The sequence below is a fragment of the Rattus norvegicus genome, chromosome 3 (assembly GCF_036323735.1).
Source record: "Rattus norvegicus strain BN/NHsdMcwi chromosome 3, GRCr8, whole genome shotgun sequence".
In the NCBI taxonomy this organism is placed as follows: domain Eukaryota; kingdom Metazoa; phylum Chordata; class Mammalia; order Rodentia; family Muridae; genus Rattus; species Rattus norvegicus.
Genome location: NC_086021.1, coordinates 107,578,640 through 107,650,728, shown reverse-complemented (window position 1 = coordinate 107,650,728; position 72,089 = coordinate 107,578,640). Strand labels below are relative to the sequence as shown.

General features: G+C 37.6%; 1 long non-coding RNA gene across 2 annotated transcripts; it reads left to right on the top strand.

The window, feature by feature from the left end:
- Positions 1 to 11,531: 11,531 nt before the first annotated feature.
- LOC134486295 (uncharacterized) lies at positions 11,532 to 38,278 on the top strand. Of its 2 annotated transcripts, XR_010065106.1 has the most exons (5): positions 11,532 to 11,770; positions 20,872 to 20,956; positions 25,312 to 25,421; positions 35,801 to 35,967; positions 37,684 to 38,278. It is a non-coding gene; the product is annotated as an uncharacterized LOC134486295 (long non-coding RNA). The 2 variants fall into 2 exon arrangements; XR_010065105.1 differs by lacking the exons at positions 35,801 to 35,967; positions 37,684 to 38,278 and having other exon boundaries at positions 11,532 to 11,643; positions 25,312 to 25,740.
- Positions 38,279 to 72,089: the final 33,811 nt, after the last annotated feature.

The following is a 72,089-nucleotide window of genomic DNA, read 5'->3' as shown; positions in this document are numbered from 1 at the left end:
CTGATTAAAAGCATTTTTGTAATATTCCACCAGCTCATGAAATAGAAGATCTCTTAATAATTAGGATAGTTTTTAAAATTTGAATGTCTTCTATAGTGAAGAATAAATATTTTGAACTCATTCAGGTATCTTCTTGTTTTTGAGTGGCTTCTCTGCTGATCCTCACATCTTCTGAAGCATAGGTACCCCAGAGCTCTAGTCCTAACTGTTATTAAAACAAAACAAATCCTTCTCTGTCTGCTTTTTTTGGGGGGCGTCTTTTCCTCTGGATTTCCTTTTCTTTCTTTTTAGTTATTTTTGTTGGTGATTTTATTTATTTACATTTCAAATGTTATCCCCCTTCCAAGTTTCCTCTCCCAAAGCCCCATATCACCTACTTTCTCCCCAGCCTCTATGATTGTTCCCCAACCCACCCACCCATTCCTGCCTCAGCGCCCTAGCATTTCCCTACACTGAATCATTAAGCCTCCACAAGACCAAGGGGGTCTCCTCCCTGTGATGCTCTATTAGGCTATCCTCTGCTACATATCCAGCTGGAGCCTTTGGTCTCTCTCTCAGCTCCCCATGTATTCTTTGCTTAGTGATTTAGTCCCTGGGAGCTTTTGGGGGTCTAGTTAGTTGATATTGTTGTTTTCCTATGGGGTTGCAAAACCTTTCAGCTCCTGCAGTGCTTGTCCGAACTCCAACATTGGAGTATCTGCGCTCAGTCCAATATTTGGCTTCATGCATCCACATCTGTATTGGTGAGTTCTGCAGAAGCCTCTCAAGGGACATTTATACCACGATCATGTCAGCAAGAGCGTCTTGGCGTCAGCAATAGTGTCTGAGTTTGGTGTCTGCATATGGGATGAATCCCTAGATGGGGCAGTTCACTCTTTGTCCCTCATTTTCTTTTGACCGGAGGAATTTTGGATTAATATTTTTGAGGTGGATGGGTATTCCTGTCCCTCAACAGGGGCCATGATTATCCATTGGATATGCTCTCTACAAGTTCTATTTGCCTTTGTTGTATATTTCAGCTAATGTTGGGTCCTGTGAGCCTCTTGGGTCCCAGGCATTTGGGACTTCATAGTATCTACCCCTAACTCCCCCTCCCCCAATGCTACACATTTCTGTTCAAATTCCTGACCCTCTACTTCTCCCTCATCTCTCCTCATATCTGAACCACCCCTTTGCCCCTGCCCTTTCTCTCTCCCTCCCATGGTCCTCTAGCCCTCTACTTCCAAAGATTATTTAATTCCTCCTTCTGAGTAGGACCGTAGCATCCACACCTTGGTGTGATTTTTCTTCTTGGGTTTCATATGGTCTTTGAATTGTATCATGTGAATTCTGAGCTTCTTTTTGGCTAATACCCACTTAGCAGTGAGTGCATATCATGTGTCTTCTTTTGTGACTGGGTTACCCCACTCAGGATGATGTTTTCAACTTTGTATCCATTTGCCAGCAAATTTCATGAAGTCATTGTTTTTAATAGCTGAGTAGTACTCCATTGTGTAAATGTACCACATTTTTTTTCTGTATCCATTCCTCTGTTGAGGGACATCTGGGTTCTTTCCAGCTTCTGGCTACTATAAATAAGGCTGCGCTGAACGTAGTGGAACACATGTCTTGTTATATGCTGGAGCATCTTTTGGGTATTGGTATTAGGTCTTCCTTGAAGGTCTGACAGAATTCTGCACTAAAAGCATCTGATCTTGGGAATGTGTTTGGTTGGGAGACTTTTAATGACTGCTTCTATGATGTTAGGGTTTATGGGACCCTTTAGATGGTTTATCTGATCCTGATTTAACTTTGGTACCTGGTATCTGTCTAGAAAATCATTTATTTCATCTCGATTTTCCAGTTTTGTTAAGTATAGGCTTTTGTAGTAGGATCTGATGATATTTTGAATTTCTTCAGTTCCTGTTGTTATGTCTCCATTTTCATTTCTGATTTTCTTTAATTTGGATACTGACTCTGTGCCCTCTGATTAGTCAGGCTATCTATTTTGTTGATTTTCTCCAAGAACCAACTCCTGGTTTTGCTGATTCTTTGTACAGTTCTCTTTGTTTCTACTTGGTTGATTTCAGCCCTGAGTTTTATTACTTTTGCTCTCTACTTCTCTTGTTATATTTGCTTCTTTTTGTTCTAGAGTTTTCAGATGTGTTGTTAAGATACTAGTGTATGCTCCCTCCAATTTCTCTGTGGAAGCACTCAGAACTGTGAGTTTTCTTCTTAGCACTGCTTTCATTGTGTTCCATAAGTTTGGAAATGTTGTGTCTTCATTTTCAATAAATTCTAAATTAAATTCTAAGTTAAATTCTAGATTATTTATTTTTTCCCTGACTAAGTTTTCATTGAGTAGGGAGTTGTTCTGCTTCCATGTATATGTGGGCTTTCTCTTGTTTTGTTTTGTTGCAGACCAGATCTAATCCATGATGATCTGGTAGGAAGCTTGGGATTACTCCAGTCTTCTGGTATTGGTTGAGGCTTGTTTTGTGCCCAATTATATGGTCAGTTTTGGAGAAGGCACCGTGAGGTTTCTTTTACAAATGTGGGTGTCTTTGCATTTGGGGAATAGAATTTCGCAATTCCTCTTGGCTTCCTCTTGGCAGATTTTTTGTTTGATGGATACATAGTGTCCATCTGTATTTTTTTTGATAATTTTTGGTTGATATTATTAGATACTAGAATTGCTACTCCAGCTTGTTTCTTAGGACCATTTGGAAAAATTTTTCCATTCTGTTATTTTGAGGTTTTGTCTGTTTTTGTCACTGAGGTGTGTTTGCTCTATGTGGCAATATGCAGGGTCCTGTTTATGTGTCCAACCTGTTGGTCTATGTCTTTTTATTGGGGGAATTGAGTCCATTGATGTTGAGGGATATTAAGGACCATTTTTTATTGCTTCTTGTTCTTTCCATTGTTAGAGGTGGAATTACACTTAATTTTTTCTTTGGTTTTGGATTTCTTGTGAACTTAATTTCTTGCTTTGTCTTGAGTGTTCTTTCCCTCCTTATATTGCAGTTTTCCTACTTTTAACATCTGTAGGGCTGCATTGGTGAAAAGAAATTGTTTATACTTGGTTTTGTAATAGAATATCTTGTTTTCTTCCTCTATGGTAATTTGAATTTTTCTGGGTATAATAACCTGGAATGGCATTTTTTTTTCATTTTAGTGTCTGTATGACATCTGTCCAAGGTCTTCTGGCTTTTAGAGCCTCTGTTGTGAAGTCTGGTTTAATTCTGATGGGTCTCTCTTCATATGTTACCTGACCTTTTCCTCTTTTTACTTTCAATATTCTTTGTTCTGTGCAGTTGGTATTTTAATTATTATGTGAATGGAGGAATTTCGTTTCTGGTCCCATGTGTTTGGTGTTCTGTAGACTTCTTGTATGCTTACGGACATTTCTTTCTTTAGGTTAGGGAAGTTTTTTCTGTAATTTTGTTGAAGATATTTGCTGGCCCTATGAGTTGGGAATCTTCACTCTCTTATTATTCTTTTCATTGTGTCCTGGCTTTCTTGAATGTTTCAAGTTAGGAGCTTCTTGCTTTTTGTATTTTCTTTGTCTCTGTGTCAATGTCTTCTATGGTATCTTCTATGCCTGTGATACTCTCTTCTATCTCTTGTATTCTGTTGGTAATGCTTGCATTTGTGACTCCTGATATTTTTTCTAGGTTTCTATCTCTAGGGTTGTCTCCCTTTGTGTTTTCTTTAATGTTTCTACATTCATTTTTATATTCTAGATGGTTTTGTTTAACTCTGTCCTCTTTTTGTTTGTGTTTTCTTGTATTTTTTTTAAAAAGATTTATGTGTTTCTTTTTTAAGGGCTTTTACCCATTTACCTGTGTTATCCTGTATTTCCTTGAGGGAGCTATTTATGTCTTTCTTAAAGTCCTCTATCTTATTCGTGATATGGGATTTTTAGATCTGAATCTTGCTTTTCAGATGCGCTGTGGTAACCAGGGCTTAGTGTGGTGGGAGAACTGGGTCCTCAAGTAGTACTGGTTTCTGTTGTTTATGGTCTTGCATTTGGCTCTTGTCATCTGATTATCTCTAGTGCTAACTGCCCTTTCTGTCTCTGACTGGATCCTTTCCCTCCTCTAAGCCTGGTTGTATCAAGACTCCTGGGAGCCCAACTGTCTGTGTGAATCTGTTATTCTGGGATCCTGGGATCCTGAGATCCTGATGTGACCAAACTCCAGAATTCCTGTTTTCTCAGCACTCCTGGGAATCAAGCTTTCTCTGAGAGTTGCAGGAGTGATTAAGGACCCAGAGCCTTTGGTCTGCTCAGTGCACTGGTGCAAATCAGAAAGTACCCATGTCTCTGGCTGGGTGCCTAGATCCCTGGATCTTGGGGGTCCCACTTATGCCGGGTGTTGGGGCAGATATTGTGGCCTCACCTGTGATCCTGTGTGTGTCAGAGCATCTGGGAGTTGAATTTCCTCTGGGTGTTATAGGAGTGGTTGGGGAGCCAGTGCTCTGGTTTGCTCTGGGTATAGGTTTGAACTGGAATGGCATCTGTCTGCTTTTCCTCTTGTCCTAGCATTGTTCTACTTTTGTGGGTCTCAATATAAAGCAGAATCAAATGGGAGAAATGTCCAAGGAATGATGGCAATTATTGATGAAATCTGATCACAATAAGACCATGCATGCCATTGGAAAGAAGAGAGCACAGAAAGGGGATAGCAACAGGAATTTGGTTTATCTATTTCTCAGAGAGGTTCTCATTATTTAGCCAGGCTGGCACCAGATCATGTCTCAACTTCTGGAAGCTGGATCGTATAAGCCTGTGCTTTCTTGCCTTCATCAAGTGGAAGTTTTTCAAGGAAAGAAAGAATGATCCGTCATTATGATTTAGCTGTAGTGGTTCACTGCTGTGGTGGCTTGAATACAGGGTTTAAATATTACTGAGCTGATATGCTTATAGAAATCTAATGCAATTTTTACAATGCTGTGGTGACTTTCTGGTACCAGCATAATGACATCTACTGTTGAGCCATTATATGGAGAGGCCCTTCTGCATAACTTCTTGGCTTAACTCTTTTTTTTCTTTTTTTCCGGAGATAACAAATTTCACTAGCATGATTCTGAAAGCTTTCAGTTTACTTTTCCTGGCACAGACAGACTACTTCTTTGTGGTTTCTTTTGTTCTACCATATGATGTAGAATATAACTTTATTATAAAGGGCCTCAAACATAGAATTGTAACTGTTTTGACACAGCCTATGCATTCTTTATTGTTATGCTATATTTTGAATCTCTAATAATACTTTTTGTTAAAAAGCATATATGCTCAACAATCCATGAATGTGAATTTCAGCATTGATTTTTACAGAACTTAGAAGCATAACAGTTGTGTACAGCACACATGCTTGTTAAAAAGAGCAAGGTAACTATACTGGGGACAAGTTTTATCTAACACTTTCCGGACTGAGTTTCTCTTAAGTACACTACGTGTTTTCTTCATATTTCTCTGTATTTTTATCAATCTTCTGCTTTACATTTCCTGGATTTTGATTCTGCTTACCTGTGTTTTACCTAACCTTTTGGCATTTTCACAACTTCATATCCTTTTGACAAAAATCAACTTAAATGAGTAAGGAAACAAAGTAGTTCCACCTAGGGGTGATTGTGTCAGACTTGGAATTCCAGTAATGATTAAATAAGGGGGGATGTTCTGATATTTTTGTATCTTTGAAAGGATGTAGTTACCCTCTCATCCAGAGGATTAGATACAAATGTCATTTAGAATACACATACTGCTCAAATGGAGTTTCATTTTTTCCTGGGTAAAATGCACAGCCACATTCGCAGGAGAGGAAGAAAGGACGAGAGAGAGAGAGAGAGAGAGAGAGAGAGAGAGAGAGAGAGAGAGAGAGAGAGAGAGAGAAATACAGAAAGACAGAGGGATTAAGAGTGCATTCTTCAGACAAAATGATGATTAAAGCAATTTAATGTTTTGCACTGTCTTTCTTAGTGATGACAGGTCTTTGCAAGGAGATCTTTAGGCTTATAACAAAAGTGAGAGGGCTCAGATATATCCACATCTTCTTCATACCAGAGAAAGAGGGACAAAAATGCTGTAGGGAGAGGAAGCTTAAGAAGTGATCTGAGAAAGGAAGAAGCCCATTCCAAGTTGAGCCAAGCTGTAGAAGAGGCTTAGGCTATCCTGGTCACATACCCTATGCTCTTTCTATTGTGACCTTCTCCAGATACATAAATTCCCTTCTCAGCCATTCAGGGTGAGTTTTCCTTCAATTATAAATGAGGTTCACTCACTAATATATGTATTAACATATATATGATATTTAAATATATATGGCTTAATATATATTGAAGTGTTAGAATATATAAATACATATTTATATGATTTCAAATGTTAGTTTAAACATGCAAATACATACTTAACAACTATATTTAATCATGTTTGAACACTAATATAAAGATACACTGTATATGATGCATACATTTATCATAAACTTTGCCTATTAATATATTTTTGGTAATTCATATGTCTATCATATATTGTATATCTTCAAAAAAACATAGAATTTTTAAAGAAAAGTTTATTTCTTTATTGGTTTACTTATTTTCTGTATTGGTATATGTGTGGGCACATGCATGCCAGTGGCATGCTGGGAAGGTTACAGGATATCTTGTGGGAGTCAGTTCTCTCCTCTTCTCTCACCCCTAAATATTTTCTCTTTAACTCCATTCCAGTCTCTCCCTTTTTACTATTATAACCTGTGTTTTCACAACACACACACGCACACACACACACACACACACACACACACACACACACACCTTAAAGTCTAGAGACTATATATGTGAGAAAATATAAAGTATTTCTCTTCTGAATCTGCCATATTTTACCTAACATAATATTTGCTCATATGACTACTTTCCAGCAAATGATGTAATTTCTTCTAAGTAAAAATGTCTGTCTCTGTCTCTCTCTGTTTTTCTCTGTCTTTCTGTATCTCTGTCTCTGTCTCTGTCTGTCTTTGTCTGTCTCTGTCTGTCTGTCTCTGTCTGTTTCTCTCTCTCTCTTTCTCTCTCTCTCTCTCTCTCTCTCTCTCTCTCTCTCTCTGTGTGTGTGTGTGTGTGTGTGTGTATGTTTGTTCATAACGTAAGATGAACCACTTTACTTGATGTCCATTAAAACTTTGCACAGTTGGGCATTTTCCTGGTTGTGATTCTAACCTGAGACTCTAGTAGTAAGACTCCTACATTCGTGCTGCTGGATTACTACTGGCTTTGAGGTACTACCTATCTACATTTCCTATTCCTGCATGCATGTCTGAATAAGCCTATAAAATAGACAAATCAAGTTGTTTAACTACTTACCCACAAGCAAGACTCTCCATTCTATTAACCAACAGAAAAACCAAGGCCACCTGCCATCCTTTACTTGAAGCCTCTGCCAAGCAGCTGAGCTGTCTACTCAGGTGTATTTTTTTTAAAAAATTCAAGTCTATTTAATTCATTAACAAGTATTTTTATAACCCTTGATGACGCATAAGATCAGCAGGCTCGTTTTGTGATAATTCTTTTCTTTGTGTGCAGGGCACTAATAAAACAAAGTTTCTAAAAAAAAAAATAGAAAGGCAACCTCTAGAATTTCTTCACTACTTCATATCTCAACAGCCGTGGTGGGGCACTGTGCCTTTATCCACACTGCCATGCCAGATAACAAACAGTACTCAAGCCAAATGATGATGAATACAAACTTTATTACAAGAAAACTACAGTTTAAAGCCTGTTCCTAACTTTCTCCTCTTTCAAACATTGTGATTTCTTTTATAAAAAAAGCCTGAGCCTATTGCTGATGTTGGAAGACAAATGATATGTTGCAATAGTAAAGTCAGAGTATCTCATACATCTTGTGAAAGATTTAGTCAAAGAATTATCCCTTTGGGTAGGAAGCATCTGTTTTATTCAACTTTCCTTCTTCCAATTCTTTTTTTAACGGAACCAATTTTTCTCTGAGGAATATATTCCATATGTTTCAACATCACTAAGTCCTTTAAGCTGCATAAAATTTGTCCCAGACACTGGAGTGGTCATGAAGCCCTGGCTTAGAATTTGAGAATATTTTATCCCATTGAATCTAAAGATATACTTATAAATGTGCCTACGATACAATTCTAACCCCCAATTTTTTCCAGTCTTACATCGCATATTGAAGTTCCTATATGGACAGGTATGTGTCCTTGAAATATTATTATTATATGTCCTTGAAATAATGTGACTTGAAATATTATTTCACTTACACAAGAAATAGAATTCTTTCTTCGATAGGTTAGTTTGCATTGATTTGAGATTCTATGGCTGTCATCAAAAGCCTAGTCTATGTCAGACATGATGGTGCATGAGAAATAGCACTTTGTAGCAAATAAGGGCTATATATGGAGTTCATGGCCCTCTTGGCTACATAGCTAGCTCTTTTCTCAAAATCAAATACGTAAACAGCATGTGTACTGGTGTTGAGACATTCTGTCATTGTAACAATATACCAGAGCAAGGCAATATACATGCAGAAACTATTCACTTTGGCCCACAGGTTTGGCAATTTCCATCATCAAGGAGGAGGGGGGACTGACAAAGCAAAGTAATTCACATCACAGCAGCCAGTAGTAAAAGCAAAATATGTCTTAACTAGAGGTATTTCTTGATTTTCCACTTTTATGTTATCCAGGATCTCAGCCCCTGACATTTGGGGTGAATCTTCTCCACTCAATCAATCTTCTCTGGAATGCTGCCATATGCCCAACCCTACCATGTACTATACTCATTTTGATTATTAATCATCAAAAGTAACCTTCACAGTGCTAAGTCATGGTACCATGAGAGAAATACTTGATAAAGTGGTTCATGATTTAAAGTCTAAATCAGGAAACTAAACCAGGTCACATGGTAACTTGAGCAATTTGGATTGTGCCAAGCCATATTGAATGATTTCTAAATTCCATGAAAGGGTTTTTCATGGCCACAGATATTTTAGTGTATACTTTGTGTCTAAAGAAACAATTTATGAAAAGAACAACCAGAAAAGAATGTGTTTGTTTTAGCTCCCTAAATAGAGATACATAATGGTACATAATACCATATGTAATAGTATAGAACAGGTATGTATGTATGTATGTATGTATGTATGTATGTATGTATGTATGTGTCTCAAGTTCCACATCAGGTTATCAGGTTCATGTTAGAATCTAAATAAGTAGTTGTTTGATTTGGTACTGGAAACATAACTAACTACCTAAGACTAGTGAAATCATGGATCTTTGAATAGAACCTATAACCATAACTTTTAAGAAACCACCATAATCTTTAACTACATGTAAATATTTGTTCTTACACACCCATATAAGTGTAGTCCTCACCTCTCATGAAAAAAACTTTTCTTTGCAATAAAGGAAGACTGTCACAGATAACCTTAACTAATCAAAATGCAGAGATGTGGAGCCATTTCAAAATGGAATCATCTTCAGTACAATTCCAGTTCAGGAATAGCTTTGGAAGAAATGATAAAAACAGTGTAACAGCCAGAATAGGTAATTTGCTGTGACATTGTGTTTCATAAGAATGTCAGAAGCTATACCCATTACCCATAAAGTCTCACCAATATGACTATCTAAATGTAACCTAAACAAGCATGCTGAAATAGACATGCCAAAGTAGATGGGGGAAAGCTCATGATGCTTCAACTGTACACAAAAAATATAGGCAGCTGAGAGGTGCTGGGGCAAGCAAAGGTGGTCTTTCCCAGGGAAAGACATACCAATTGTTTATCCAATACAAAATGGTGAGCCCTGGAAACCTATACCTATAAGTCAATACAGATTGAGCCTATTACATTCATGCATTTAGGAATATATATGCATATCCATATCCATATGTATTTATAACAAGAACTAATTAAAACAGAAAGTGTTCATTTGAAAGATAGCACAGAAAAGTATGTGGAATAGAGTAAAAGGATGGTGAAAATGATGTAATTATTTTTTAACTTCAAAATATAAGAGAATGCTTAAAAAATTAAACATCAAAATATAAGAGAATGTTTAAAATACAAATTAAACTAATTGAAGGACATAGCAATGACAGCAGCATATCCTTACTTGTGTGTGTCTGCCTATAACTAGGCACAAAGCAAGTGTTCACCACTTCTTTTTCTTTTCTTTTTTTTTTTTTCTTTTTTTCGGAGCTGGGGACCGAACCCAGGGCCTTGCACTTGCTAGGCAAGCGCTCTACCACTGAGCCAAATCCCCAACCCAACTTCTGGTGGTTAAACTGAATTGCTAGAGAAGTTGCCCCACACACTCCAGTTGCAAACTTCTTCTTTTCATCTTCAAACAAAATGCCACATCTCCCTGACATTTTATTTATGGCAATGACATGAAGATTTCTTTTTAAGTTTCCATGGTAAACAATTTTGGACAGCTCTATATCCATCCTATTGTTTTTATTTCTGGTTTAAATAAATAAAATCATGAAAAATAAATATAAATGCCGCACTATAAATATAGTTTTCACAAAAACCACTAATTAACAGAAAGGCTGTTTTCATATGCATTTGGAATTATTTTTGTATGTTTTAATGGTTTTCTCTATAATAATATGACAGACTAATATTAATAAACTAAAGAAATCAAGCTCTTGCTCACTGATAGCTGTCACCTTTCCTCACCAATGTTTATGTTGCTGGAACTTACTTGGAATGTTGCTTGGAATGTTAATCATCCCTATCTCCCACTTACAAACCTTACAACAACACAGTGACCTGCCTGCAGGTTAGACTGGTACAAGAGCAGCACAAATGTCATTGGAGTAACTAACCACTTTTTACAATTGGATTTAATGTTTACTCCACGATATAGAATCTACGCCTAACACTGCTAATGTAGCCATGAACCTGAGACTTGAGCCTACAGGAAAAAAACTCATGCATTGTTATCTGAATAAAATATGATTTCCATTGATTTTTCTTTTAACAAATAATTCTATGGGAAAAAATCTTTGCAAATTTAGGGGGAAGCACACATATCTATGTTTGTGACATTAAGTTAATATCTTGCATAAACTGAGATTGATGTAGTACTAGTAAGAATGAAAATCAAGAATAATTTATTACTTTGCATTTATAAATACTTACATAGACCTTACAGTCTAAGGCACTCTTCTGTCTCTGCTAAGTTGATTGCAAAGTTCAGGGAATTGAGTTTATCATAACCTTCTGCCTGCACCCTTCCATTTCTAAGCATACATTTATGGGGCCATTGACACTGATGAACTGAGAATGACCAACATTATAGTCCCCAGATTGGTGCTTTAATACTGGCAAAATCCACCACCCAAGGAAGGTATGTAGTCCTTGAGTAAACACTAGTTTTACAGTCTGTAGAATAATCAGCTTGGAGAAAATTTACAATTCTAAAGTTCTACCCTTAGAATTAAAAATAAACGTTTATCTCAGGAAGGAGCGTCATAGTCCAGCTCCATTGTTATGTAGAATTTCGAAAGTGGTGCAAAGAAGTGTGTGCATTCGTGGACATCCCCAAGCACATCCAAAACATAAGCCCTGGAATTGGAGAAAACTTCCTTTCATCATAAAACTGCTGTTCAAGTGACTTAGAATGATCACATCGGAAGAGTAAAGTGAGTTCGCTGTGTAGGCACTGAGTATAGTTGACAGGTTTCTTACCGGACATAGGAAGACTTGTGTATGGAAGAGAAGGTGGTCATGTGACCGCATTGCTAACTTTTGACAAAGGGAGAACAGACGGTGAGTGAGAGCTGTAAGGAATGTCATCTTTAAGCAAAGGAAATGGAATTTGCTTAGAAACTTCCATGTGGAGCAGAGAATTACCAATACTTTGTTTTTAGACGTCTTGTGATGGTTTAAGAATGATAAATTTGTACTGCCTTCAGCCACTTAGTGTATGGCAATTTGTGACGGCGGTTGAGGCAAATCATTGTAGAATGGTAAAAACCACATTGACTTTAACCAAGTTGTCAGCTACACCTGCGACAGCCCCTTCAGAAGGCAAGTGAGTAGCAAAGATTGCGTTACTGGCATCTGTTTTACACTAGAAAATGACTTGTTTGAATATAGAGAATTAGCGTTGTCTTCTGAGTCTATCTGCATGTTATACTCCTGTGCAGAGCCTTTGACAGGTGTAAATTGCTCCTTCTTTCCAAACAGGTCTCTGCACCCATTTCAGATGCAGCCTGGAGCAGATCTGATATGCCCTATTTACACAAAGCCTCTTCAGCACCTACCTCATTTATCGTATCTATTTACTTATTTTCTTATTTTGGAGAATGAAGACTATAGTGTACTCTGCGCTGGCCTTGAACACACTACGTAGTTTGTAGTGCATCTTGGCCTTGAGCTCTCAATTCTCTGCTTAAGCTTTCCAAATGTTAGAATTACAGTTGTGAATAACCTCACCTAATGACTTTGTCAGTCTTTACTATGGTAGCATCTAATCTATGACTTGCATCAAAATCAGGCTATTATGAAAATGCTGACCAGGATTTAATTTCAGGGGACCCAATTAGAACTTCTTTCACTTGTCTGGTTTTAATTCCTTTATACAGATTACAAATACACAACACTAAAAAAATTAGACTTTTCATCTTGGTTCTGTTATAATTTGAAACCCTTGAAACTCTAAAATTCTGCTTTTTGTGCAATGTATGAGTCATATTGTGGTCATGGTGTCATGTTACTCTTTGATATATATATTCATCCCCACAAAGGCTCAGACTTTCTTTCTCTCTGTCTGTCTGTCTGTCTGTCTGTCTGTCTGTCTGTCTGTCTTCCTTCCTTCCTTCCTTCCTTCCTTCCTTTCTTTCTTTCTTTCTTTCTTCCTTTCTCTTCCTTCCTTCCTACCATTCTTTCCTTCCTCCCGTTCACTTTTTCTTTCATGTATGTGTTATGTGGTGTGTGTGTGTGTGTGTGTGTGTGTGTGTGTGTGTGTGTGTGTGTGTGTAAGGTTATGTTCAGGGGCTTGTACGTGTAAAGGCCAGACAATGTCATTGGGATGTCTTCCTTTATCTTTTCTACTTCAAATATTCTCATGGATTCTGGAACTTACCTAAGTAAATAAATGAATTAGTGGTCAACAAGGCCCTATGATCTACTTGTCTTTTTTCCCCACAGCATGTATTATACACATTCACTGCTGCCTCTGACTTTAACATGGGTGTCAGGGTTCTGAGCCCAAGTCCTCTTGATTCTGAGTACAAAGTATTTCCTATTCAAGTATGTTTGTAATATTTATCTTTCAATGAGCTAATGGATCCATTGATGTCATGGGCAAAATGGACACTGCATTACAGGTTCCACAGCAAAGATATTACAAATAGTTCAGCTTTATTACAGTTATTATTATCCTCTCATTTTATTTATGTTATATTTTAAAAGCATTTCTTCTGCCATAAAATTACTTAATGAGTATAGCTGGTATTATGGGTAGGGATGCACTTCCATATTTTTAGTTTATCACTTATTTGTTATTTTCTCATTAACATTTCTCCTCTAACAGATGAACAGGCATGGGAATAGATGTTTTGGATACCTGTGGTCATCGTCTAGAAGCAGAAGAGAAGATTATGAAGAGGCCTTGAGAACACAAGGGTCTGGGAAGGTAGCTCTTCCCAGAGGACTGAGCCTTTGATTTGACCCTTGAATGATGAGCTGATGCAATCTCTAGAACAAGGGAGAGTGGTTTTGACCACAGCAGTGTGAGGGTGCACCACAGGTAGTAGAGAGCAGTAACACACAGCAGTTGAAGAGAGAGCCAAGGAGTAAAATAGCACAAAAGTGGATTTAGAGTCACCAGCTTAATGTCTCTAGATATAAAAAAGGTTAGATAGGCAAGGAGAAAAGAGAAGCTGTCCCTGTGGTTCCTCTTAGAACAAGAACATCAATTAATGTGACATAGTTACATGCCTACCACCTCCTTTAATCTCCTTGCAGTGGGGCAGGCCATGCTTTTCCTGGGTTTGCAGGAGAAAAAAAATGCCTGGTCTTACTCTGCTCTTTCTCACCTAGGACCGGTGCAGCTCATTAGCAGGGCAGACTTGTTTTCTATACTGTGTTTTTAGAATTAAATTAAAAAGGGTTTGGGCAGTAAAAAATATTAAAAGTAATTTTAGGAAAGAATTTAATTAATTTAAGTAACATGTATATCAGGACATATATCCAATTAAAGACATATTTGAGGATGAAAACATATACTTGGAAGTCAACTTGGCGTCCATTTCTCCTTATTTTAGGGATAAGACTCCACATTTTGTTAATTTGGATACATTATAATTTTAACACTTTGTTAGTCCAAGCAAAATTTATCTCTATTCAGGTACGTTCATAATTTGTCCAGTTTCTAAATTAACTGTTAATTCTTCATAGTCAGAGAAGTACTTTGGTTTTTGACTTTCGTTATTTTGATCTTGTTGGATGATCTCACAGGCACTCGAGTAGAAGAAGCTTACTGTATTCAGGACAGTGGGGGGGATGCCTCAATAGGCACCTGATTCTTTATCCAGAAGAGGATAACCATAGTCTATAGATGTTGAAGAGTCTAATCAGATGAGACAATTAGAGTTGAGAATAATTTTCTTCATTTTGTCTATTTCTATGTCACTTTGGTTTCTACATGGGGAAGGCAGAATGGGCAACTGTAGACTATCCTACTTTTCTTTTATTGGGAATAGCAACATTCTCCACTTTGTGAGGTAAACGTTTCTGCACTGGTTCAGGGTTGTCACACGAATTCTACGTCCTATACTTAGGAATACTTTTACAAAAGTAAAGCCATGCTTTACAGTCTAATCACATGTCCAATTTACTTTAGCACAGTGTATACACATCTTTGTCAGTAGTAAGATGTTGTGTTTACAAGTAGCCATCATGTAGGGTCATGTTTCAGAATTCAGGCTGAAGAGAAGTGCATCACTCAAATTCCACACATGTGGATAAAACAAGGACATGAGGTTCTTGGTTGTATTCATCTGAAGTGACAGACTAGTTTTCCCCTTTAAGATGAGGTTTCACTAAGGTGCTCTGGCTGGCCTTCAACTTACTATGTAGACAGGTGAGCTTAAACTCACGGGGTTCCGCCTTCTTCTGGCTCCTGAGGGCTAGGATTGAAGGCATGCATCATCAAGCACAGATTGAAGCAACCATCTTATTGGAGATACCATATTCTCAGACAACTTGGATTCATGCAACAAGGCAAAGGAAAAAAATAGAATGAAAAACCTTAGCTTTCTGTCTAAGCTTATCCCCGGTGCTGAGATCCCACCGAGGAAGGCATAAGTTTTGTCTGAACATGTCTTTATAAGAATTAAGACTCCCTGAGAAATTCACTCTGGAGACAATGCCAATTTCCAGAACTCCCCTCAATACACTAGAGTAGCTGTGGTGTTTGAGCAGATTTTGGTGACCGAGGCCATTCCCATGAATATAGATTTTATCATTTAATTCATATCATTTTGACTGCTCAGTGAGTTGGGCACAATGACAAAAGAAATACAGCAGCATTTTAAATATATTACAGGGCTGAAACCTAGTTCTTGGGCTGAAGTTATACTGTGAACTGGTGAAAATAAATTGGAGAATTTGGGACAACAAGTACAAAAACTGACAGGTTCATTATATCTTGAATTTTATACACAGGCTATGAATACTTTTCAAGTTAAAATTTTAACTGCAGAAGTATGAGTCACAACTCCAGTTTAAACTTTTCTCATTAAATTTTTATTCTAAAATGTCATTCTTAGAACAATTAATTATTTCTTAAATTAATGTAATTATGAAATATGCATGTAAGATAATAAAATAACAATGTAATAATCATTATCTACCTTTTCCTACCATCTAGTTGAAGAACTCTACTATTAATATTATAGCATCAACATTATTATAGTTTATAAAATTGACGTTCATAAATAAAAATAACACATCTAGATTTTACATTCATTAAAAAGTTAATCTATGTTCAAAAGTGTTTAAAGATATGTGTAGAAGTGTTGATCATGACCATTGGCCACTAGAAAAATGTTGATCAATATGTCTTTTTAAATTATTTGATAAATATTAGTTACTGATGTTTTAAAATTTCTCATATATATGTTTATATTTGTATCCTGGTAGAATGTCCCAAACGTGCTTTCTTTACACTGATTCTGTTTTCTAAAGGTCAATTCTGCTTTACTTAGAATCCAACGCATACTTTTCTTTCTGGATGAAAGTAAAGTTTTCTTTCAGTATTTGGTTTTAATTCGACCTTGCCACCATACCTCATAATTGTTCTATAAAAAGATAAGACTTCCGTAACACATGAGCAAAAGTAGTCCCTTTGAAAAATAAATAACTTTAATATAACTTTTAAAATTGCCTCTCAAATGAAATGGAACTGTATTGTACTTACAATAGTCTGCCAAACATCTGCTTATGATCACCTTCATTGTTGTATTAAATTCTCAATGTTGGTCTATACTCCAAGTAAACATATTGAGTGATATATCAATTAAACTATGAAACAAAGCACCCTGAAACAATACTATTGATTAATATTACTAATCAGTCAGAAATTGGGGCAGGGCTCACCGGTATGTGATATACTTGTTTGCACTCATTTATGGAGCCACAGTCAGTGCCAAGTTGGCAAGGGTTATCTACTTGAGATAGCCTTTCCTGCCTCAGCTCTCCTCCATGCTGTACATGGTCTCTCATCCCCTCATGCTGTCATGAGCCTGTCCACATGGAAGAAAAGCAAGCAGCTGGGAGAATGCAGAAGTACATGGACAAGGACAGCTTTTGAGCCCACAATTTCAAACTGACATGGCACGTTATTGATCAAAGCAATTCATAGGCCAGCGGCCACATAGCAAATCCAGGGCAGCAGGTAGCAGTGAAGGACTGAATTGCCTTTTGCGTTTTAGCACAGACAATACCCGTTACTTAGTCTTGAGATACATATCGAGATGTTTCTATGTTGTTTTTTGTTTATTTCCAAGCAAAGGAAGGCCTAGGGAGAAGTGTTGGGACTATAAAAGGATGTTTAAACTGCCATTTCCTTTGTTGGCAGCTTTCTCAACATTTAAATGCTAAGAGGCCTTAAATTTCTTCACAGTAATCTTTGCTTGAGAAGCTTGACATTCTTGTGCTACAATCTAAAAGGGAAAACTAATATTTGCACAGGGGCTTGTTTTCAGTTGCCAGATGTCTACACTTAAATTTTTATTTTCAAGATAGACTCTTGCCACGTTGACTTGGTTCAAGCCGTCTTCTTGCCTCAGACATCTAGAATCCTGGGAGTAGAGGCATGGAGCACCATGCGCAGCCCCTGCGCTTTAATTTAATTTTACTTTCCTTAGTATATGTCAGACAGTTATATGTGGTTATTCATTCATTTGTACGGTAACCACCATCGTGACACATTTTGGCTACTCTTTACTGAAAGTATATTTCCTAACAGATTAACATATATTGGAGACAAGGATTCCTTGTGTGCAATTCCTTACACGATCGTCCATTTTTGTCCCATGCTCATTGTTACCTGCACTGAGACCTGCTGTTGCCTCTGAGCTGGCAATGTTTGAATTGGCTCTTGTTTACCCTTCTGATCCTCCATCAATCAGGCTGTCAGTATAGACGTTTACATTTACATAATTAATGGCAATCCTTCTTCGTGTCAGTTCAGTTTGCGCTATGACCAACGATTTCATTTACACTCTGGTGACCTTCCAAATTCCACTTCTGTTGATTTGATCTTTAGGTTCTTCAAGTTCAAGCGACACTGTCCCTACATGCTTAGAGAAGTGTTTTCCAGACCCTGGGCCAGTCCAGTTTCTGCTGATGCTTTTGCTTATATTCATTACCTCAGCTCTTCATTTAATATCTTATTGATTTAACAGTGTTTGCTCTAATATTTTCACATTCCGTGAGCTTGTCTCTTTCTCTTTGGAAGGTCTGGGAGGGTGTGCTGCTTGTTTCAGACAACTCTTGAAATCCTGAGAATGTTGGTGCCCATATGATGCCATCTAATTTGGATGGAGCTGATTGATCAAGTTCAACTTCCCTTCCTTTTGGTCAAATAAATATTTTGCATATGTTCTAAGTGTAATTAGTGGAATTAACTGCTCATTAGGCTATAGTGACTGAATATTCTTTTTATGTTTTTGGATAGAGAAAGTCTCTGTTTAGCCATTTATTCAATGATGGTCAAAAACTCGAGGTTATAGTTGTATGTGTGAAAAGACTTAGATTTTATAAGTTTAGAAGTTCATTACTTTGTCTGCTTAGTGTTTGTAGGGGAAGGAAAATTATTTTCTCTCTGCCCCTCTATGTTCTTCACAGGAATGATTAAAACATTATAAAAAAGATAGATTTACTAGTGGATAAAAAGTTGATTAATACATACCTCATCCAAACACAGGAAATACATAGGGAAAATATTTTAAGTTAGCTTAGAATCAAAACTAAACTAGCATCTCCAGTTAAAAACAAAAGGAGACAGAGGTGTGTGGACAACCCATTTTGTGCTATTTTTCATTACCATTACTAATACCTAAGGGAGGTATTTTATGCAGAAAACTGGTTATTTTGTCTCATTGCTTCATGGGCTTCAAATGATGATCAGCTTTGCTATCTCAGACCTGTGACAAGCTGAGGCATCCTCTCAGGAGACCATGCATGAAGAAGATTATTGCGTCTTGTGGTGAGATGTGACGTGGATGCCGGTAAAGGGGTTGGCTCCAGTTTTCCATTCAAAAGCGTGATTATTTGATCAGAGCATCTCCAAACAGACTTTACCCCTTAGAGATTCCATGAGTCTCTAATAGTCACATGGTTGTGACTTAGCCTCTATCCATATGTGTGTTCAAATGTACCCAAGTTAATATACACGTTTATCACAAGGCTTTCAGCTTGCTTTCTATACAGACAAGAGTTGTCATTCCATCACTATTCTCTTTTTTTGGAATAGGGTATAGTTATTCTCACAAGTGGAGAATAGTTAGTCTCCCTTAATAGACTTTAGTTATTATTCCAAAAGGAAAATGCTAAATTATTTTCAAAGTGTTTTCTTTGTTAGATTTTCCTCAAAATTATCAGCTCAAAATAATCTTTATCTAGTAAAGCACCAGTATATTATAGTAGCATATTCTACTTCTTTACATATTTTGTTACACCCCTGAAATGTGCCTGCTATTTAAAACCATGTTTTGAGCAAGGAAGACAGAGTCAAGCTCCAGTTATGTTTTTTTTTCTTCCAAGTATGATCCTCAATTTATTCTTTTGTAAACCATACAAACTTTATACTCATGAAGTTCTGGTGACATAAAATACATGTATCTGAACTTATTACATAATGCAAATTGCATGGAACATATGAAAACTTAGGAAAATATATCTTTGCAAAAACACCAAAGGCTGTGTCTTTCAGGGCAATCTTTCTGTTTTGGTCTGGTTGGCTTTATTCTGGAATTTTGACATTTGTTTTCCTGATCCACATTTGACCTTGCTGTTTCTGGAGGTAACAATGAGTGAATTCAATCTGGATTGAAGAAAGAGTATGGAAAAATAGGAAGTAACTTCTACCCTGCCATGCCATGCCCTGAGCCAAGTATGAACCCAGCTTTATGCCTTATATTTAAAGAGTGGTTTTACTCTGTTTGATAAAACTGATAATAACATTCTCTTGGAGACAGGGGAGGAGGAATAGGGTGAGGAACTGTCAGAGGGCAGATAATGACTAAACTGGAAAGATTAAAAATATTTTTAAATATTTATTTTACTTATATGAGTACACTGTAGCTGTCTTCAGACACACCAGAAGAGGGCATCGGATCCCATTACAGATGGCTGTGAGCCACCATGTGGTTGCTGGGAATTGAACTCAGGACCTCTGGAGGAGCATTCAATGCTTTCAACTGCTGAGCCATCTCTCCAGCCCCGAGTAAAAATACTTTTAAAAATCTGATAATGGATCCAACATCTGTGCAAGAAGACTCTTCTTCACATGCAATGTATGGAAGGAAACATTTACTCCCTCAGAGGGCTTGACAAATAAAACAAACTGATAGTAGGGGTCAGCAGGAATAAAAAAGATATACAAGTTTATTAATTATGTGTTCAGGGAACTCAGAGGAAAACCAAAAGACCACAACAGAGCCAGACAGATATAGAGGTGGGAAACACTCTTCTTAGAAAGGATAGGAGAAAATAGACAACCAACAAAGAGTAAAGGATTTAGTTAGAAGATGAAATGCTGTTGGAGTATTAGATAATGACCTGTGATGTATTCTGTCTGAGCAGCTTGTCTACATTAATTCTCCTAAGATCTGATTTTCTGGATTCATGATTTATCCTGATAGGGAATATTTAAGAATATATAAGTATCAAGACTTAATTCAGCTTCAGATGGTTAAGAAGAGCTCAGAATGGAAAACTCTTCACCGTATCTACAATTTCCCATGTACCCTTAGACTAAATCACCCAACAAGGACAAAACATAGTTTAAAGAATCATCCCCTAAAGCATTTCTGAGAAAAAGAGGCTTTTCTGGGGAAGGACTCTGGAAAATGAAATGAATACTGCAAGGGACTAGAGACAAAAAACCTCAGATTGCAGTAGAATTATTATACCTAAAATTTGAAGCATTTGAAGGAACCTAAAGTGATAGAAATAGATCAAACACTTAATGAAAAAGGAAATCATTCAAATTGCCATATGCAGCAACTAAATAAACTACTTCCTTCTTCGAGATTTAGATATTTTACCATAAAACTAGGGTGCTGTTTTCTTAATCGTAAATTGATTTACTCCTTTGTCTTGCCCTGATTATTATTATTTTACTTTCTAATGCACAGGCATATGTTACCATATTAAGAATGTCTACAAAGTCTTTGAAGCAAATCAGGGGTCCATTCAGCATCACTGTTGATAGAAATCATGGTAAGTATGATTTAGCATGCTTCCAAGAGCTGCAGTAAATATGCTGAGCCAAATTCCTAGGGCATCTGAACCACAACTTGGCAGAAAGCTCGGCCTTCTTCCAAAACCACTAAGTGTTACCTTTGTGACCTGACTGTGTTAATTATGAGTTGGACACTATGGGAGGTGCATCAGCTCATTGATAGCATTGGGGTGAGTCCAAACTTGCTTTCTGGGAGTAAGAAAGCCTGGAAAAGAAGCAGTCTTTACTTCATTAGAAAATGTGTGTGCTTCTTTATGTGTTCCATATATGTGACCAGCATTCAGGTGAAAACAAATCCCTGAAACATGGATGTGAGTATCAGGAGACATTTCTGGTATTGGGTGGCTATTTGGCAGTCTGAACCAATACGCTGAAGGAATTGATAACATGCCTGACTCAGTAGGATAGAAAACAAAAGATCTTGACATTTATCTTATTTTTCCCTTCTAAACATAAGCTTTACAATAGTATGATATGATCTAGAATTTCCTTTAAAATGACAAAATATAGGATAACAGCACTTCTTGTACTCATGCTACAGAAGAGAACAAATCAGGAGAAAGTCTAAAGGTAGGGTGTAGGAAATATCTGTTTCATAACTGAGTCTCTTGAGACCTATTGTCTTTTCAAAGTACTCAAACATACAGGATACATGAACACATGCACATTCATAACACTTTTTTTACATACACAGTGTTAATTCACTTTACATTATGGCAATCAAAGTTTAGATTTTGAAAGTTAAATGGAAATATTTGTTACATTGGTTTGGGTAAATAAAGAGTGTTAATAGGTGTTGCCTTATTGCATGGTAAAAGTACCATCTAAGAATCTAAGATTGCATAGCATGTTCTCTTAGTTAAGAGAGGGAGAGGACGAAGGAGTGTGTGTGTGTGTGTGTGTGTGTGTGTGTGTGTGTGTGTGTGTGAGAGAGAGAGAGAGAGAGAGAGAGAGACAGGGGGGGCGGGGAGGGAGATGATTGTCATGTACCTTTCTACTTTATTTTCATTCTTTCCCCTCCTACATTGCCTTTTTTTGTAATCCCTGGCCTTCCCAAGCTCTTTCCATCCCTCCCCATTTATCACATGTATTTTTAATCACTCCTATTTAGTCTCTCCTGATAGATGTCATCCTTCTCTCTCACGATCCTCCTCCTTTGCTTTCATCACTAACACACACAAAATTTCAAGGTTGACAATTGCATAATTTTGGTTACGAATCACCGAATTCTACCTCATTACAACTATTTAGGTCTGCTCATACTAATGAGAGTTGTATTTGGTGTTTCTAGGCTGTTTTGTGCTCCGTGTTGCTCAGGAGACCAGGAAGCTTACAATAAGATGGATGGCATAACAGTAGTAATCTTATATAGGAAACAACATACAATTAGGTAAAAATTATATAATGGGCTGCTAAATGGGGCATAGCTGAATACACTTTGCAAGTATTTAGTGTAAGAGCAGAATTTATTATGTGGAAATGGTGAACATTAAAAGCTAATATTTCTACTTAAAATTCTTTCTCCTCCTTTTACATTCCTCAGAAAGCTAATAATACCAAGGAGAGGGACTGGAAAGCAGCAAACAGAGGTGAGGGAGACTGGTGCTCAGGATTTAATCATACGCAAAAGTACATTAATTTTTTTGGAAATTTTCTTTGTGCGTTATTTTCTTGGCACTTACAAAATAAAACAAGTGACAGACTGACAAAGGGGGTTGTCAGGACAGCCAGAATTTAATGCTAGAAAAAAAATAAAATATGAGCAGTGCATAATCAACCTGCTCCAAGCAAGCTTAACTACTCGAGAGTTTTACAGGAAGTTGTATTTGTAGGTTTCCATAGTGCGAGTGCTATATTTATATTTTCTATAAATCAAGTCTGTCATCTGTACACTTGAACTAATTAGGGAGAAATCAGATATTTCAAACAGGAGGATTTAAACATAATAAATGAATACAATTTTCAATCATTTGTATACTCTTGAAAACATCCCTGTTAATGTCTCTCTAGTGTGATGAATATATGAATATATATATATATATATATATACATATATATATATATTCAGCATCCTTCATCTCACTGGAAGGATTATGGTTTTCTGTTTCCTTGTGGTCTATCTTGGGCAGTTTGTTTGGATGGAATTTATAGTATGCCAATGATACATGTAAGCATTTTGTAGCCTACACCATTTCATGTCCCAGCTAGTTTTCAGGTTATGTACTATCAATGCTGTGAGTCCAACAAAGGAATGATACCTGCCAATTACCAATTCAATAGAACTGTGAAGTTATAAAAAGAGGGTCTTGATATACACACACTTAACAACAAGAAGTATTATATAAGACCTTGTGGATATTAACCTAAAAGCTTGAATTACCCAAGATACAATCCATAGACCACATGAAGCTCAAGAAGAAAGAGGACTGAAGTGTGGATGCTTCGGTTCTTCTTAAAAGGGGTAGCAAAAAATATTCATAGAAGGGGATATGGAGACAAAGTTTGGAGCAGAGACTGAAGGAAAGGCCATAAAGAGCCATCCCACCGGGGTATAAAGCCCATATATATACAGCCACCAAAACTAGATAATATTGATGAAGCCATGAAGTGCATGCTGACAGGAACCTGATACAGCTGTCTCTTGAGAGGCTCAGCCAGATTATGTCAAATACAGAGGCGAATGCTAGCAGCAAACCATTGAACTGAGAATAGGGTCCCTAATGGAGGAATTAGGGAAAGAATTGAAGGAGCTGAAGGGGCTTGCAACCTCATAAGAACAACAATACCAACTAACCAGAGCTCCCAGGGACTAAACCCCTACCTAAAGACTACACATGGACAGACCCATGGCTCCAGCTGCATATATAGCAGAGGATGGCTTGTTCAGCCCCAATGGGAGTGGAAGTCCTTGGTCCTGCCAGGCTGGATTCCCCCAGTGCAGGGGAAGGTCAGGGAGGGGTGAGAGGTGGGAAAGCAGGTGGTCGGGGATGGCGAACACCCTTATAGAAGAAGGAGAGGGGGATGGGATAGGCAACTTATGGCCCAGAAACCCAGAAAAGGAATAATATTTGAAATATAAATTGAATAAACAAACAAACAAACAAACAAACAAACAAATAAAACAAATAAAAGAACTTGCCAAAGCCACAAGAGTCCTTTCACCAGGAATTGTGAATCCTGTCAGTTTTTTTCTGGAGAAATATAACATGCATGCACGCGCATGCGCGCGCGCGCGCGCGCGCACACACACACACACACACACACACACACACACACACACACAATACAGTTTTTTTCACATTTAAACCCAGATCAAAATACGATCATGCATTCTTACATAAAATATTCTTCCTATGTGATCCTTTCTTTTACCTCTGATTGTCAATATAAAGTAGACATCTAAATTAGTTTTAAGATGGATGTTTAGACTTCTGAGCAAATGGAGGTTTCTCTCTTCACTGGATGTTTTAATTGAAAATACCCATGGCTCAATATTCTCTTTATATCGATTTCAGTTGAGATTGTCACAGGTAATGTGGATTGTTTCATGATAGGAATGGGCAATCTGAAAACCCATCATATTTATTGAAGAGGAAACAGATTAATACCAGACCCAACCTCAGTGGAGATCATACATCAAAAAAGAATATGTACAGCATTTTGGTACACATGTATGTATATATAAATACATTCACTGTGCAAAGTAACAGGTTTAAATGAAGATATTTCTATACATGCATATAGTGTTCTTTGTCCATATGTACCTGTGTCCTGACTTCCTCTTTTATTTCCTCTGCTCCTCTCCCATTTTCCTACTCATTCTGCCAATTGTTTTGTTTCATGTTCTATATTTAAATGTGATTTTATGTATCTATGAAAAATCTAGGATGTAAAAATGAAAAACACACAAAAGTATTTGTCTTTCTAACTTATTTAACTTAAAATAGTTTTAGCCAATTTTACCCAGTTTCAGGAAAATGGTACAATTTGATTTTTATTCCAAAGTAAAACTTCCTTATATATTATATAAAATATATTATATATACATATATTAATACATATGTATACACCCATATATCTATACACATATACGCACAAATATATACATGGCACAGATTATATATACGTGTGTGTGTGTATGTGTGTGTGTGTGTGTGTGTGTTTGTGTGTGTGTATGCCACAGACATTTTACCTAGGCTGAATCCACAATTGCCTGATATTCTCTAACTGGATAGCTCTTCAAGTCTATAGAACATTATATTTTATTTTTACTTATTGGTGTTTGTGTGTCAATGTATGTCAATATGTGTTTGCATTGTATATGTGTTTTCAGGTACCCACAGAGAACAGAAGAGTTACTGGATCTCTTGAATCAGGAGATGCAGGCAGTTGTGAGCCACCCTACATGTGCTAGGAATCAGACTCTGGTCTTCTGAAAAATCAGTAAGTGCTTTGAGCAGCTGAGTCATTGCTCCAGACCTTAGGTTTATTTTTAAGGTGTATTAAAGAGAGTGTGGGTTATATATCCTACACTGAACCACATTTGTTCTCTCACACTGGACAGAATTTGCAGAATATGCTTCCATTTCTGAAATTATTTGAATGCTTTTACATGATGTGCCATTGTGAAAAAAATGGAATATGAACTTACATCTCTAGATAATTGTCTTTGATTACTCAAAAAACAAAAAAACAAAAAAACAAAAAAAACAACCAACCAAACAGAAACCCCAACAAAACAAACTATCTGTAGTGTTGGCATTTTGGGGGGGGATAGTTCTTCCTATATTTTCTGATGTTTTTCCTGTAATGCTAAGTGTCTTATGCAGGTAACATGATCCAAATATTGAAGTAGAAGTTTGTCTAATTAAAAGTACTGAGACAATGGTTTCTCAGTAGAATCATACTGTGCAGAATTGAAAGGAATTTTTGTTTGTAAAGAATTATGACATGGCAAAAGAGATCCTTTCTTGGAATAGATAACCCTTTATCACCCTTATTCTGGCTGAGGAGTCTCTTCTTTATCAGTCGGTGAACGGACAGGAGTTTCTATTACAGAGTTTGAATCCTGCCTGCAAGAAAAAGGTAGAAAAAGAGGTTTATATCCTTATCAAAAAACTAGCCTGTTCAGTGGGGACCATATGGATAGAATTTCTCTTGCACCATCTAATGTGAGTTTTAGTCTATTTGTCCTTGATAACTATCTATCACTTACCATGGAATTGGAATAGATTGCTGGGTTTGCCATATATTTATAAACTGTACCAAGAATAGGATAATGGGATCTTGAAGAAGCCTACTGATTGACTTTAATTCTCTTGGAAGGAAAGACTGGCAGTAGTTGGGAAGGGCTTTTATGGTGTGCATGAAAGTATCCTCTCAATGGCTCTCGTAAGGAAAGCTTTTTTGGCTAGTTTACTGCGTCACTGGAAGGTTATTGGATCTTGAGCACTCTGATTTAATTCACGAGTTGACCTACTTACAGATTCATAATGTGGTAGTATAGAGACCTGTTAGCAACTCTGAAAGTGAGGGCTAACAGGAGGAAGTTGATCATTCAAATATCTTACCCTTGGCTCTTCCTAACCATCACGAAGCAAGTAGTTCCAGACCAACCTACTCTTTTTAACAGTTTCTCAGCCTTATCACAGGACCACAACAATGAAACCCTTGAAGTGGGGCACCTGAAACCACAGATTAAGAAAACCGTCTTTTTGTCTGTTTTTTGATGTATTTGCCTAATATAGGAGTGTCAATCATAGAACAATTACAATAAAGCCATCCCATTTTGCAACTAGTCAGTTAACCTATTCAAGCAATTTCCCCCTATTTTCTTTCTTCCCTTGAAAAAAAATATGGCAAATATGCAACTACAGTGACTTCGTTACATTTTTGTGATTACATTGTCCACTTTGATAGGCATATAATTCACAACTGAAATAAAAGGTTGTCAGCATTGGTAAGGAAGACTGCTGGGATGGAGAGAGGGCTTGATGAGTATACACTTTAGCTGTCAAGCCTGATAATGCAAACTTAAATCCAGTCCGCAAGGTAGAAGGGAATTGACTCAGGTTGTCCTCTCACCTTCACGAGGACACCGTGGAACACTCGTGTGTGTCTGTACATACACATGTGCATGTGCGTGCGTGTGTGCGTACACACACACACACACACACACACACACACACACACACACACACACACACACCACGAAACATGAAATAAAAAGGAAGGCCTACTAAGACATCCAGAACATTAAACAAGAGTCTGCCTAAATAAAACATGATTCAATTCTGCTATACATATTGATATTTCTTGTCCTTGGTAGGAGAAATGACAGTGCTCTCCAAGGCACTATTAAAAGGATGAAATTACAAACCCTATTAAATATATACCTGACCTTGGCATTCTTATGGCCATCATATATTATAGGAGGGTTATCCCTGAAACAGATGCACTGAAAGTCCCGTTTCTATCAATATGTATGTACTTACAACAGGGTCGGCCTGGCATTCCTGCGGCAGATTGTGCTGATGTACTGGGATAATTTCATTCACTTGTTTATACAAGGTTTAAATTAGATTAGTAAGTGCCTGGTGTCCCTCTTTCAAACTTGCAGGTTATATCTATATTATCTCTAAGGAGTTGCATAAAAAGCAGTGAGCTGGCCTTAGATAATTCACCTCAAAAGTCTTGTTAAGGTTAGAAGGCCACTAGATGTCCCATCAGCTGGGCAACACTCTTTTTTTTTTTTTTTCTAGAGCTGGGGACCGAACCCAGGACCTTGCGCGTGCTAGGCAAGTGCTCTACCGCTGAGCTAAATCCCCAACCCCAAACTGGTCCAGACACATTGGTCACACACCTTTGGTTTTTTTTTTGTTTTTGTTTTTTTTTGTTTTTTTTGTTTTTTTTGTTTTTTTTTTTTTTTTTCGGAGCTGGGGACCGAACCCAGGTCCTTGCGGTTGCTAGGCAAGCGCTCTACCACTGAGCCAAATCCCCAACCACAACACTCTTGATCACAGGCAAAAAAAGGCTCCTGTTGTTCATAAAAGCAGGCAGGTTGGGGCAGAGTCCTGTGTTTAGAAGAATTTATTACTTTATTTTGTAGCTTCTTGTTTCTAGTTTGAGACCTTGGGTATTCAGATGAATTTATTTCCAAACTGTATGATGTGGATAGCTCTTCACATATCTTAATGTGTACATGAACTCAATGGAGTCTTTGTTAGGACTCTTCTTATTCAGTATGTGTGAGTATGTCCTAGAGTCCTCATTTCTGAGAAGCCCTCTCATAGTTCTACTCTGGCCTCTCCTACTATACTTTATCTCTCTTCAACCAAGCTTCTGTAAATAACTAATTGCTATGTAAGAAACATATTTCATCATGATTAATACTTCCAAAGCTTGGGATTTCTTATATGTTTATTTGGCAGTGATTTATGGTCCTGATACAGAAACCTAACTTTCCCCCCCCAGCAAAAATCTATTGTTTGTAACTTCTTTACACTCTATTTAGTGTTATATTTAAAGAGAAACAATCTGTCCATGAAAAGGCAAAAAAGGATACTATTAGTGGGGGATGTAGAAAATTATTATTTCACAGTAGGTTCTAGTTCTTTCTCCATACTGTAATAATTCAGAGAGCTCAGAAACTAGTTAGCCTACAGGATGCCCAGTTTAATGTGAATTTAAGACACATAATAACTTTTTTGCATTATTCACGTGCTTCATTTAACACTTGGGCCATAGAGAATTTGTTTTGTTGGTAACAACTGATTGTATTGACTAAAATTATTTTGTCTGAGGGAAAATTTAAATTATCTTTAGCACAGGTTAAATGCGGGCTGTGTTAAACATGACAACTTTGATACCCCTGGCAGTCCTGTAAGTCTGCACTGCTAAAGAGTGTTGTTCTGTTCTGTCAAGACAAATCAAAGGGTGACAGTCATTTCCTATTTCCTGTTCCTGTATTCTCCTGCCACATGGCTAATTTGTAAATGAAATGAATTTTAAGTCGAAGCAGTGAAAATATGCCAAAGTATTCTAGGACTTGCTATATATTTAGATGCCATTCTGTGGGCTATGACCCTAATTTCCATACTAGGAGAATCAAAGTTTCTGAGAGGAACTCATAAACTAAAACATCCTAAAAATCATAAACAAGACTTTAATTTCCCTCTAAAATATTTATGTGTGACAAAAACATATGTAAGATTTTGATGTTGAAGGAAAAACAAACAAGCAAAATCCCCTTTCCCTTTACCAACTTAAGTTCCAATGTAGATGAAGCCTTGAATTAACTAATGGTAGAATAAGAAAAAAATTGATTTGTCAAGTTGAAAGACCCACCCCATGAGTCTTAACTCAGAGCTGCAACAGGCTTGAATGAGCCCAGGCACGCCCAGATACCTAGGGCCGAGTCACCATTAAAACTAACAGACCATAAAAGGAAAGGAATACAGAACAGACTAGGAGTACCAGATCTGGCAGGAAGGGATAAGCCCCTAGCCCCCGACATTCAGGACGTCCCAGCCCGCACGTACTCTTTTACCATGTTACAACCTCATTCGAATATGATTCAAACCTGCCAATGTGTGTAGCTATACCTTATTACCTCATCATGTGAAATAACCAATCATATGTGAACATGTCTATATGCCTCGTTTAAATCCACCAATCCCCGTAACTATGCATCTGCTTCTCTATGCCTGCTTCTGCTTCCCCAAACCCTATAAAAGCCCCATGCTGGAGCTGCTGGGCGCGCAAGTCCTCCGAAGAGACTGTGTGCCCGCAGGTACCTGTGTTTTCCAATAAACCCTCTTGCTGATTGCATCCGAGTGGCCTTGGCTTGGTCATTGGGCGCTTGGGGTCTCCTCCTGAGGGAAAGGTCCTCTCCGGAGGTCTTTCAAAGTATGAGTGCTTGATGGATACTCCTTGGATTATTATCAGGTTACTTACCACTCTTTCCAAAATATTGTAAATTGGAAATGCACTCATTACACCTGACCTATCAACCCAGCTTAGTGTATTCTACCTAACTGTACTTAAAACACAGTTGTCTATAGTTAAGGACAATCATCCAACACAAAGCTATTTGATACTAAGAATTGACTGTCATGCAACATACTCAGTGTCTTACTGAGAGTGAAATGCAGAAGGTTATTTTTGTTCTCTACAGTTTCTAATGAGCGCATAGCTCTCATGTTATACTAAGGTCACAAAGGACTAAGCACAACTTTCATTGTAATTGGAACAGGAGTTTATATATCAGACTAACAGAAGTTGGCTGGACCAGTGGGGAAGTGTAGAGTTCTCTTTAGTCTTTACACCAAAAATGCTAATAGGCACTAGCCCTCCTGCACTGTGAATGTCTGGGGAAGGGTTTATAGCAGCTGGATTCACACCTCTCCATGCAAAAGGTTAATCTCCCAAAGTGGAAACTCACAGGAGGCAATGTGAAAGGTGGCTGTATGTTAGGGAGGATATGCTTTAATTACATAACTGAAGAAGAGAAAGGTTCTTTTCTGGTTTCTTTTTCTGATTTCTTCAACAGTTTTCAGTTGTGAGTAACTCATAAAAGTCTGAACTCTTATGGTAACTATAAGAATATTTTAGGAAGCAAATACGTAGGCATTATATAAAAAATAAAAAATAAAACAATGTTCCCATTAGATAGTATCTGTTACACCATACAGAGCAGAACTGCAGTAAGTGAAAAGGAAAGGGCTACCAGAAAATGATACTTGTCCTCATCACTGCAGGATGAAAGCAGGGAGGGTGGAGTGAGCACAGCAGGTTGTGAGGAATGCGATAAACACTGCCTTGCAGATAAAACCCCAGATGCTACTAAGTAGGCAATTGCAGCTTGTAAGCTAGCCCATCCCTATGTCCAGCCATCCAAGCCTTTTAGTGGTTAGAATTTATGAAATGAAGTACATTTAACATGGAGCTATTTCATCTATAATTTACTCTTATAGAAAAAGTCCTTCTAATTACAAGGACACTCAGGTATGAAAGAAGTCCTGAAGGAGTAGAAAGACGAATTTGGTTATTAAATATAACTTGAAGGAGATGTTTTTCCTTTCAAAATGAGGTAATTCATCCTTCAAGCCTTGCACTGAACTCTGAGAAAGAGCTTCAAAGTGATTGTGAAACAAAACATGGTGCTCCCACTAATTCTGTAATATCATCAAAATGATTCTGAAATGATTCTGTTTGTAATGGCAACTATTGGTCTCAGCATAAGACTCTCCTTCTGGGACATTTTCATAACTAAAATCTGTTAACATAGAACATAGAGTCTTATCTGTGAGAGAGTTGCTCTAGACCCCTGTAAAGCGAAATCTTCTGATGTTCAAGCCCCTTTTATAAAATGAGAGAGTGAGTATAACCCCTACAATCCTCCTACAGATATTAGATATTTCCAGATTACTAATAATACCTGATACATTTGGAAGAACTGTACAAGAAAAAAGAAGTATATTGAATAGACATAACTTTCTGTTTTCATGTATTTTTGACTATTGGCAGAATGCATGAGAATAGACTACTGTTCAAAACATTCAGATACGCAAACTCCACTCAGCAGCCAAGTAGTTTCCCCCACCTTAATTTTGTGTATAAGTGCTGTCTGGCCACTTGACAGATTATAGGGGGTTTTTGTTTGTATGTTGGATTTTTTGCTTTGTATATCTGTTTTTTTTTCAAATTTGTTCCTATTTAGATTGTTACCCATTTCTGCAAAACATTTTTATAAGCTTAGAATACCCTTAAATCAAATTAGCTATAATTTTGTCTTTTGATAGTTTCACTGGTTTGGTCCCCCGAAACATTAACAGAAGATAAGCAAAATTAATTGAGTTTATTTACTTTTACGACTTGGAGCCTCATAAGGAGATGAATACATAAAGAAGTGGCTGATCCCAGCTCTGTTTATACTAGGACTAGTGCACAGAAGAGAGACAGGGGGAAGCAGGGTGCTCTAAAGACAGTCCAATCTGAGTGTTAACCTAACAGAAACAGCAAGCCTGTCGCTCAGGTTCCTCTGTATGCTATCTTCATTTTTGATGAAAGGATGCTCATTCTCTAGCTGTTTCCTCCAGGCTGGACAGGAACCTGCAGCAGAGCAGCTGAAGCGTCTCTGAGGAGTATCACCGAGCTATCAGGAAGTTGAGCCCCTTCATGATCTCTTGTAGATATTAGAGGCTCGCAAGGCTTCTGAGGCCTTTCTAGAAGCCACTCTCCACTCCCTGTACTCTAATCATCAGCACTTAAGAGGCTGGGGAGTTGGGATGGTGCATTTTAGTAGGATGACTGCTAGTAAGTGCTTAGGGGACTTCCTAGTTGTGAATCCACAGAAGAGTCACCTGTGCTTTGTGAGTAACCCTAATGAACTCACTCGTTCTGTTCACAGAGCAGGGTTTATATGAAATCCTTTCTTTAGTCTGTAGGTGCTCTTTATATAGGAGTAAATAACATTTCTTTACATTTTTCCAGGAAATGTCATGCAGCTATGCACCTGGGTATGAAGAGAGCACCTTTCAAGTCAGAACTTTATTATTTCCTTTGGGGGTGAGGAGCCACAGGCACCTTTGCACATCTGCTGTAATGCTATCAGTTTGAAGTGCTCAGTATGTCACAGTGCAATGTTCTGGGGTAGCATATACTGCTGCACACTATCCACAAAATCATAGAAGTTCACTCTAACCTTATCTGCCTTGGCAGAACCGGGAGGGGGATGGAAATGCCATGTTCCTTCTTACCTGATTGCATTATCACAGATTGTTTTGATCTTCATTTGATAAAAGTCAAACCTAAATGGGACAAATGGACTAGTTGAGAAATATTTTGTTAAAATTTATGAAAAGGTTAAGATTTGAATTGTAAATGCCTAAAAACCAGCAAATTACTGATAGTATTTTGGATCATGTGTTCAGATGTTTTCTCTTGAGAATATAGAATGATAAGTTCTTGCCTTAGGAACTATTTATATACATTATTTATTATCTGCTCTGGATTTGATCATTGATGAATAATGAAAGCCTGTGCCTTGTGACTTTTACTTACAGAATGAATTCACCTTTAATCACTACCATACATGCTGGGTTTTCTTAGTTATTCTCATCCCTTTTTTATTGAGGAATGGTTTTGTTTTTATTTATCTTTATAGACAATTACCATTTTTAGAACATATTAAAAACCTTTCCTAAGTGTTTACTTGACTCTGTTCTCAAATGCAAAAGAAACTTTACCATTTTAGATTTGGATTAGAACCTTTGATAAACAGTAAATTTTGAGATGTGGAAGAAATACACAGTCCCATCTAGGCTTTGGATCCATATCATTCTCTTTTTCTCACTACCGAGTTATAAAACTTCCCTGTGTGGTTAAATTTTAGTCAAAGGTCACATTTTCTCAGGACTATTTGTGTACTTTTATGTAAAATACAATTTTAGCAAAGAACTATTTTAAGTCAGTTTATGAAGCACACCCTACCTGTGATATCTAATTAACCCCTATATTTGGTTAGTTTTATTCCACAGACAGTATCTGTCCACCCTAGCATACCCAGAAAAAAATAATTTGAAAGGAAAAAAGATTCCTCCTGCTTCTATAGTCTTAGTCTGTGGTTGCTTGACTTTATTGCTTCTGGGCCCCTGTGGAGGCAGAATATCGCCGTGGAATCATGTGACAAAACAAAGCAGCTTACCCCATAGTGGGCAAGAAGAGGAGAGTGAACTGTCAAGGGGTGGAGGCTAAGACATACCCTTCAAAAGTGTTATTCTCAATGCCTTTTTTGTCCCAGCCAAGCACCATAGTCTTTTTCACCTCCTAACAGTTCATTCAACAGTGAATACCAAGGCATTGTCTATTTATAGAAAATACCTTTGATGTCTTTATATCTATAGCAATGTTACTGAATAATGTCTGCCTTGACAGACCTTAAGGAGTGCCAAGGAGTATATTTTCAGCAAGACGCATTATCTAATTTAGGAGGATTGATAATTTTCTAATCATTTTTATCAACAGTTAATAGTTTGTACTTATCCCATCACTACCAAAACTGAAGTTTATATGTCATAAAATTAATCCACAAATTCATGTACTTTGAGATGAGGTCTTTGATAGTTAATTAATTAGTAGATGACTGACAGTGGGGACCATCCGACAGCTTTGATTACATTATAGTGAAAGAAAGAGAAGCAAACATTTTATTCTGTCTTGTCCTTAGTGTTCTAACCAGGATGATCCAAAAGAAAAAGTTCTAATAAAAAGCTGAATGCATTCCAATATCTTACTCTTGGGCCTGCTATTCTAGGTTCAGAGTTATGAACCCCTAAACTATCACATCAATCTCCATTTCTCACATATTTTATTATAGCAACAGAAAATTATCTAAGATGGAAAATTGATAATAAAGGCTAGCACTGTTACTATAGAATACATTTGCTCCAAAATATACATGTAACTTTGGAAGTGGATAATGACTTAATCCTGGAACACTTTCGAGGTGGATGCATTAGAAGGACATACATTGTCATGAACAGAAGGTGAAAGGTGGTGCTAGTGACGACCAGAATAAGAGTTAAAGGAAACCCAGAAGCTTTTTGAGTACTTCATTGGTCTGAATCAGAGTAGTCAAAGAAGTACGTATGATAAAGCCCATTATAATGAATTCTCTCAAATGTATTCTTCTGAAATGACAAAGCATAAAGAACTGGAGTAAAAAAGTCTACCTTGTTATAAATTTACAGAGGATGTAGGAGCTTGCCCTCAAGCCTCCAGGATATGGGAAAATGCAGCACTAAGCACAGTGACCTAAATCCTGTTCTACATGCATCTGAGCTTTGAGGTGGGGAGCTTTTGGCTGGTTACAGTGAAGTACAAAGAAATCATCTAAGCATAAAATTTGTACCTTAGAGGAACAGATTGTAGAAGTACTTAGAAAAATTTCAGATTGATGGTGTAGGAGGTGATTAAACAATTTTTAAAGAGAAGAAGCAAAGGTGTGGTTGGATAATTTTTGTTTGTCTTTTGTTTACTTTGGAGTTTAGTATAGAGAAAAAAGATCATCAAGATAATGAGCAAACCAAAGTAAACCAATGAACCAAACAGACAAAAAGCAGAGGTTTCAGTCAGTCTCTTAAGTTATCCCTCAAGCCACAGTTCCAGAGATCTGAGAGGGTAGAAAGGTTTTGGTAGATGGCTCTGAACACACAGTTTGTACCTAGTACTGTTTTGAGTTTTGTTTCTTGTGTTCTTGAGCAGAATGTGATGATTATTCCATCTGTGCTAAAATGGCCCCAGATACAAATCAACATACTGCTCAGCCACAGACTGTAAATATTGCAGCTTGCTCATATGCAGTCTGTGGCATTGTAGGGGCACGACTCCCTTCTCCATGTAGTTGTTGAAGGAATCACAGGATTTCAAGAAAGAACAAGGTATAAGAACAAGGAAGTGCTATTGAGATTTCCAGAGCCTTGGAAAGAAGAGACTTTAAAGTCTCAACTATGGTAGAGTCATGTTAAACTATGGGTGCGGGACTGTCACTGAGCAGAGTTGGATCACTATAACTTCCAGGATGCACACGTTAGACTACAGCATGAATGCTAAAATGTGAGCTTCAGGTAAATCATGAGGGGTAGGCATTCTTGAGAAATTTTGTGTCCAGGCCCATACCACTGTGTACATGATGCAGAGTGTAGTTTCAAAATGTATTATTTGCAGCTTTTTGATTCACTCTTGTTTTTCCTGTTAGGTTTTAAGCTTACTTGAGATTTGCTACTCTCTGACTCTTAACCCATTTTTCTCTTTCCGTATAGGAGTGACTGTCCTGTATGGGCTGTATTCTCCATTAATCTTTGGAAGTTGAAAGCTTGCTTTAGTTTCACATGCTCATGGTTAGTGGATGTTCCTGTTACGGTGGATCCTGATTTGATCTTCACATGAGATTCTGGACTTTGAATGTTGATATTGAAATAAGCAAAAGGTTTGGGTCCAGTGAATTTAATTATGCCTTGTCAATATGAAAAGAATGTGATTTGGGGAGCCAGGGATACAATGTGATGATTTGAATATGGTCTCCAGTTCCTATGTGGAAAGTAGGGGCTCTACAATGCCATTAAGATTGAATGAAGCCACGAGGGCGAGGAACATGTCATTACTTTCCTAACTTCCTAAGAAGAGAGACGTGAAGAAGCAGATCTGCTCCACATCATTCACAAGCAAATGCTCTCTGCTGTGAAATGAGAAGGCCTTAGCCAGATGCCACGGAGAGCATGGTGCTGTGCTCTTAGAAGTCCTGGCTTGAGAAAAACAAAGAACAAAACAAAACAAAACAAAACAAAACAAAGAACAAAAAATGCTATTCTTCTTATAACTACCGGGTCTTAGGTATTTGCCACATCAACAGAGAAAAGACTAAGATACTAAATGGGTCTTGAATGGAGTACATGCTATTTGAGAGATGGCCCCAAATTTTTCTGAGTAAATAAAATGAGTGTAAGAGTAGAGAAAAACTAGTAGTTGAATTGAAGAGCACTCAATTTTCTTTCCTTCTTTAATACTAGTTCCACTTAAACTTGTTCTAACTTAGATATAGCTGGGAATAAATACAACTTGTTGTTAAAAATGAGTTTGCTTTCCGTAACAAGAGATCATGATTAGAGGCTGATAAAAGAGTTTCTTATTCTTGACACTACTCATGGCTATAGACCACAGAGTACTGATTAATGGACTGGCTAATTGTGCTTTCCTATTGAGGTCATTAGTCATTGGGAAGGTAAGTATATGGTCTCCCATTGCTTCCTTGAGCAGGTGCTGTGGGCACATTGGACTATTGGGTCTTAGTATGAGACACTGACATGGCTCTGAGATGAGCATGTGCAGTAAGAGTTTTCTCTCTCACATTAAATGACCTTTTGCATTTTAACTCTGAAAGGCAGGTGACCTGTAAGAAAGTCTAAAAAGCCATTGAAGGGTTTGGTCCTAACTGAGTTGGATTAAGATGTGACTAATGACTAGGTATATAGGAATCACATAGATTCAGACTGGAGAATTACTACCTGGTCAAAGCATATGAGCAGGGAAAAACACTTCACAGTTTGCTGTCCTTTTCCCTTGTATGAGATGGGAAAATAATCATAGAACTTATTTCATGGACTATGACAGGATCATACATATATGTTAATTTGTGTAAAACATACAACCAATGCAGAAAATTATTGTTACTTGGTAGACAGCAAATCGATTACACTAAAAGTGATCTTTATCACACATGTACCGTGATGAATATTACTGAAAGTATTTTTAGTCATCATTTTGCTTGATATTCTAACTAACATAGAAATCAGTGCTGTTACTGTTCTCTTTTTATAAAGCAGGAAACTAGGACAGATATTTGAGACTTTTTCCCCAAGGACTCCAACTCCCAAGGACTTCCCAACATAAATTTTCAGTTATTTACATTCATATCACATAATAAAAGCCAAAAATTGAACAGAAAAATATAGTTCTCATAAGTACTAGGCAGTTAAATATCATACATATCATAAAACTAAAAAGACCAAATCTCTATATAAGAACCTCATTTTTCTTATATTTTTTTATAATGAAACAAGGGTTTTCTGAAAATTTCTTAGCTCTTGACATTTTTGCTTTTAGACTATTGATTCCATGCATGACCATATTTCTACTTTCTCTTCAGGCTTACAGATTTCTGTGGATATTTGCATGAAAATAAGATTCCATTTGAGCTGAATGTTTACTTCTTACTTCTCCCTTCAGAGGACACAGTGATTTCCATGGCTGGGAGTCTCCAAATAGCGGATTATTTCTTCAAGCTGGTAACAATGCAAGACGTACTTGGGATAAAATTTCTCTGCACATTTCATGCTCATATTTAAAGAAAGTATAGTTTTGTGCAAGTATAAAGGCTTAGGAAATTCACTGGCAGAAATGGTCTTGCAAATACCCTTAGTGTATTTCTAGGTTCTAAAGAATTTATTTGGACCCGGTGAGAGAGAAACCCAACCGCCTGGTCAGGTGGGCACTCCTGAGGCTGCAGAGCGGAAGAGACCACCAACACTGCTCACCCCTGCCCACATCCCTGGCCCAAGAGGAAACTGTATAAGGCCTCTGGGCTCCCGTGGGGGAGGGCCCAGGAGCGGCAGGACCCCGCCGGACCCTGAAGGAAACAGACCGGATAAACAGTTCTCTGCACCCAAATCCCGTGGGAGGGAGAGCTAAACCTTCAGAGAGGCGGACAAGCCTGGGAAACCAGAAGAGACTGCTCCCTGCACACACATCTCGGACGCCAGAGGAAAAAGCCAAAGACCATCTGGAACCCTGGTGCACTGAAGCTCCCGGAAGGGGCGGCACAGGTCTTCCTGGTTGCTGTCGCTGCAGAGAGCCCGTGGGCAGCACCCCACGAGCGAACTTGAGCCTCGGGACCACAGGTAAGACCAACTTTTCTGCTGCAAGAAAGCTGCCTGGTGAACTCAAGACACAGGCCCACAGGAACAGCTGAAGACCTGTACAGAGGAAAAACCACACGCCCGAAAGCAGAACACTCTGTCCCCATAACTGACTGAAAGAGAGGAAAACAGGTCTACAGCACTCCTGACACACAGGCTTATAGGACAGTCTAGCCACTGTCAGAAACAGCAGAACAAAGTAACACTAGAGATAATCTGATGGCGAGAGGCAAGCGCAGGAACACAAGCAACAGAAACCAAGACTACATGCCATCATCGGAGCCCAATTCTCCCACCAAAACAAACATGGAATATCCAAACACACCAGAAAAGCAAGATCTAGTTTCAAAATCATATGTGATCATGATGCTGGAGGACTTCAAGAAAGACATGAACACACTTAGGGAAGCACAGGAAAACATTAATAAACAAGTAAAAGCCTACAGAGAGGAATCGCAAAAATCCCTGAAAGAATTCCAGGAAAACACAATCAAACAGTTGAAGGAATTAAAAATGGAAATAGAAGCAATCAAGAAAGAACACATGGAAACAACCCTGGATATAGAAAACCAAAAGAAGAGACAAGGAGCTGTAGATACAAGCTTCACCAACAGAATACAAGAGATGGAAGAGAGAATCTCAGGAGCAGAAGATTCCATAGAAATCATTGACTCAACTGTCAAAGATAATGTAAAGCGGAAAAAGCTACTGGTCCAAAACATACAGGAAATCCAGGACTCAATGAGAAGATCAAACCTAAGGATAATAGGTATAGAAGAGAGTGAAGACTCCCAGCTCAAAGGACCAGTAAATATCTTCAACAAAATCATAGAAGAAAACTTCCCTAACCTAAAAAAAGAGATACCCATAGACATACAAGAAGCCTACAGAACTCCAAATAGATTGGACCAGAAAAGAAACACCTCCCGTCACATAATTGTCAAAACACCAAACGCACAAAATAAAGAAAGAATATTAAAAGCAGTAAGGGAAAAAGGTCAAGTAACATATAAAGGGAGACCTATCAGAATCACACAAGACTTCTCGCCAGAAACTATGAAGGCCAGAAGATCCTGGACTGATGTCATACAGACACTAAGAGAACACAAATGCCAGCCCAGGTTACTGTATCCAGCAAAACTCTCAATTAACATTGATGGAGAAACCAAGATATTCCATGACAAAACCAAATTTACACAATATCTTTCTACAAATCCAGCACTACAAAGGATAATAAATGGTAAAGGCCAACATAAGGAGGCAAGCTATACCCTAGAAGAAGCAAGAAACTAATCGTCTTGGCAACAAAACAAAGAGAATGAAAGCACACAAACATAACCTCACATCCAAATATGAATATAACGGGAAGCAATAATCACTATTCCTTAATATCTCTCAATATCAATGGCCTCAACTCCCCAATAAAAAGACATAGATTAACAAACTGGATACGCAACGAGGACCCTGCATTCTGCTGCCTACAGGAAACACACCTCAGAGACAAAGACAGACACTACCTCAGAGTGAAAGGCTGGAAAACAACTTTCCAAGCAAATGGTCAGAAGAAGCAAGCTGGAGTAGCCATTCTAATATCAAATAAAATCAATTTCCAACTAAAAGTCATCAAAAAAGATAAGGAAGGACACTTCATATTCATCAAAGGAAAAATCAACCAAGATGAACTCTCAATCCTAAATATCTATGCCCCAAATAAAAGGGCACCTACATACGTAAAAGAAACCTTACTAAAGCTCAAAACACACATTGCACCTCACACAATAATAGTGGGAGATTTCAACACCCCACTCTCATCAATGGACAGATCATGGAAACAGAAATTAAACAGTGATGTCGACAGACTAAGAGAAGTCATGAGCCAAATGGACTTAACGGATATTTATAGAACATTCTATCCTAAAGCAAAAGGATATACCTTCTTCTCAGCTCCTCATGGTACTTTCTCCAAAATTGACCATATAATTGGTCAAAAAACGGGCCTCAACAGGCACAGAAAGATAGAAATAATCCCATGCGTGCTATCGGACCACCACGGCCTAAAACTGGTCTTCAATAACAATAAGGGAAGAATGCCCACATATACGTGGAAATTGAACAATGCTCTACTCAATGATAACCTGGTCAAGGAAGAAATAAAGAAAGAAATTAAAAACTTTTTAGAATTTAATGAAAATGAAGATACAACATACTCAAACTTATGGGACACAATGAAAGCTGTGCTAAGAGGAAAACTCATAGCGCTGAGTGCCTGCAGAAAGAAACAGGAAAGAGCATATGTCAGCAGCTTGACAGCACACCTAAAAGCTCTAGAACAAAAAGAAGCAAATACACCCAGGAGGAGTAGAAGGCAGGAAATAATCAAACTCAGAGCTGAAATCAACCAAGTAGAAACAAAAAGGACCATAGAAAGAATCAACAGAACCAAAAGTTGGTTCTTTGAGAAAATCAACAAGATAGATAAACCCTTAGCCAGACTAACGAGAGGACACAGAGAGTGTGTCCAAATTAACAAAATCAGAAATGAAAAGGGAGACATAACTACAGATTCGGAGGAAATTCAAAAAATCATCAGATCTTACTATAAAAACCTATATTCAACAAAATTTGAAAATCTTCAGGAAATGGACAATTTCCTAGACAGATACCAGGTATCGAAGTTAAATCAAGAACAGATAAACCAGTTAAACAACCCCATAACTCCTAAGGAAATAGAAGCAGTCATTAAAGGTCTCCCATCCAAAAAGAGCCCAGGTCCAGACGGGTTTACTGCAGAATTCTATCAAACCTTCATAGAAGACCTCATACCAATATTATCCAAACTATTCCACAAAATTGAAACAGATGGAGCCCTACCGAATTCCTTCTACGAAGCCACAATTACTCTTATACCTAAACCACACAAAGACACAACAAAGAAAGAGAACTTCAGACCAATTTCCCTTATGAATATCGACGCAAAAATACTCAATAAAATTCTGGCAAACCGAATTCAAGAGCACATCAAAACAATCATCCATCATGATCAAGTAGGCTTCATCCCAGGCATGCAGGGATGGTTTAATATACGGAAAACCATCAACGTGATCCATTATATAAACAAACTGAAAGAACAGAACCACATGATCATTTCATTAGATGCTGAGAAAGCATTTGACAAAGTTCAACACCCCTTCATGATAAAAGTCCTGGAAAGAATAGGAATTCAAGGCCCATACCTAAACATAGTAAAAGCCATATACAGCAAACCAGTTGCTAACATTAAACTAAATGGAGAGAAACTTGAAGCAATCCCACTAAAATCAGGGACTAGACAAGGCTGCCCACTCTCTCCCTACTTATTCAATATAGTTCTTGAAGTTCTAGCCAGAGCAATCAGACAACAAAAGGAGATCAAAGGGATACAGATCGGAAAAGAAGAGGTCAAAATATCACTATTTGCAGATGACATGATAGTATATTTAAGTGATCCCAAAAGTTCCACCAGAGAACTACTAAAGCTGATAAACAACTTCAGCAAAGTGGCTGGGTATAAAATTAACTCAAATAAATCAGTTGCCTTCCTCTATACAAAAGAGAAACAAGCCGAGAAAGAAATTAGGGAAACGACACCCTTCATAATAGACCCAAATAATATAAAGTACCTCGGTGTGACTTTAACCAAGCAAGTAAAAGATCTGTACAATAAGAACTTCAAGACACTGAGGAAAGAAATTGAAGAAGACCTCAGAAGATGGAAAGATCTCCCATGCTCATGGATTGGCAGGATTAATATAGTAAAAATGGCCATTTTACCAAAAGCAATCTACAGATTCAATGCAATCCCCATCAAAATACCAATCCAATTCTTCAAAGAGTTAGACAGAACAATTTGCAAATTCATCTGGAATAACAAAAAACCCAGGATAGCTAAAGCTATCCTCAACAATAAAAGGACTTCAGGGGGAATCACTATCCCTGAACTCAAGCAGTATTACAGAGCAATAGTGATAAAAACTGCATGGTATTGGTACAGAGACAGACAGATAGACCAATGGAATAGAATTGAAGACCCAGAAATGAACCCACACACCTATGGTCACTTGATTTTTGACAAAGGAGCCAAAACCATCCAATGGAAAAAAGATAGCATTTTCAGCAAATGGTGCTGGTTCAACTGGAGGGCAACATGTAGAAGAATGCAGATCGATCCATGCTTATCACCCTGTACAAAGCTTAAGTCCAAGTGGATCAAGGACCTCCACATCAAACCAGACACACTCAAACTAATAGAAGAAAAACTAGGGAAGCATCTGGAACACATGGGCACTGGAAAAAATTTCCTGAACAAAACACCAATGGCTTATGCTCTAAGATCAAGAATCGACAAATGGGATCTCATAAAACTGCAAAGCTTCTGTAAGGCAAAGGACACTGTGGTTAGGACAAAACGGCAACCAACAGATTGGGAAAAGATCTTTACCAATCCTACAACAGATAGAGGCCTTATATCCAAAATATACAAAGAACTCAAGAAGTTAGACCGCAGGGAAACAAATAACCCTATTAAAAAATGGGGTTCAGAGCTAAACAAAGAATTCACAGCTGAGGAATGCCGAATGGCTGAGAAACACCTAAAGAAATGTTCAACATCTTTAGTCATAAGGGAAATGCAAATCAAAACAACCCTGAGATTTCACCTCACACCAGTGCGATTGGCTAAGATCAAAAACTCAGGTGACCGCAGATGCTGGCGAGGATGTGGAGAAAGAGGAACACTCCTCCATTGTTGGTGGGATTGCAGACTGGTAAAACCATTCTGGAAATCAGTCTGGAGGTTCCTCAGAAAATTGGACATTGAACTGCCTGAGGATCCAGCTGTACCTCTCTTGGGCATATACCCAAAAGATGCCTCAACATATAAAAGAGACACGTGCTCCACTATGTTCATCGCAGCCTTATTTATAATAGCCAGAAAATGGAAAGAACCCCGATGCCCTTCAACAGAGGAATGGATACAGAAAATGTGGTACATCTACACAATGGAATATTACTCAGCTATCAAAAACAACGAGTTTATGAAATTCGTAGGCAAATGGTTGGAACTGGAAAATATCATCCTGAGTGAGCTAACCCAATCACAGAAAGACATACATGGTATGCACTCACTGATAAGTGGCTATTAGCCCAAATGCTTGAATTACCCTAGATCCCTAGAACAAACGAAACTCAAGACGGATGATCAAAATGTGAATGCTTCACTCCTTCTTTAAATGAGGAAAAAGAATACCCTTGGCAGGGAAGGGAGAGGCAAAGATTAAAACAGAGACTGAACGAACACCCATTCAGAGCCTGCCCCACATGTGGCCCATACATATACAGCCACCCAATTAGACAAGATGGATGAAGCAAAGAAGTGCAGACCGACAGGAGCCGGATGTAGATCGCTCCTGAGAGACACAGCCAGAATACAGCAAATATAGAGGCGAATGCCAGCAGCAAACCACTGAACTGAGAATAGGTCCCCTATTGAAGGAATCAGAGAAAGAACTGGAAGAGCTTGAAGGGACTCGAGACCCCAAAAGTACAACAATGCCAAGCAACCAGAGCTTCCAGGGACTAAGCCACTACCTAAAGACTATACATGGACTGACCCTGGACTCTGACCCCATAGGTAGCAATGAATATCCCAGTAAGAGCACCAGTGGAAGGGGAAGCCCTGGGTCCTGCTAAGACTGAACCCCCAGTGAACTAGTCTATGGGGGGAGGGCGGCAATGGGGGGAGGGTTGGGAGGGGAACACCCATAAGGAAGGGGAGGGGGGAGGGGGATGTTTGCCCGGAAACCGGGAAAGGGAATAACACTCGAAATGTATATAAGAAATACTCAAGTTAATAAAAAAAAAAAAAAAAAAGATAAAAAAAAAAAAGAATTTATTTTAAAATTGGTCATATTTGAGTCACAAGAACTCTGTCTTTCTCTTCCTTGTTTCCAAGTCAATGTAGAGTAAGTGCTTCTTAAAACTTTTACATCACTTTGTTGTTTATTTGTTGTCCTCTCTGCATGAATTCACTATACTAATCTTCATCTTTTATTCTCCATTGTATTCCGACATTAAATTTTGGTTTTAAAAATTATTAGTATTTTTATAATGGTGCTATTTTATATATTTCCCTAAATTTACATTTTTCAGGATACATAATTTTGTTGTTTAGATGAAGTTAGACTCCAGAAAACCAAGTAACACAATTAAAAATAGGGTATAGAACTAAACAGAGAATTCTAAACTGAGGAATCCTGAATAAATGAGAAATACTTAAAAGCAATGTTCAGCATCCTTAATGATCAGGGAAATGCAAATCAAACGACCCTGAGATTCCACTTTACACCAATCAGAATGGTTAAGATCAAAACCTCAAGCAACAGCAAATGTTGGGAAGGATGTGGGGAAAGAGGAACACTCCTCCATTGCTGGTGGGATTGCCAACTGGTACAACCACTCTGGAAAACAACCTGGCAGTTCCTCAGAAAATTAGGAATAGTTCTACCTAAAGACCCAGCTATATCACTCTTGGGGATATACCCAATAGAAGCCTCACGGTACCACAAGGACACATGCTCCACTCCGTTGATAGCAGCTTTTTTTTTTTTTTTGTAGCCAGAAACTGGAAGCAGCCTAGATGTCCTTCACCAGAACAATGGATACAAAAAATGTGGTTTGTTTACACAGTGGAATAGCACTCAGCTATTAAAAATCGCGATATCATGAGTTTTCCAGGCAAATGAATGGATCTAGAAAATATAATCCTATATATATAACACAGACCCAAAAGGATATACATGGTGTGTGCTCACTGATAACTGGATATTAGCTAAAAAGTTCAGAATACCCATGATGCAACTCACAGACAGTATGAAGCCTAACAAGGAGGAAGGCTTAGTGTGGATACTTCAATTCCAAATAATCACAAGAGGCAGAGGGAGGTAGGGACCTGGGTGGGAGAGGGGAGGGGAGATGAATAGGAGGGCAGAATCAGGTTTGCAGGGAGGCAGGAGAGAAATACAGGGGGCCAGGAAATGAATACAAATATGCAGCACTGTGGGGTGGGGTGGGGCACGGAACCTCTAGTAAGTCCCAGAAACCAGGGATATGAACAAAGACTAAAGGAAAGACCATCCAGTGACATGGACCACTCAGTGCCCAACTTAGGATCCCATGTGTAGGCACCAAACTCTGACACAATTACTGATGCTGTGTTGTGCTGGCAAACAGGAGCCTTGCATGGCTGTCCTCTGAGAGGCTCTACCAGCGTTGACTGAGACAGATGTAGATACTTAAGGCCATCCTTCTTACTGAGGACAGTGGCCTTTGTAGAAGAGGTGGGTGTGGGTGGGTGGGAGTACACACTCTCAGAAGCAACGGAGAAGGGGGGGATAAGGTGAAGAATTCCTGAAGGAGATACTAGGAAGGGGGATAAATTATGGAATGTAAATAAATGAAATAATACAATTTAAAAAGAAGTAAGTCATTGCATTATAAAAGTCCGTTTAACTTTTAAAAATACTTTATTATTTTTTGTATTTTCCAGAAACTTCACCTATGGAATCAGTGGTTTCCTTATTTTGGTTTTTGCTTTTCTTCCCAATAAATTCCTTCATCTATATTTGTACAGAATGACCACTTTTCTTCTACGTCTTTCTGTTTCTCTTGTTTTTATTAGTGTTTTGTGGACATTTGGATGAAAATATTTTGGTTTAGAAGAATAATCATGGATCTAGTTTTATGCCTCAAATTAAATGGAAAGAATGTTGTGAATAAAAATCCTATTAACCCAAATGGAATCCTAAACTTCCACTCTGAATCTGTAATGAGCAGTTGTATGTCAACAACCGGAGGTAGACCATTCAGATTCTTGGTCAAACCTCATTCTAGATTCTTAAGTCACATAAATTTTAGCTAAGACTACTAGACTAGCACATTCTGAGTAATGTAGAAATAATATCTTGAGTATTTTATGGATGCATTACTTGTCAATTTAAAAGCCTTTGGCCTACTGCTTATGCAGCAAATGGAATGTGGGACCTCCCTGAGGTAGAGAGAATTCTGGAGTAGAGCCCGGCACAGGAAGATCATCCCTCCACCCCCAGAAGATGTGACAAGACAGACATGTGTTACCTGAGCACAGTGAACCAGGCATGTGGCAGAGCATAGGTCAAAATAAAAGGATATTTTAAGATACAGAAGAGCTTAGCTATATGGCAAAGGAATTTGTAAATATATTTTGAGTCTGAGACTTGTTTCTGGAAGCATGCGACTTGGAGGTAGAACCAGACATAATTTCTGCAGAATGAATAACATTTATTTGTTATAACCAGATTTCTTCATAATCTGAACAACCCAAAAGGTTGAAACACTAGAATAATCACTAACATTTCCAAAGCAACAAAATTATGCAGGTAATCAATTTATACTCCAATATATTATACTCAGATCTTCGAGATTTTTTTTTTAACTTATTGTCTACATTACAGGTTTGGAACATATTATTTTTTCTACTTTACTTTTTATTTATTTATTCAATTTTTTAAAGTTATTGGATATTTTAAATTTACATTTCAAGTGTTATTCCCTTTCTCGGTTTCCCATCCATAAGTCCACTAACACAGCCTTCTCCCCTTTTTCTATAAGGGTGATCCCCCTCTGCAACCACACTTTCTTCCTGCCTCCCCACCCTGACATTCCCCTACACTGGGGGGTCCAGCATTGGCAGGACCAAGGGCTTCTCCTCCCACTGGTGCCCAACAAGGCCATCCTCTGCTACATATACAGCTGGAGCTCTAGGTCTATCTATGTGTCCTCTTTGGATGGTTCTTTAGTCCCTGGGAACTCTGGTTGGTTGGTGTTGTTGCTCTTACGGGGTTGCAAATGCCTACAGCTTCTTCAATCCTTTCTCTAATGCCTCAAACAGGGACTCCATCCTCAGTTCAACGGTTGGCTGCTAGCATTTGCCTCTTCATTTGTCATGCTCTGGCTGACAAACTACATGCAAAGTCCGGAATCTCATGTGAGGATCAAATCAGGATCCACCGTGACAGGAACATCCACTAACCACGAGCATGTGAAACCAAAGCAAACTTTCAATATTAAAAGAATATTAAAAGCAGTAAGGGAAAAAGGTCAAGTAACATATAAAGGCAAACCTATCAGAATCACACCAGACTTCTCACCAGAGACTATGAAATTCAGAAGATCCTGGACATATGTCATACAGACCCTAAGAGAACACAAATACCAGCCCAGATTACTGTATCCTCCAAAACTCTCAATTAACATAGATGGAGAAACCAAGATATTCCATGACAAAACCTAATTTATACAGTATCTTTCTACAAATCCAGTGCTACAAAGCATAATAAATGGTAAAGCCCAACATAAGGAGACAAGCTACAGACTAGAAAAAGCAAGAAACTAATCATCTTGTCAACAAAACAAAGAGAAGAAAAGCACACAAAAAAATCTCACATCCAAATATGAATACAACAGGAAGCAATAATCACTATTCCTTAATATCTCTCAAAATCAATGGTCTCAACTCTCCAATACAAAGACATAGATTAACAACCTGGATACAAAATGAGGACCCTGCATTCTGCTGCCTACAGGAAACACACCTCAGAGACAAAGACAGACACTACCTCAGAGTGAAAGGCTGGAAAACAATTTTCCAAGCAAATGATCTGAAGAAGCAAGCTGGAATAGACATTCTATAATCAAATAAAATCTATTTTCAACTAAAAGTCATCAAAAAAGATAAGGAAGGATACTTTATATTCATCAAAGGAAAAATCCACCAAGATGAACTCTCAATCCTAAATATCTATGCTCCCAATACAAGGCCACCTACATACATAAAAGAAACCCTACTAAAGCTCAAAGCACACATTGCACCTCACACAATAATAGTAGGAGATTTCAACACCCCACTCTCATCAATGGACAGATCATGGAAACAGAAATTAAACAGAGACATAGACAGACTAAGAGAAATCATGAACCAAATGGACTTAACAGATATTTATAGAACATTCTATTCTAAAGCAAAAGGATATACCTTCTTCTCACCACCTCATGGTATTTTCTCCAAAATTGACCATATAACTGGTCATAAAATAGGCCTCAACAGATAGAGAAAGATAGAAATAATCCCATGCTTCCTATCAGACCACCACGAGCTAAAGCTAGATTTCAATAACAAACAATAAGGGAAGAACGCCCACATATACATGGAAGTTGAACAATGCTCTACTCAATGATAACCTGGTCAAGGAAGAAATAAAGAAAGAAATTAAAGACTTCTTAGAATTTAATGAAAATGAAGGTAAAACATACCAAAACTTATGGGAAACAATGAAAGCTGTTCTAAGAGGAAAAGTCATAGCTCTGAGTGCGTGGAGAAAGAAACAGGAGAGAGCATATATCAGCAGCTTGACAGCACACCTAAAAGCTCTAGAACAAAAAGAAGCAAATACACCCAGGAGGAGTAGAAGGCAGGAAATAATCAAACTCAAAGCTGAAATCACCCAAGTAAAAACAAAAAGGACCATAGAAAGAATCAACAGAACCAAAAGTTGGTTCTTTGAGAAAGTCAACAAGATAGATAAACCCTTAGCCAGACTAATGAGAGGACACAGAGAGTCTGTCCAAATTAACAAAATCAGAAATGAAAAGTGAGACATAACTACAGAATCAGAGGAAATTCAAAAAATCATCAGATCCTACTACAAAAGTCTATATTCAACAGAACTTGAAAATCTGCAGGAAATGGACAATTTCCTAGACAGATACCAGGAACCGAAGTTAAATTAGGAACAGATCAACCATTTAAAGAACCCCATAGCTCCTAAGGAAATAGAAGCAGTCATTAAGGGTCTCCCAACCAAAAAGAGCCCAGGTCCAGACAGGTTCAGTGCAGAATTCTATTAGTCATTCATAGAAGACCTCATACCAATACTGTCCAAATTATTCCACAAAATTGAAACAGATGGAGCACTACCAGATGGAGAGAAACTTGAAGCAATCCCACTAAAATCAGGAACTAGACAAGGCTGCCCACTCTCTCCCTACTTATTCAATATGGTTCTTGAAGTTCTAGCCAGAGCGATCAGACAACAAAAGGAGATGAAGGGGATACAGATTGGAAAAGAAGAAGTCAAAATATCACTATTTGCAGATGATATTATAGTATATTTATGAGATCCCAAAGTTCCACCAGAGAACTACGAAGCCTGATAAACACCTTCAACAAAGTGTCTGGGTATAAAATTAACTCAGATAAATCAGTAGCCTTTCTCTACACAAAAGAGAAACAAGCTGAGAAAGAAATTAGGGAAATGACACCCTTCATCATAGTCCCAAATAATATAAAATACCTCGGTGGGACTTTAACCAAGCCAGTAAAAGATCTATACAATAGAACTTCAAGCCTCTGAAGCAAGAAATTGAAGAAGACCTCAGAAGATGGAAAGATCTCCCATGCTCATGGATTGGCAGGATCAACATAGTAAAAATGGCCATTCTACCAAAAGTGATCTACAGATTCAATGCAATGCACATCAAAATACCAATTCAATTCTTCAGAGTGTTAGAACAATTTGCAAATTCATCTGGAATAACAAAAAACCCTGGATAGCTAAAACTATCCTCAACAATAAAAGGACTTCAGGGGGAATCATTATCCCTGAACTCAAGTAGTACTACAGAGCAATAGTGATAAAAACTGCATGGTATTGGTACAGAGACAGACAGATAGACCAGTGGAATAGAATTGAAGACCCAGAAATGAACCCACAGACCTATGGTCACTTGATTTTTGACAAAGGATCGAAAACCATCCAATGGAAAAAAGATAGCATTTTTCAGCAAATGGTGCTGGTTCAACTGGAGGTCACCATGTAGAAGAATACAGATAGATCCATGCTTGGCACCCTGTACAAAGCTTAAGTCCAAGTAGATCAAGGACCTCCACATCAAACCGGATACACTCAAACTAATAGAAGAAAAAGTGGGGAAGCATCTCGAACACATGGGGACTGGAGAAAATTTCCTGAACAAAACACCAATGGCTTATGCTCTAAGATCAAGAATTGACAAATGGGATCTCATAAAACTGCAAAGCTTCTGTAAGGCAAAGGACACTGTGGTTAGGAAAAAATAGCAACCACAGATTGGAAAAAGATCCTTACCAATTCTACAACTGATAGAGGCCTTATATCCAAAATATACAAAGAACTCAAGAAGTTAAATCACAGGGAGACAAGTAACCCTATTACAAAATGGGGTTCCGAGCTAAACAAAGAATTCACAGCTGAGGAATGCCAAATGGCTGAGAAACACCTAAAGAAATGTTCAACATCTTTAGTCATAAGGGAAATGCAAATCAAAACAACCCTGAGATTTCACCTCACACCAGTCAGAATGGCTAAGATCAAAAACTCATGTGGCAGCAAATGCTGGCGAGGATGTGGAGAAAAAGGAAGACTCCTCCATTGTTTGTGGGATTGCAGACTGGTACAACCATTCTGGAAATCAGTCTGGAGGTCCTTCAGAAAACTGGACATTGAACTACTTGAGGACCCAGCTATACCTCTCTTGGGCATACACCCAAAAGATGCCCCAACATAACAAATACACATGCTCCACTATGTTCTTAGTAGCCTTATTTATAATAGCCAGAAGCTGGAAAGAACCCAGATGCCCTTCAACAGAGGAATGGATACAGAAAATGTGGTACATCTACACAATGGAATATTACTCAGCTATCAAAAGCAATGACTTTATGAAATTCGTAGGCAAATGAATGGAACTGGAAAATATCATCCTGAGTGATGTAACCCAATCCAGAAAAGCACACATGGTAGAACTTTTTGAAAAGTGGCTAATAGTCCAAATGCTTGAATTACCCTAGATGCACAGAACACATGAAACTCAAAAAGGATGACCAAAATGGGAATGCTTCACTCCTTCTTTGAAAAGGGAACAAGAATACCCTTAGGAGGGAATAGGGAGGCAAAGTTTAGAACAGAGGCAGAAGGAACACCCATTCAGAGCCTGCCCCACATGTGGCCGATACATATACAGCCACCAAACTAGATAAATGGATGAAGCAAATAAGTTTAGGCCAACAGGAACCGGGTGTAGATCTGTCCTGAGAGACACAGCCAGAATACAGCAAATACATAGGCGAATGCCAGCAGCAAACCACTGATCTGAGAATGGGACCCCAGGTAAAGGAATCAGAGAAAGGACTGGAAGAGCTTGAAGGGGCTTGAGACCTCATATGAACAACAATGCTAACCAACCAGAGCCTCCACAGACTAAGCCATTACCCAAAGACTATACATGGACTGACCCTGGGCTCCAACCTCATAGGTAGCAAAGAATAGCCTAGTAAGGGCACCAGTGGAAGGGGAAGCCCTTGGTCCTGCTAAGACTGAACCCCAGTGAACGTGATTATTGGGGGGAGGGTGCTAATGGAGGGAGGATGGGAGGGGAAGATTGTATAGAAGGGGAGGGGGAGTTGTTAGGGGGATGTTGGCCCAGAAACCGGGAAGGGGAATAACAATCGAAATGTAAATAAGAAATACTCAAGTTAACAAAGATAAAAAATATATGTTTAAAGGTTTCATTCTAAATTAAAAATTAATGTACAATGACTATAGAATCTCTTTTGTCTTTACCTTAAAGCAATCTCTCTCTCTTTCTCTCTCTCTCTTTCTCTCTAGCTCTCTCCTTCCATCACTCCATTCCTCCTCCCCTCTTCCTCTTACACCGTGTGTCTATGTGTTAGTGTGAGTGTGGTGTAGGCATGTGTATGGGTTGTGGGAATGGGGTATGCCCTGCCATGCATGTACATGATGACAGATAATTTTGAGTGTATTCCTATCTCTGTCTATTTCTTTTTTGAGACAGAGTATCTCACTGAACATGGCTCTCAGAGATTGGCTGTACTAGGTATTTAGAAAGCCCTGAGAATTTTCTCTCATTACCTCTTATCTGTGGGATTACAAAAGTTATGCAACTATACTAACTTTTACCTAGATGTAAATTCAGATTCTCATGTTTGGACAGCAATCCCCTTTCCTACTGAACCATCTCCTCCACCCCCAGTAAGACCTTTTCTCTGCACTTGTTATTTAATTTACAAAATAGTATCATTGAACTTATTCTAAGAGGTGTGTGTGTATGTGTGTGTGTGTATGTGTGTGTGTCTTTGTAGCAGTTGCCAATCTCTAGTAGTGTTCCTCAGAAATCTTTCCATCTTTGTTTTGTTTTGTGAGAGAGGGTCTCTTGCTAGCCTAGAACTCCTTAGTTCAGCTATCTAGGCTGTCCAGCTATCTCCATGGATCCTCTTATCTTTGCTTCTCCACTGGTAGAATTACAACTCTGCCAAAATACAAGCTTTTTAGATAATTTATTTGAATTCTGGGGATCAGACTTTTCTTTAATGCTTGTGCTACAAGCACCTTTACCAGCTTAGCCGTGTCCTCAGTCTTTAAAAGTATTCAATAGGGAGAAAAATGGGAAGGGGAAAATGTTTGAAGTTATGTACATTTCCACAGCTTTGGAAACTAAAGACAGATTACAAGTAATGAGAAAGACTGCCACATAGCAGTCACCTTTACTCATTTACATATTTATGTTTTGCAAAGAAACCATTTTAGTAAAAGAAGTGTCTTTCAATATTTTATTTTATTGTTTTCTATCATTGAAATAGATTTTTAATCATAAAATATATTCTATCTATAGGTCCTCTTCTTCTACCTCCTCCTTCCATACCTCCCCTCCTACCCAAATCCAAACTTTTTTATCTTGATGGAAAACAAATAGGAATGTAAGGAATAGTAATAAAACACAATACAATATGATAACCTAAAACAAATAAGAATAGGACCAAACACTGAAACAAGAAAAAGATGTAAAGAAAAACTAGCAGACATGCATATAGAGTGAAGAGATGCCCATGTTCACATACACAAGAATCCCATAATAACACAAAACTGCAAGCCACAATATATAAACCAAGTCCTCTCAGTGAAAACAATACAAAACAAAACAAAGTAAAACACCCATGAGTTAACAGTATAAGACAAGAAAAGCTCCAAAAATGCTGTTGAGTTTTATATGGGTTGGCCATCTATTGCATGGGCCTACCCTTTAGAGTGGTATGTTCCCTGGTAAAAGTTCTTTGAAGAACATTATTTTCTCATGTGAAGAACATTATTTTCTCATGAGCTATCTATTGGAGATAGATTATGGCTTAGAGATATGGCATGTGTCTACTTCTCATGACAGCCTCCCCGCCACCCCCACCGTGCAGACTGTCACAGCTAATGTGAGTACAGTTGTGTGTCAACTGTGTCATGTACAGAGGGTTTTGATCTAATGGTTTGCTTCACACTTCCGGTGTGTTTATTTTTTCTGATTGCACACTCCCCTGATTCAATAGAGACATTCCTTTCAGTGTTCAGGGTTCCAATGCCTCTCACTTTCTGCATATTGTCAGGCTGGGAATCTCTGAATATTTCCATCTGCTTCAAGATGAGTCTTTTTTTAATGATGGCTTAGCAAGGCACAGATTTATTAGTATAGAAGAACACCATGAGGAATCATTTAATTGCTATGTTCCTTTAGCAGAACTGCAGTATTTTGTTTTCCCTTGGGGCTCAAGTCTATTCAGTCTCAGGTTCTTGTCCTCAAAGGCAGTACTGGATTGGGTTATATCCTGTGGAGTAAACCCACACTCAGAGCAAAGCTAGCTCATTGAACACAGCAGTTGAATGTATCTAGAAAAGCCTCCTTGTGTGGTTCTGCTGAAATCTAATTCTCATCGACTCCCCACCTTCCTTCTCCTTGCTCTGAACTTGTTGGGAGTGATGTAACCGCAGCCACAGTGCAACTCACACTTCCTTAACTTACTTTACAATTGGCTATCTGTTAAGTTCTTTGTGGAATTACTTATAATTACAGAGTGGATCTCAGATATTTTGTGTAGAGATAAAGAGAAAACCACACAACCAAAGAATGAAGCAAAATATGCAGTGGAAAAGAAAATTAAATGAAGGAATAAAGCAGCAATAGAAAAAACATTTTTATTAATGTTTATTAATGTTTTACTAATGCCTAGGTCATTTGGCAACTGAGAAAGTTAGTGAATCCCTGCAAACAAGAATGGTAACATGCAATAACTTTGTGATTACACATCTGTGCATTGATTCTCAATTTTCCTCAAGGAGAGGGTTTAAAAGTGAGTGTAGGATGCTCCTTCTTCGTTCCTTCAATGAAGTATTGCATTCTTGGCACTGCATCCTACATATCTGTTGAAGGTAAAGAATAGAATTCTGGGGACATGGTTATAGTGACATGTGCAGAGAGTGCATAGGCTTTTCTGTGATGTCTTCAGTACAGCCATTTTGTCAGCTTCTGTCAGTTACTATAATGGAAGACAAGACAACTCTAATATTTCCTTCTTTTATGCAATCTACTTAAAGATTCAGATGGACCTTTGTTCATCTTCACATCTGTTCTTCCTTAACATCTTTATTTAGATTATGCTTATATTTTTTTCATACTAGGTACAACCAAGATTTAATTTGAAGCTGTTCATGGACTTGCAAAATATAGTTTCTCAAATATAACTTCAAGGTTGCAGATAGTAACAGGAAGGCAAAGAAACCACAGGCCCTAATGGACTCAAAGGTAGCTTGTGGCATCATCAGCATTCTGTCCTGTTGCTTATGACATGATTGTTTTTGCACTCTCTCTCTCTCTCTCTCTCTCTCTCTCTCTCTCTCTCTCTCTCTCTCTTTCTCTCTCTCTCTCTCTCTGTTTGTGTGTGTGCTTGCTCCTATTTATACCTATTTATACCTATGAATATCCATGTACATGTGAAGACCAAAGGTAAATTTTACATGCCATCTAACTTTGAGGCTTCTAGATTAATCTGGGCTGAGCAGAAAGCTAGTGAATCACAGAAATCAATCTGCCTTTGCCATCTCCTATCCCTTCCAATGCTGGGGTTACAAGTACTTGACATCCATCAAAGTATGACTGTTGTGTAAGTACCCATGTTTGAACTCAGATCCTCATTGCATGCCAAGCACATTTGCAACTGACTTGTCTCTTCAGCTCCAATGATTTTGCTTTTATTTATTCCTTTTAAAATCCAATATATGAAATAACTCTTCTTGTCTAAGCTGGAGTCCCTAGGAACCATAAAACTCTCTTCCTGTGCTCTATACAAAAGATAAATGCATTTCTGAGAGCTCAAACAACACAAGCATAGGAGTGCAAAGAATTGTATGGAGCCTGATTCATTTCTGACACAAATTCCTCTTTTCAACACTAATTTTACTAGGCAGTATGGATTTTATATCCTGCAGAAATAATTCATATTTTTCAATTAAAGCAAACCAAATACACTCATCATGCATAACTGAATTCTTATATATTTTTCTTGATTTTTTGGTTACTAGTGTATTTTAAAAATATTACAAGGCATATAGATAAAAAGATTAATTGGGGAAGGCACATGGAAGCAGTGCAGCTATCCAAAATCACTCTGAATACTCTCATTTAAAAAAAATTTAAGCAGTATTCATTACATAGGCATGACAGATTAAACCATTGACCTTAGTTTTCAACATAGTCTCCAAGACTTTCCTCTTCCTGGAGGTTGGGAAATAGGGCTGAAAGTTTTCTTTTGCTTTTCCAGTGATCAGCTTTCATCTAAACTTCTCGAGATGGCTTCTTCCTCTCATTCAACTGACTTACAAATTGTTTTTTTAAAAGAGAAACAACAACAAAAGGGAAATACCCAGAAAATTGAAAAAAAAAAAACTCATAACTTTTTTTCAGTCATTGGCCAAGAAGCCATGAAGTGATATGACCCATGAGACAAAGTAAATATCCCATGGCAGCATCATTCTCCACATTTTAGTATTTCCTAGATTGGTGCTGTCCAATGTGGTAGCCTCCAAGAATGTATGGCAATTCAAGATAAAATCTGTACAAAACTTAAGACCAGCCTCTTAATCAAAGAATGTTCTGGATGATACAAACTTGTCTATATGTCAAAAGAAAAAAAGCAGGGTGGAGGAACTATTGCATAGTCTGGGGAGTGGAAATGGAAGGTTGGTGATGGGAAAACTTCAGAGATAAATTTGTTTGAAATAAATCGTGTGAAATTCTCAAAGAATTAATAAAAGTATTACAGAAGAGAATAACTATGCATAGATAATGGATTCTAAATAGGAAGAAATTCTTTTGGCTAATGTTCCTTCAGAGGGCTGCATTCTGGAACGTGTAAATGGCTAGGATTTATAGGACATTATTGAATTGAGGTGGAAGCACAATGAAGAGAGAATTTGATAGTTGCATACAAGGGATAATTTCCTGAGATCTTGGCTACACTGCACGTTTCTGGGACAAGATTTTTATTAGGATAGTGGCCATTGTATGCCTCAGATTTGAATGGAGTCATTGTGAAATATATATTGTTGTGAGGCCTAGGAAAATATTAATTGGGAGCCTTAAGCTTTTGACTGAGGCCTAGAAGAAGCCTTTATTTTGATACCAGTGGTGGTATCTTTGAGTACAGTCTATGTCCTTAGGACCAAGGACCAATGAATATAGAACTACATTAATAAATAATAACACAGTTGACATACTGAAACATTTAAATGCTAATGATCATGTTTGCACTATATTTTACCAAATGTTAGCTAAGTGTTTAAATGAATAGATGTATAATATGATGGTTATAGCAATGTTTTTATGATTTTAAAAGACCATAGAATGGGAGTTTTTGTTGAAAAATTTCATTAAAATATTATGGATGTTTAAAAATCCTTATAATAATTGTACATAAAAGTGTTAAAAGAAAGAAGACATTTGTTAAAAATATGATTGTTAGAGTAAAACATATATTTTCAAATTAAGAAAGTGCTAACAAGATGTCTTGAATATATTATTCATGAAAGAAATATGACATGAGAAAGTCAGGAGACAATATCAATAGAACCTGTGATGCTCCAGCTGCTGGGGCACCATTTCACATTATGCATTGTAATGCTATACATTAAAACTTGCACATGTTGGGAAAACACTCTGCTCTTGAGCTTCATCTCCAGAACTTTCTGTTTAAGAAGATCTTTTGTCATATTTCTCAGGCTGGCATTGCTTTCTATACAGTCCAGAATAGTCTAGAATCAGGGAATCTGTCCCCACGGAAAGCTATAATAGGGACTCAGATCCCCTGAAACTGGGGTTACACATTGTTGTAATTTGATTCCTTGGCAAGAGCATCAAGTGCTCATAATCATGGAGCCATCTCTCCAGTCTCTTTATGAACCATTTATAAAACTATGGTTTCTTATGTTTATTCATTCATTTATGTATTTATTTGTGTGTGTATTTGTGTGTGTATGTATGTATTTATGTATATATGTATGTACACTTGTGTTACAGAGCATGAGAAAGTCAGGGATTGATGGAGTCTTTTTTTTTTAATCCTTGCACCACACATAGAATCAAATTCAGGTTGTCTGCCTTGATAACAAGGACCATGTCTCACAGAGCCACTTTGACAATGACAAAGCCATATCCTTTACCTAATAGTTTCTGTGTTCTTTGTATATACAAAAAAGAACTGATTTATGGTGGTATGAGATGAAATATGAGAGTTTATATTGAAGTATATCATATGTGATATACTTCAATGTGATATGAATGATACAATCATCAAGCATACAAGATTCTACATGGACATGGAGACATCAAATATTATGATTTTGTGCTTCAAAACTTGAGACAAATTGTGTTTATTCTGAAGAAAAATGTCTGACTCTTTGCTTGGCTTTCATTGTTCATTATATTTTACTTCTTAATATATTTATCTTAATTTTCTTTACAACTCTAGCCTGCCTATCAATGTAATTTGCATTCCAAATTTTCACCAGGTTTCTTTTACTTATGCATTTACCCAAAATTGATTTAAGTGACAGACATCTACTCATTTATCAAAGTATTTTATTATTTTTTATTTTTAAATTTTGATTATTATTTGTTTTTATTATTACCTATTATTGTTGTTTTGTATGTACGTGTTTGTGTGTGTGTGCATTGTGTTTGTGTGTGCGTGCATGTTATATGTGTGTATTTCTGAAGTTATGAGTCTGACATCAATTAGTTCTCTACTTCTTTCTACTTCACTATGATTTTGAGACAGGAATGTCACTAAATCTGAAGCTTACTGATTTGGTTAGAATAGATCCTGGGATCTACTTGCCTCTATCTACTCCACAATGTGCTTGGAAGCATGAACATTTCTTTTTTTATGAGTTCTAATGATCTAAACTCAGATCTGCACACTTGCACAGCAAGGCTTCACACACTGAATCATCTTCCCAGCCCATCAAAGTTGTTTTAACTTAACAACTCAATTAAATGATATGGAGGATGGTGAAAAAGTCCATTTTTCTCTCTTTGGATTTATAGTCTAAGAGTAAGAAACAGTGGACAGTGACTTACATACTTAAGCATAGTAATGTTATAAAGAGGACAGACTCTTAAAACATGCAGATAGGAATGGAATTAGCAGCATAGGGACCACAGAGCTCCGTGCAAATGAAAACTCAGGTTCCTTTGTTTAATGATTATTAGTGAATTGGAGAGGAAAGTATCAGAGCAAGCATCCAATTCTGTAACAGTAAAAACTGTTGTATCTTCTTCAAACTCATCTCTGTACATTGGCATGCTGGGTACAGCTTTCTGCCTTCATTTGCTGTGCTCCTCTGGGACTTTTGCCCTGTTATTGTTTTCTATTATTTCTATGCCAGCACAGTTCAGTATGGACAGGAAAAAGTGTCTTTTTCAGTTGATTAAGTGTTGATGGTAGTGCTTTACTATCAGGTATCCTGTTAGATCAGAATGCACTGTATGAACTATAGGAATCCAGAGACAATAATTAAAACTAGGATGCTATGACTCACAATTTACAAACTAAAATGCACAATATCTATAGGCCACTGTTACATACTCTTTATATAAATGAATGAGCCCTAGATCTGGGCAGATAAGTTCTTGCCTTGTATCTGCCTCTGACTTCTGAATAAGTTATGATACCCATCAAAGCTTTATATTGCAGTAGAGGTGGGGAGGCTGCATTTAAGCATCTTTCCAGCTTAAAATTCAAAGCTCGTGAGAACAGCATTTTCTTATTTTGTTTAGTAAAGAATACAGGAGTTAAGTTCTTCCTGATCTACAATTTTGGAATATAAAGTCACAGTGTGCACTGAATTGCTGACAACATAAATACGTGAGAGTTGCCCAAGGCCACCTTCAGCAGGCAATCTCTTTCTTAAACAACCGCATTAAATCCCTAAGGTGACCAGTGCTATTCCATTCTTCCATTAGTTAAAGGTCACCTTTACTAGCAACCAACTTTTGAATGTCCCTAGGGTGGCTGCTTAAGACTACATTCATTGTCTATATTAACTTCTCTATGGAATCTGTTAAATATCAAAGTAATTAGAGACTTATATGGACATTGAGTCAATTTATTCTCCAAAAGAGATTGTTTTTAATAAAGAGACTTCAGGCAATGTGATATCAGAAATATAAAGCTAAAACTGTTTTATATTTCTAAAAATGTCCTTGTTAGGTCTTTGAATAGAATAGAGTGATTACAAAAAAGAATGACCATGTGTGCTGCTCTAAGCCAGGTCAGAATATTTGATTATAACGAAGATTCCCGATTGTTACAGGTTCAAAATAGTAGCAATGCTTTCTTGTTGGAATTGGTACAGGTATGGAAAAATGATGTCTCTAACATCATGCCATAATGCAAAATAAGAGAATCTGTTAATCAGGGAGCTGGCCTATCATGGAAACGTCTTGGTATGTTCAAGGTAAAAAGCACTGTCAATTACATGTTTGACCTGCAAGAATTCATTGGCTAGAAATAGTTATCTGGTCTCACTTACCTGTATGAGTGAGTGAATGCAATCCTCTAACTGCACAGTGGAGGGATTGAACTCAGAAATATCTGTATGCAAACACTAAAGAAATGTTCACCAAAAAGAGAAACTTCTTGAAAAACTCAGAATTAAATTGGTATTAAAATATACTAATACAGATAGATTATATACTCTGGTTTCTCTTCAGATCGTATAAATCTTTCGCCTTTTACAGATAGATTATAAAATGTATTATACAGTCATAAAATAACCTACTATGTCTTAGCATACAGATGGTATGAAATAAACAAATACAGATAGTCAAGATGCCAATGACACACACAATTAGTACTGTGTACTGTAAACACAACATTTTAAAGCTATGAATCTGGTACTTGATTTAGTTGATGTCATGTGTATAGGATTTCTGCTTCTGTATTTTTCTTTCATTATCATATTGTTGAATGAGTTCTGTCTGTTTCCTAAGAAACCATAGTTAAAAATTGAACCCTTGTATGGAGAGCAAATAGCAAATCTCTGAAAACCAGTGAGATCAATAAATAGCATAATACTTTCAGGACATACACAGAAGGGACCGTGTTCTCTTTTTTTGTACATAAATTGACCTTTTGATAGCGTGTCTTAGAATTTTTAGTTATACACAAATTATATTTTCACACTTTATGATGTATGAATATATCATCTACTGAATATTGCCAAGATACTAAAATAAAATAAAGCAGCTGAGTGAGAAGATAACTTTTAATATTTTCATAGAGCCCTCTGTAACCCATTGCCAGGGATAACTAATCTGGTTTTTGTCATGCTGAATTTATACAACTGGGTCTTTTCCATGTCTAAAGGTTGATGCCAAAGCATTTAAGTGCATTTTGCTATTGCTGTGGTTTCTCCCTTGGCCTAGGCATTTACCTACACTCTTCTTGTGTTTTGTCTCCAAACATGCATCCAACATGCATCTCACTGTCTCTACAGCTATTATGTAATACTCACTCGGCTCAGTATCTTTTATCATAAACCTGTAATATATTGTGTAGTACTTCTTTAATATGAGATGTTTAGAAATCTATGCATTTTCATTGTATATTGGATGAAGATTTGTGATAGGCTATCTATGCAATGGGTTACATCTCCTCTCTGTTCTGTCTTTCAGAATCTTTTGATACCAACCTTGGAGCAGGTGCTCAAAGGTGAGCCAATCTTCAGCACTCATACATGACAGAGAGGAGAGCACAGCTTTTAGATTTTAAAAACTCTCTCTATGCTGGAAGCAGTAGACAGTTACAGAATTAAGTTTTAGGCTAGTGGCAGGAGAGGTTGATAAAGAAGCTCAGAACAAGGATCTCTCTACTTTGAAAGATAGTGTTTGTGAAGTTGTGTGTGCTGTAAGCACACAGGAAAAAGATATGGGATGACATAATTCATCCAGCTTAATTAGTGAAAAATAGAAAACACCCCTGTGATAAGGTATCATGAGAAGAACAGTAAAAATGACCAAAAACTGAGAAAAGTTCATGATACTCATAGAATAGGGGAGGGGAGGATGGCAAACTAAGAAGAGACAGTGCAAGATCCCAAATCCTTTATTTTTATTTGAGGCAAAATATTAAATATAAATACTAATACTTCTGAGAGTAGTGAAGAAAATTCATTTGATCAGATTTATATTTGGAAGTAGATTTGAAACAAAAGAAGACAGAATATGAGTGGGGACATGTTAGTGTGGGTATATAACTCTCTTGGAATAAGGAGGAGGAGATGTCATAAAGGTTCGTGTATTGAAGGATTGGACCTGAGCTCCCAGGTCCACTCACCAAGAAGTAATTGTATAATCAAGATTCTGGTAGAGTTAAAGGATTAGAGTTTTGCTAGAGTTAAAATGTGATGTCATTAATGTAAGTTGGGATATAGTTGAAAGAAATTAATTCCCTGGTATATGCCTTGATGGACATTTTTATATTTTTCTTTTTTGCATTTTATTGGATATTTTATGCATTTACATTTCAAATGATATCCACTTTCTCTGCTTCTATGAGGAAGCTCCCCCTCACAGGAGGAAATATATGGACAAAGAGTGGAGCAGAAACTGAAGGAAAGGCCATCCAGAGACTGCCTCACCTGCATCCATCCCATATGCAGCCACCAAACCCAGTCAGTATTGCTAATGCCAAGAAGTGCTTGCTGACAGGAGCCTGATATGGATGTCTCTTGAGAGACTCTGCCAGATCCTTACTGATACAGATGATGATGCTTGTAGCCAGCTAAACATCAGACTGAGCATGGGAATTCCAAAGGAAGAGTTAAAGAAAGAACGGAAGGAGCTGAAGAGGCTTGCAATCCCATAGGAAAAACAACAGTATAAACCAGATACCACAGAGCTCTCAGTGACTGAACCACCAACAAAAATGTAAACAGGGAGGGACCCACAGATCCAGCCACATATGTAAGAGAAGATAGCAATTATTTTGGTATCAATAGGAGAAGAAGCCCTTGGCCCTGTGAAGGCTCTTTTCCCCAGTGTAGGGGAATGCCAGGCTGTTGAGCTGGGAGTGGGTAGGTGGGAGGGGGAGCTTCCTCATAGAAGCAGAGAAAGTGGATATCATTTGAAATGTAAATGCATAAAATATCCAATAAAATGCAAAAAAGAAAAATATAAAAATGTCCATCAAGGCATATACCAGGGAATTAATTTCTTTCAACTATATCCCAACTTACATTAATGACATCACATTTTAACTCTAGCAAAACTCTAATCCTTTAACTCTACCAGAATCTTGATTATACAATTACTTCTTGGTGAGTGGACCTGGGAGCTCAGGTCCAATCCTTCAATACACAAACCTTTATGACATCTCCCCCTCGTTATTCCAAGAGAGTTATATACCCACACTAACATGTCCCCACTCATATTCTGTCTTCTTTTGTTTCAAATCTACTTCCAAATATAAATCTGATCAAATGAATTTTCTTCACTACTCTCAGAAGTATTAGTATTTATATTTAATATTTTGCCTCAAATAAAAATAAAGGATTTGGGATCTTGCACTGTCTCTTCTTAGTTTGCCATCCTCCCCTCCCCTATTCTATGAGTATCATGAACTTTTCTCAGTTTTTGGTCATTTTTACTGTTCTTCTCATGATACCTTATCACAGGGGTGTTTTCTATTTTTCACTAATTAAGCTGGATGAATTATGTCATCCCATATCTTTTTCCTGTGTGCTTACAGCACACACAACTTCACAAACACTATCTTTCAAAGTAGAGAGATCCTTGTTCTGAGCTTCTTTTTAGTTCTCCTGCCACTAGCCTAAAACTTAATTCTGTAACTGTCTACTGCTTCCAGCATAGAGAGAGTTTTTAAAATCTAAAAGCTGTGCTCTCCTCTCTGTCATGTATGAGTGCTGAAGATTGGCTCACCTTTGAGCACCTGCTCCAAGGTTGGTATCAAAAGATTCTGAAAGACAGAACAGAGAGGAGATGTAACCCATTGCATAGATAGCCTATCACAAATCTTCATCCAATATACAATGAAAATGCATAGATTTCTAAACATCTCATATTAAAGAAGTACTAAACAATATATTACAGGTTTATGATAAAAGATACTGAGCCGAGTGAGTATTACATAATAGCTGTAGAGACAGTGAGATGCATGTTGGATGCATGTTTGGAGACAAAACACAAGAAGAGTGTAGGTAAATGCCTAGGCCAAGGAAGAAACCACACCAGTAGCAAGATGCACTTAAATGCTTATAAACCAACCTTTAGTCATAGAAAAGACCCAGTTATGAAAATTTACTGTGACAGAAACCAGGTCAGTTCTACCTGGCAAGAGGTTACAAAGGACACTGTAAAAAATATTAAGAATTATTTTCTCACTCAGCTGCTTGATTTTGTCTTAGTATTTTGGCAATATTCAACACAGATGAGATATTCATGCACCATAAAATGTGAAAATATAATTTGTGCATAGCTACAAATTTTAAGACATGCTATCAAAAGGCCAATTTGTTTATGGTTAAAATATGGTCCTGGATGTGGGTTATGAGAGTAAGTTTTAGTTCTTGTATTCGATAATTACTGTGAGATTCTTATACAAAAGAAGCAAGATATATCTTCAAAACTGAACTATTGTTTCTTGGGAACCAATAAGAACTTAATAAGCTCTGCAGAGACCTCCAGAGTTGTCCTTGTGGAGCAAGTGTATGTTTTGGGGCAGCCATGCCCCAAACCATTACCACCATTACCCCAACAATCACGTTCACTGGGGCTTCAGTCTGCAGGACCAAGGGCTTCCCCTTCCACTGGTGCTCTTACTAGGCTATTCATTGCTACCTATGAGGTTAGAGCCCAGGGTCAGTCTTTGGGTAGTGGCTTAGTCCCTGGAAGCTCTGGTTGGTTGGCATTGTTGTTCATATGGCGTCTCGAGCCCCTTCAAACTCTTGTGTAAGTAACCCCATTATATTGACTTGTTCACCAACTTGGAACAGATCAGCACTATGACCCCAAGTGTGGGAGGCATCGCCAATTTTTCCCTCTCTAGGAATGGCGTTACACTACAACATCCTGCATACTTACAAAGCATGTAAATATTAGTAATATCTTTGTCATGATTACAGTTTCCTTTTCATTCTATTCAGTGAGATTCTTTGTCAAGGAATATATACAAAACAGCAACAACAACAAAAAAAACCCTCAATCTACCCAGGACAAAATTTTTTAAAAAGTCTTTCTCTACTTTTCACAGAGTCATTTGTTGTATACCTTCTAAAATGAGGTTTCAGCATTTGTCTAAAAATTTAAAGAATTTGTTGTTAGCATTGCAATTTAACTACAGGAAAACAAATGTGGTGACTGCAGGTGCTACACAATTTCTTCTAATAGAATACAATTTCCTTACAGTGTTGTTGTCTCAAGGGTTACTCAGACTGATATGTTATGTGGTCAAGTGGAAAAGAGAAATCTTATACATGATTTGGAAAGGCATAATATTTTTTCTGCAATGGGTAGTAGTTTCGTGAAAGTGAAATTGTAATATAGAGATTAAATAATGGATGTGTAGTAGAAATAAAATAACCGCAGGAATGAGTGGCCACATTGCTTGCATTTATTGTATTGTTAGGTATATCCTGTGGCTAAAGCACATATAACACACATCACATTTGTCTTAAGTTTTTAGCAAGAGTAATTTACTTTTTTTGAGAGCATGTAAAAGGTTTATTTTTTTTGAGAAGTGCTATTTTATTTTATTTTATTTTTATTTTTTCCCTCCATCTTTATTACATTGGATATTTCTTATTTACATTTCAATTGTTATTCCCATTCCCAGTTTCCAGGCCAACATCCCCCTAACCCCTCCCCCTAACCTAATGTATGGGTGTTCCCGTCCCCATCCTCCCCACATTACCACCATTCCCCCAACAATCACGTTCACTGGGGCTTCAGTCTGCAGGACCAAGGGCTTCCCCTTCCACTGGTGCTCTTACTGGGGTATTCATTGCTACCTATGAGGTCAGAGTCCAGGGTCAGTCCATGTATAGTCTTTGGGTAGTGGCTTAGTCCCTGGAAGCTCTGGTTGGTTGGCATTGTTGTTCATATGGGGTCCTGAGCCCCTTCAAACTCTTTCAGTCCTTTCTATGATTCCTTCAACAGGGGTCCCGTTCTCAGATCAGTGGTTTAATGATGGCATTTGCCTATATATTTGCTGTATTCTGGCTGTGTCTCTCAGGAGAGATCTACATCCGGTTCCTGTCAGCCTGCACTTCTTTGCTTCATCCATCTTATCTAGTTGGGTGGCTGTATATGTATGGGCCACATGTGGGGCAGGCTCTGAAAGGGTGTTCCTCCTGCCTCTGTTCTAAACTTTGCCTCCCTATTCCCTCCTAAGGGTATTCTTGTTCCCCTTTTAAAGAAGGAGTGAAGCATTCACATTTTGGTCATCCTTCTTGAGTTTTATGTGTTGAACCCTTGAAATCAGACCATCTCATTAAGCTTGTGTCTAAATTACAGTGGGAGATCAGCAGATGCTTTGAAGCAAAATCTAGATGGTCTGATTTCAGTGACCTCAGTTAGAAACAAAAAGCAAAACAAAAATAACACCATATTCATTATTGTCCTGTATCTCCTTGATTGTAATGCTATAGTCTTAGGACACCAGAGAGGAAACAGGAAATCATAGCCAAACAACTCCCGGAGAGAGCAGACCAGATATCTCACCAAAGTTAGCTACAGAAAAACCCTTAAGGTTTTACTAAGAAACTTCTAAAATGGCACTTTTGTGGAAGAGAGGTAGTCTAAGTGAACACCACTGTGCATTCAATTTATTGTGCACAGTTTATCCTGCCTTCTATGGCAGTTTGCTTTCAAATGCTTTGTGGGAAACCTTAGACAGTTAGGAGCCCATTCAATGTAAGTTTGATTGTACTACAAGGCAATTGGAGCTTTGCAACCCCAACACCATGATCGCAAGTGTGTTTATTTTCTTAAGGCCTGCATTTTGCTAGCCTATTCTTTACAGAGTCAGTGTGGACATACCCCTGCTTATTCTCAGATATGAAATTTGAGATTTCAAAGAGAAGTGGGTTCAGATCTAAGGTATTTCTCACAAATAGAATACAAAAAATAAACTCAGGCTTCTCAAGGCTTGTGATGATAAGAATATGTTTAATATTTTTCATCACCCATCAGTAATTTTGTGACCCAGAAGTTGGATACATTTCATTAGTTTGAAACATAATTATATGCAATTCATATGGTAATGAGCAATATATCCAGGTGACACCTGTCTTAGTCTGGGACACCGTAGAAAACTACTTTAAGCAAGGTTACTTATAAGCAGCAAAAATGTTTGCCTAGAAGTTTAGAAATGAGAAATTCTAAGTTCAAGGCAATGAAAAACACAGTGTTAGATAAGGCCCAACTTTTCCAGTCATACAAACTGAGTTTTGTTCTGTCTTCATACACATGGAAGGATGAGGTATCATTTTTGAATCTCTTTTGTTAGTGCACTAAGCCAAATTTGACCTGTTCTCATCCTCTTTGTTAGAAGTGACAAAGCACTTCCTTCTAAAACCATCACTTTTGGAATTAGGAATTCAAATATATTAACTCTGGACATAACATATTTACAGCATAGCAATGTATTCACTAAACAGACACACTCTACTTATTTTACCTAAAGCCATTTGTTTTTTTTTTCTTTTTAAAAAAATGAGAATTTTATTTATTTTCACTTTAAATGTTATCCACTTTCCCAGTTTCTGCTCTGCAACCCGTCTATCCCATCCCCACTTACCATGCTTCTGTGAGGGCGCTGCATCATATACCCACCCACTTCCACCTCACCACCCTACCATTCCTCTACATTGGGGCATGAAGGGCCAAGGGCCTCCCCTCCCACTGATCCCTGATAAGGCCCCTTCAGCTTCTTTAGTCCTTCCCCTAACTCCTCCATTAAGGTCCCTGTGATCCTTTTGATGATTGGCTTAGAGCATCCATATCTGTATCAGTCAGGAACTGGGAGAGCTTCTTAGGAGACAGCTGTATCAGGTTCCTTCTGTCAGCAAGCACTTCTTTGGCATCAGCAATAGTGTCTGGGTTTGGTATCTGCATGTGGGATGAGTCCCCAGGTGGGGCAGTCTCTGGATGGCCTTTCCTTCAGTCTCTGCTTCACTCTTTGCCTGTGTATTTTCTTTAGACAGGAATAATTCATGATTAAAATTTTCTTGATGTGTGTGTGGCCCCATTCCTTAAGTGGGCTGGGGAAAGGGAAACAGGCATGCCTAATAGGCATACCTGGGTATGGTCTCCACAGGTTTTCCCTACACTTTGTGGGATATTTCAGCTAAAGTCATCCCCGTGGGGTCCTGGGAGCTTCTTGCTTTCCTAGCATCTGGGACTTTCTGGTTGCTACCCCCAGTTTCCCATCCCTCATTGCTACACACTGTTCAATTTCCTGACCTCTGTACAACTCCTCCATCTCCTCCCATACCTGATTCTGCCCCTCTTTTCCCCCTTCCCATCCTCTCTTCCTCCCAAATCCCTCCCACCCTCTACTTCCCTTGATTATTTTGTTACCCCTTCTAAGTAGGACTGAGGCATCCACTCTTTGGTTTTCCTTCCTGTTGAACTTCATGTGGTAGGTGAATTGTATTGTGGGTATTCCAAGCTCTTTGATTAATATCCACTTATCAATGAGTACAGACCATCAATGAGTACATATTATAGTCCCTATTTATCTATTGTAAAGACATTTATCTTTATTTGTTGAGGTTGTTTTGGTCAATAAATATTAAAAACTTTTCAAGCTTTTAATGTATGTACTGAGAGGATCACCTGATGTTTTGTCTCCTTTCATTTTATATGGGAATTTATTAATCAAACACACATATATTACATATAACATACATGGATTTCTGCCTGAGTTACCTTACTCAGGATATTTTCTAGATCCATCCATTTGCCTTAGAATCTCATGAAGTCATTGTTTTTAAAAGCTGATTAGTATTCCATTGCGTAAATGTACTACATTTTCTATATCCATTATTCTGTTGAGGGACATCTGGGTCGTTTCCAGTTTCTGGCTATTATAAATATGGCTGCTATGAACATAGTGAGCATGTGTCTAATACTCTGTTAAGTCATGTACACTTGGAAGGTTATTGACTCATTTTGTTTCCTGCTTTTCATTGAATTTCTCAGGACTTAGTACAATGTTGAATACCAGAAGGAATCAATATATTTGCTGTGCTTTTAGTGTATTTGTAGAAATGTTAAGGCTTTGCTATGGACAATAATGTACTTTTAGGTTTTTTTCTGTGAAGGTATTCTTTGTCATAATTGTTTGACATTTTTGTGCATGGATAATGCATTCTGTTTGTTTCTATGCCCACCTTCTATTCTGTCTTTCATATACCCTCTTGTTATTCACCTTCCTCCTTGCCTATCCCTTTGCCACAATCATTCCTGTTTGTGGACTTATTTTTAACTAGGACCCTCTGTGTGCCCATGGCTTTAGAAATACCTATTGGAACCTGGGAAGCTTGTCATTTGGTGTACAACTGGATGTCTCTCTCTTCCCCAGACATCATCAGTTATCAATATGTTAGCAGAAAATGTTATTATAGTCCCTATTTATCTATTGTAAAGACATTTATCCTTATTTGTTGAGGTTGTTTTGGTCAATAAATATTAAAAACTTTTCAAGCTTTTAATGTATGTACTGAGAGGATCACCTGATGTTTTGTCTCCTTTCATTTTATATGGGAATTTATTAATCAAACACACATATATTACATATAACATACATGGATTTTAATTAATGTACTTTATTAAGGATTTTGTGCTTATGTTCATAAGTAATCATGGTCTACAATTTGGTTTTTGCCTCGTCTGGCCTCAGTGGGAGAGACTATGAGGTACCAGAATGGATTGGAATCTAGGTGTGACCTCCTCCTTCTACAGGGGGTATGCTTATGTTCATAAATGATCATGGTCTACAATTTTTCTTTATTTTTGTTTATTTGATGTGTGCATGTTTTTGAGCATTCATTCATGTCACTGGAATGCTTATGGTATATTTATTTGCCCTGTTTATGGCTTATAGACTCAGGGAATTTATTTGCTGAATATATATAATTAGATTGAAAGGATTCCATTTTCTGAGATTTTAAATATGATCAACATTATTTCTTTTTACCACATCCAATATTTATTGCTGAATATGTTCAATACTAATGTTTTTACTTGTTATTCCTTAAAAATTCAATTAATTTAGTCTGTACAGGAATATTTGGATTTTCCCCTCCATTTTTCTTAAATAATTTTTTTAGTATCTTTCTCCTTTTTTAAAGGGAACTTTGTACATTCCATGTAATTTATTAATTTTCTGGCATAAAGTATCTTAAACATTCTTTCAGTAATAGTAACATCATCATTTGCACAGGCTCTGGGTGATAGTTATTGAAAATGAAACAAATTTCTAAAGCACAGAAGCACTATGGCTTTCATAAATCTCACATTATTTTAAAAAATTAAAGAAAAAGAAACAATAAAACCTCCCAAATACTTGATTGGATAAATAGAAAACATTTCCTCAGAGTCCTTAAAACAAGTGACAATGGAATACAACAGTGGAGATAAGAAAGATAACTTCATGAAAATTTGTTCTTTCTCAAACTGCTTCTCAAATTTCTTCCTATTATAGTACATAGGATTTTTGCACTTTTACTAAAACTTCAAACCTCAATCAGGTGCATTTGATAGATCACTGGACTGTACTCTAAACTTATTAAGTACAGAATGAACTCGTTCATTCCTTTTTTTTTTAACTTACTTTTTTCATCAAATTATTTATTCATTCACTTTACATCTCGATCTTAGACTCTTCTCTCCTCCAATTCCCCCTCATATGGCTCCTTCTCTTCTTCCCATCACCTCTGAGAAGGGGGAGGTCACACCTGGATTCCAACCCATCCTGGTACCTCACAGCCTTTCCCACTAAGGTCAGACAAGGCAGACTAGTTAGGTGAGCAAGATTCACAAGGAGGTAAGCCCCTGCTCTATTCCTTGGAGAATCTTCATGAAGACCAAGATGTATATTGCTACCTATGCTTGTGGGGCCTTGTTCAATTCTTTAATTAGCCACTTAGTGCTTTGCATTAAGTGATCAGCATGTGGCTCGTTAGGAAATGAATCAAGACAGATGTCTGACTCATGACAAAGAAAAATCAATTGTTCAAATAATCCATGCTTTTTAGCATCACAAAATCTAATTTAGCATTTTCATATAATTTTCAATCTTTAAAGATTGTATGATGAATATGCTTTAAAATTTACCTGTATGGAAAATATTTGATTGGTTACAGAATACTTGGTTAGAAATATGGCTTCTATAAGTGCAAATTTTCAGGTTCTACAACCTTATTATAGTTAAACAGTCAGGGGATCATTGGAAATTACATCTCTTTTTTTTCATACATATCATATGTGCTTGTCTGAGATGTTTGGTGTTAGAAACTGATGTTTGATTTGTTGCCTTGAGTTACACACACACACACACACACACACACACACACACACACACACCATGAAGTTTGCTCTGAATTAAGACAGGATTTCTAACAATTTCTTTTTTTTTTTTTTTAAATTCTGGAGTTTTTATTTTTTATTAAACAAACAAACAAATGACTCTTTTTCTTGTAAAGGAAAAAGCTTTAAACAATACAAACCACAGCGACAACTGGGTTGACCTGAATGTAATATGCTAATTGATAAATTTTGAAATATTTTTCTTGGGTTGGCTGTAGTTTAGTTGATAGAGTGTCTTCCCAGCGTGTGCAAGGCCCTGGGTTTGATCTGTAGCACTCATTAAACTGATAGGAAGAGTCATGCATGTCATCCTATGGCTAGGGATGGAGACAAAAGGAACAGAACTTAAATGGTTCTCAACAACATAGTGATGAGATGGTGTAAAAAAAAAAATCAAAAGATTTAAAATCAGACATACATACACTACCTGTCCTGGAACTCATCCTCTGCAGATCAGGCTATCCTCAAACTCAGAGATCAGCCTGCAATTTCTAAAATAGCACTAAATACTTGTCATTTTGTG